The sequence below is a fragment of the Lactuca saligna genome, chromosome 4 (assembly GCF_052625555.1).
Source record: "Lactuca saligna cultivar CGN05327 chromosome 4, ASM5262555v1, whole genome shotgun sequence".
In the NCBI taxonomy this organism is placed as follows: domain Eukaryota; kingdom Viridiplantae; phylum Streptophyta; class Magnoliopsida; order Asterales; family Asteraceae; genus Lactuca; species Lactuca saligna.
The window spans coordinates 51365650-51437738 of NC_136420.1; the positions used below are offsets into that span (position 1 = coordinate 51365650).

Consider the following 72089-nt stretch of genomic DNA (forward strand, 5'->3'; position numbering starts at 1 on the left):
AAATAAAACATAACTATAAGTTGTAGTGTTTTAGGTGAATCTACATAAGTAAAAAAAATATAACACCGAAATAAAATATAGTTTTAGATGAATATATACGCATCAAAAAACTTTATAACATTACCACATGTTTTATTTAGAAAAAACTAAATAGATTTGAAAAAAAATAATAACCAAAGTTTATTATGCAAATGGTTCTTTTGCATGTATTTTTATTCGGTTTAACCAGTTCAACTGAGTTTTTCTACAAACCGGCGGTTAAATCCGGTTAAAAAATTCACATAAAACCGGTGATAATTGAACCGTTCTCTCCCTTGATTCCCGGTCCAACCGATTCGACCGCTCGGTTGAAAACAGTTTTTAAAACATTAGTTGGAATCAAATTTTCAAATATTGTAAATTGATTAGTAAACTGTACCATGTCAACGGCAAGTATCAACCCGCATCGAAGCCTACATATGTGGAACGCTAATTGCGGAATAATAGCCAAAGGATTCTTAATGTCAATTGTTTTACTATATTTGTACCAAATGTATATGTAGAGCTTGATATATAGTACATTTACTTTGATGCAAGAACCAAAGGGTTAAAACTTAATATGATAAGGTCATGATTAATTATGTGGAATGATGAATAATGTTACGTACTGATTAAGCAATATATCAATTATAGCAACGTGATTTTACCTGCATGTGTAATATACAAGAGAAATATGCGGCTAGAATGGTAAAAGTTTGAATCTATTATTTTTACAGAATCAATGGAAAATATTTTCCCCAAATAAAAGAATAGTGGCTGTAATTTTAAATATACTTTATAAACCAACAATGAGACCAAATTAGACTCAACATGCACTTATTATGGACAAAATTGTAGTATGTCCGTGCACTCAAAATTACTTGGTTTTCTTAAAAGGGAAAGTGAATGTCCAAAGGATCTTTATTGCCGTAGAAGAATATCTGTCACTTGAGAAAAAATACAACATAGTTGACTATTATTTTGGCTTTTTGTTAAGCAAAAGGCTATATTAGCACAGCCCATTTGCCCTGCTACTCATCCAACAACATTGTAAACAGTAACTAGCAACATCTAAAAGGCAATGAAGAATTTCGGTTTTGTTTTGTTCTTGGTTCTCCTGGCAACAACTTCATTGGAGATCAATGCTCAGACTTGCAAACCAAGTGGTGGTATCCGGGGAAGAAAACCGCCTCCAGGAGAATGCAACCCTGAGAACAACTCGGATTGTTGTGTCAAAGGTAAGTTTTACACCACGTATACATGCTCGCCTCCGCTGACAGGCGATACTAAAGCAACACTGACAATAAACAGTTTCCAAAAGGGTGGTGATGGTGGTGGGCCGTCGGAGTGTGACAACCAATACCACTCTGATGACACACCAGTTGTGGCGCTGTCAACCGGATGGTACAAGGGAGGGGATAGGTGCCACAAGTATATTACCATCAATGGAAATGGGAGGAGTGTAAAGGCAATGGTTGTGGATGAGTGTGACTCTACTATGGGGTGCGATGGTGATCATGACTATCAACCACCATGCCCTAATAATATTGTTGACGCTTCCAAAGCAGTGTGGAAGGCCTTAGGGGTATCCGAGGATAACTGGGGAGATTTAGATATTACTTGGACAGAGTGATTTTAATCTAGCTCTCCATTTAAAACATCAAACATATTTCTGTTTCTGTTTCTTGTGGATATTGTAATCTTTAAGGTATTGATGTAACTATATATACTAATGACTAGAGGTTCACACCGAACTTAATTATCGGCATATAAAGATATATTATGTTATACAAATATTAACTTACCTTTAGATGTATATATGAATTCAAACAACTCTTATGAGAAAAACCATTCAGTTCTATAATCTTTCATGGTAGAATCAATTCCACTACAAAATTTTAGACTACTTTTTCAAACTCATCTGAAGCAGCCGTACAAATGGACTATACCACAAACACAACAATCTTTCATGGTAGAATGAATTCCACTACAAAATTTTAGACTACTTTTTCCAACTCATATGAAGCAGCCCTACAAATCGACTTTACTACGAACACAATAATAATAAAAAAATATGCATTTTTACATTCTATTTCTAATTCGCTTTAGGCAATCAGACAACACGCTGCACTATAATCACGGGCAACCCGAACCCGTAACCGACTCTACCTGATTATTATCAAAACAAAACCACAATAGCAGTAGAATTATCACCCATATTAAGTAGCAACACCGACAGCTACTTGATTTGATACCACATCCCAAATATCAGCACATCTGATAATCATAAACTCATCATCTTCGCTCAACACCATTTGTCTAACTTCTTGTTTTCTAAGAAGCGATGATTTTCTAACCGATTTGTAACTCGATATGCCAGCCTCCTTGGGCGCGCATGACCGCCAGCTCATAGTTGAGATACCAATCTTCTGTATACCCACATAATTCTTCCACTCTCTTTTTCTCATCCAAATAACAGACATATCTTCTTGTGACAATGGAATTGTGATTCCATTCCGACACAAGACTGCACAAGATTGATGGAGACAAAACGAAAGCTAGTCGACCAAGCTTAAGAAGACTCCCAGTTATGGTTTTCCGGTAAGCTTGTGATTCTCCCGGTAGAATATCACGATTGATTCATGCTTGTTTTACAAAAACACTATTTCCTGTTTTCTTTGTTGTTCTTGTAAGAGATTCACGGGAGAGCATCACTAATGATTGATGCTTTTCTAATTAAAGCAATATGTGTTTTACTCGTGCTAAAAGGCCATTTCTCTTTACTGAAAAGCTTGTGAAATTTGTCTTCTAATGGTTTAATATATATCTCGAAAACAGGCGTTAACGATTTTAAATTGATGAACGTGGATTAAAAGAGTTAATGTCTATAACCTATATATCATGAAACTATAATGATTTAAATACAACTTTTAACAATGATACATATAATCTCTATAAGCTAAATTAATTGTTCTATCGTCTAATAATATAAACTTCCAATCACATTTAAAATAGAAAACTTGTTTGTGTAAAACTTAGAGTGAGTATTAGAGGGTTGTTTCTTTTTCTTGTAATATTGAGCTCATAAGCTCTTCTGTTTTGTTCTAGTTCTGAATAAAAGTATGTTTCAACCCCAACAAATGGTATCAGAGCTTGTTAAGCTCCGGGGAGCATTCTCTGTTTTTTGGTCGAAATTTTTTTGTCTCGAAAACAAGTTCAGAGTACACCATTGGAAAGGCCTCGCTATGAGGATTCCGAAAATATATTTTTTTTGAATTTTTGACCACCAGAAGGCCTCAAAATCACTGGTCAAAGTTAGTTAAACCTGCCGGAAAAACCAGTTCGTCGAAGGTTTTGCCTGAGAAGAAGGGTGACGTCATCAGTGACGTCAGCAGGTATTGTAGCAGTGACGTAGCTGACCAAAGTTCTTGAAATTGCAGTTTCGCCCATGTTCTTCCGAAAAATGCAATTTAGCCTCTGTTTTTCAGAAAAATTGCATTTTTGGTCCTGATTTTCAGAAAATTTTCAGTTTAGCCCCTGTTTTACTTCTGTAAAAGTTCTATTTGCCCCCCTGAACTTCTGAAAAGTTCATATTGGTCCCTATACTTCAAAAAAAAATTAAAAAAAAATCATAGTTGTGTATGACCAAGTATATGCCAAGAATGACTATACCAACCTCGTCATCTTCTCAAACCGAAGTTGAAATTATTCAAAGGATCGGGAAAGACAGTAGTGTTACGTTACACTATCCAATGCTTACGAAGATGAACTACACGGTGTGGGCCATAAAAATGCGAGTGAATTTACAAGCACGAGGAGTATGTGATGTAATTAAAAATGCAGAAACGGACGAACGTAAAGATAGAATGGCTCTTGTGGCTATTTATCAAGCAATTCCAGAGGACGTACTTTTGTTGTTAGCTGAGAAGGACACAGCTAAAGAAGCATGGGAAACGCTCAAGATGATGCACATGGGAGTCGATCGAGTCAAGGAGGATAAAGCTCAAACCTTGAGAAGTGACTTCGAGGTGATCCAGATGAAAGACAGTGAATCGGTAGATGATTTTTCCATGAGATTGAATATTATCGTAACCGGTATTCGATCTCTAGGTGAAAAGATTGAAGAAATTACAGTTGTGAAGAAGTTTTTGCGAGCCGTACCGATATGATTTATACAAATCGTAACATCTATCGAGCAATTCGGAGATTTGAAGAATATGACCGTGGAAGAAGTTGTGGGTCGTCTTAAGACCCATGAAGAGAGACTTCGAAGCTATGGAGAAAAAGAAGGAGGACCTTCTCTATTGCTTACACATGTCGAGTGGGCATCTCGTTCGAAGCAAACTGGTGAGAGAAACTCATCAAACACTTCAAGAGGGCGAGGAGGACATGGTAACCGATGTCGGGGACAAGGCTGAGGTAGTGGACATGGTGAAGGAGGTGGTCGCGAGTTCAATACAAATCGGAATGACCATAATCACAAGTTCAATACAAATCGGAATGACCATAATGCTTCGGAGTGTCCAAACAAGAATCTAAGTGAGGAGGCGAACCTCACTCAAGCCAACGAAGAAGAGCCCAAGAATATGCACACAAAAAGGTGTCTCTAAGAGAGAAGATTTATGTTAATCTTCTTGCATCTTGAAAAAGTCGAGTCAAGTCTGAGGTATGGTATCTCGACAACGGTGCTAGCAATCACATGACTGGAGACCGTTCAAAGTTTCGCGAACTAGATGAGCACGTTATAGGTCACGTGAAATTTGGGGATGGTTCGACCGTTGCTATATTGGGAAAAGGATCGATTTTATTCGATACCAAAAATGGCGACGGAAGACTCCTTAATGAGGTATATTTCATTCCAAGTCTAAAAAACAATATTATTAGTCTTGGACAAATGATGGAGGAAGGGAGTCGGGTCATAATGGATGGGTCGGATCTAACATTGTTTGATAGAAACAAAACTCTACTTTTGAGAGTTAAACAATCCCCAAACCGGTTATATAAAACTCCTTTGAGGACCAGTAGATCGACTTGTCTTTTAGCAACAAAAGACGAACCAGCTTGGATATGGCATTCTAGACTTGGTCATGTTAACTTTCTCTCCTTAAAAAAGTTGTCCTAAAAGAATATGGCAATCGGAGTCCCCAAGATTAAGCACCCAAACCAAGTATGTGAAGGGTGCGTTCTTTCCAAACAAACCTGAATTCCTTTCCCGGATCATGCAGTTTTTCGGGCTCAAAAACCTCTACAACTTGTTCATGCGGACTTATGTGGTCCGATCACACCTACGTCTGTTGGAGGGAGTAAATATTTCCTTCTTTTAGTAGACGATTTTATTCGGTGGATGTGGGTTTACATGCTATCGGAGAAGTCTCAAGCCTTGAACGCTTTCAAACGGTTCAAGTTGATGGTTGAAAAGAATTTGGGTTATCAAATAAAGAAACTTCGAACGGACCGAGGGGGAGAGTTCACTTCAAAAGAATTCTCATTATTTTGTGAAGAAAATGGTATTCAAAGGCATCTTACGACACCATATTCACCTCAACAGAACAGAGTTGTAGAAAGGTGAAATTGGATCGTTATGGACATGGCAAGAAGTCTGCTCAAAGGTAGAAATGTTCTGGGAGAGTTTTGGGGAGAAGCGGTTAGACATGTAGTTTATCTCTCAACCGCCTGCCAACAAAAGCACTTCCCAACAAGACGCCTTATGAAACATGGTTTGGCAAAAAGCCCAACCTTGAACATCTAAAAGTTTTTGGTTGTGTTGCATTTGCTAAACTTGTAGGTGGTCACTTGAAGAAGCTTGATGATCGAAGTAAAAAGATGGTGTATTTAGGTGTGGAAGATGGAACAAAAGGCAACCGTTTGTTTGATCCGCAAGACAGAAAGTTGTGAGTTAGTCGCGATGTTGTTTTTGACGAAAAAGAAGAATGGAATTGGTACAAAAACAAAGAAGAAGAGATGGCGACTCCTAAGACCTTTACCATAATTGAACCACAACCCCAAATACACCTCGAAACACCTCAAAATGAACCCGAAATCAATCTGAAACAACCAAACAATCCAGGAATCAATGTTATCCAAGTTGGACAACCATATGCTGAATTTGACGAGCCTGGACCAGCTCCACAAACCTCTGTCTCAACCCTGTTTTCTTCAACCTCGCCCCATATGGAAAGCCCTTATAGTGAGATTGGGCCAAGGGATTGCGTCGGCTAACCGATATTTATTCTGAAACCGAAAATTTGTTCCTGGTACCCGGAGAATTATTGATGATTGAAGCGGATCAACCCTTGAATTTTAAAGAGGCGGTAACCTCTAAGGCATGGTAGGAGGCTATGAAAACTGAGTTGGATGGAATCGAGAAGAACAAGACATGACAACTTACCGATTTACCACCCGGACACAAAGCAATCAGTTTGAAATGGGTGTTTAAAGTGAAGAAAGACAACTTGGGAAAACTGGTGAAGCATAAAGCTCGACTTGTAGCAAAAGGATTTGTACAAAAGGAAGGAGTCGACTTTGATGAATTTTTTCCACTGGTAGCACAACTTGACACCGTAAGGCTTATTCTTGCCTTAGCAGCTCAACATGGGTGGGTTGTCCAGCATCTCGATGTCAAGTCGGCTTTTCTCAATGGAGATCTCAAAGAGGAGGTTTATGTCACCCAACCAGAAGGATATGTTGATAGAGCAAACAGTCACAAGGTGTTAAAGATTTTATAAAGCTCTTTATGGTCTATGACAAGCTCCTCGAGCTTGGAACATTTGTTTGGATAAAAGCTTAAAAAGGCTTTGTTTTAGAAAAAGTTCACAAGACCCAGCTGGTTACAAAAGGAACTCAAAAGACAAAATGTAACGACCAAAATTTCAATAAAATTTAAACTTTTCAAAAACATCCCAATTCATTAAGTTATTACAAAAAGGTTTTCAATACATTTATTATCAGAGTATTCCCAGGTCCATTTCATAAAACATAAAGACGAGGAGTGGTACGATCACGCCTTTGCCTTGTCACAGTCTCCTGAAGATCCTGAAAAACATTAAACCACAACTATAAGCTTGAAAGCTTAGTGAGATACCCCCAAAATACCAACCACATATACCATACACATAACATGCTATATCATAACGAATCATAGAACAGCCATGCATATCCGGTCTACTATGAGACTGGTCCGCCGTGTCGGGCCTTCAGTCCACCCTCCGAATCCAGTCATGTCCCTCGAGTCTGCAGTGTGGTTGGTCCTCCCGCACCGGGCCTTCAACCCACCTGCTCCACTCTCTGAGTCTACAATATGACTGGTCCACCCGCATCGGGCCTTGAGTCGGCCTGGTCCACTCTCCAAGCCTCGGCATGTTTGCTCCGCCCTCGTGGGGCCTACAGCCTATCCGGACCGCTCGTTGGGCCTTCGGAACAACCGGTCCGCCCTGGGTATCTTGGCCTACAAAACGAAGCAGGACCTGCCTCAACCCAACTCCAGTCCAAACAACCATGTGCACATAAACATACAATCACATAACAATTCGTATTCAGTCAAACCGATCTAGCAAATCACATAACACAACATGCTCTAACAGGATACCGACCTAACCGGTCACTAGCATAGCATCATCCTATCTACTAGGATACCGACCTTAACCAGGTCTCTAACGAATACCATCCTAACTACCCAGATGCAAACATATCAAAGCAATAACATAACAATAGATACCCAGATCTCAATCCGATAAAGGGCCGACCTTGGTGCCTTAGACTCTGTTGATATAGTGAGGATAACTCACCTCGTAACTGCTGACTGAAAGGATAAGATCACGCTGCTGCAACCTCCGACCCGAACTCCAACACTGTCAATACCCAAAAGACTGAATCCAATAAATACCAATAATTACCAAATTACCCTGGAAGTCAACTGGTCAACCCTTGGTCAAAGTCAAAGTTAAAGTCTACCCCTAACTGACTCTACTCACCGAGTCAACCCAATGACTCGCCGAGTCCCCATACACAGAACCTCCTTCAATTTGCGACTTAACTCGCCGAGTCATTCTTTAACTCACCAAGTCACAGCCTTTCCAAAAGAAACTTGGACCCTACGACCAAACTCGCCGAGTCCAAGAACAGACTCGTCGAGTCTACGACTATCTTCAACCTACTCGTCGAGTTCCAGGCCATCTTCATCCAACTCGCCGAGTTCCACTCTTTCTTCAAGCAACTCGCAGAGTCCAACCATGTGACTCACCGAGTACCACCGGGTCTGAATCCATATAGAGGCTTTCCAAGCCATGCAGATGATCCAAACCATAGATCTACCCCTCCTAAGGCCATCCATCACGTAAAATGGTAATCTTTACGTGAATCCAAGAAGATCTAGGAATTTTCACTCTAGGGTTTGGGTTTGGGACAACATAGCTCCATCAATCTCTCAACAACAGGGACCTTTATGCATTCAAACCCCTTCTCTATTCCAGATTTGAGGTAGCAACCTCAGATCTAACCTCTAAACTCCAATACATCAAAAGATATCATCTCTAACACCTCCAATAATGATGAATCTAAATAATAGCAGCTTAAACAATGAAATAATACCTCAAAAGGAAGCTCCAAGAGAAGATTAATCCTAATCCTTGCAAAGCCCTTTGATCCAAGTCTCTTCTCCTTCAAGATTTCTTCAACAAGCACTTCCCCAAGCTCCAAATGCACTCCAATCCTCCACAATCACGTATCTAGGGTTTCTGGACTTCAAGGGAGATCAAGGAGGCTGAGAAGAGGGTATAATGTCCTTTAAATAGGGCTCATCCTCCGGATTTAGGGTTTTCTCGACTTAGCACCTACTCGCCGAGTCCATCTTTGGACTCGCCGAGTAAGCCGCATAACACGCTATCAAAGTCGCGACCCTACTCGCCGAGTCCACCCATGGACTCGCCGAGTTGCCCTTATACAATTTCACTTTTAGCCCTTCAACTCTACTCTTTATATTCCGGGATGTTACAATTCTCCCCCACTTAAATTAGGCTTCGCCCTCGAAGCCTGTGGCAACTCAGCTCTAGAAATTCTCTTGCATTACAACTCCTGGCATTAACCCAACAGGGCTCCTCAAGGCACAACCATGGAACCCAGAAACTCACTTCCTCCTTTCACGCGGTGTCCTGACCACCGACACAAGCCGGACACCGGCTTTACCCTCTGATAAGCACTCCTAACAATTGAGTACCACCCCTGATGCAACACTGCTCCACATCACAACCATCACTCGACCCATATGAGCTATAAATAACTATGCACCACCGGATTCCCGATCCGGGTCCAACTCTATCCATTCCAAGCTGACAAAAAAAAAACATTCTTCAGGGCAACTCCCATGAGTTCTCCTCTTGCAATCACATGCATGTGCTGAACTAGCTCTAGCACCCTAGGGTTAGGCAAAACCCATCCACTAACAACCCTCAAAACATCCCTCAGGATGAACCACTGCTATGCAATTCCTTCACCGAAATCAAGCTGGGAATCCAAAACTCCATCCCTGCATCCCTTACGAGCCTCTTGACTTTACACCCTCGGAATTTCCTTCCGTGACCTCAGCAGACATCCAAATTGGATGTGATTCCATACCACCGCCGCACACACTGCCCATAACCATAATTAGAACACCTCCTAATCATATCATCACACTACTAATTCACTTCCGTGACTTACATTCTCTCTCGGGGCTACATTCCTTTCCTTTCTTCCTTACTAAGGAGATCCACTAGGCAGTCTTGACACTACCACAAATGCCACAATGCTCACCCAATAATACACCGTTTCCTTATGGCATAACCGTCATCCCATGCACCATACATACTTTGAATCCACTCGCGAAGACTCTCAAGTCCACGCTCGACTTCCTATCATGATCATTATCCGGGGCCAGACCTTCTAACGCTAACATAATGCGACATACTCAAACCATTTCCCCGCACCGATCTAACAACACATGCAGAGTCTTCAGCATGACTGGACCGCCTTATCCGGCCTTCAACCAACTGGACCACTCTTGTAACCTTCAGCAGACCTGGACCGCCCTCCAGGGCCTTCAGTCTAGCTGGATTGTCCTCCGAGCCTTCGGTCTGACTGGTACGCCTACTAGCCTTCAGTCTATCCGGACCGCTTAATTAGCAATCAACATTCCGAGTTACCTCTCCGGGAAATCCTCCCATGCATACTGTTCTAGCCCTCTAGGGTTCCGAACTCTACCGCCATCCCATATACTCAGTCCCGGCCCAATCCTAGGCCTTCCACAATCCACCGATAATGGTCTGTATCCCGCCCCGCACGCTTGCCATTCACTCATATCTGCCAATGCCCTTGGTTGACCGAGACACTATTGAAACCCATACAGCTAAACAACCTTTTATACTCGTCGATCCTCCAGAGAATTCTCCAATTCTCCCCCACTTAGGGTACTGACTATCAACCACCGGTCGCTATCACCGACCTCCCAAAATAACCTTGCACAAAACCCAACATATACACGCGACTGATTCCCACTAGCACTAGCAACCTTCGCGAAAACACATTCCCACACTGATCAACCCGCTCGAAAGGAACCCAATCTTCACTTAGCCACTCCTCATACTGTAGATGCCACCCGACATTCAAACCAGCGCCGCATTCACTAATAACCCTCACAAAAGATATCCAGCGAAAACCCGAAATGCTAACCCATAACCATACTAAACCCTCAAGGAAACACGGATACCAACATGAAACCCAAACAACACGACTGGCATAAAATAACACACCATAATAATCACAAGATAAAAAGATATCAAGAAAGAAACATACCCGCAGTTGCATCCAGCACTGCCCTGACCTCCACTGTTGAAAGCTGAAAAGCATGTCCCTGAGCCCTTGGGGGCTCCGCTCCACCCTGACCTCCTCCCGTGACCCTCAAAGTGGCCGGTGCTGGAGTCTGCACCGGTCCTGCAACAAGCTGTGGGCAGTTGACCCTCAAATGCCCAACCTGATGACAATGATAACAAACCGTCAAATCTCGAACCGACGCTGACTGTCGGCAATCCCTCGCATAGTGCCCCTCCTTTCCGCACTTGCAGCATGCACCACCAGACCGACAAACTCTGGTGTGACCCCTCCCATACTTCCCACAAACGTGGCTGCCCTGATCTCCCATCCTGGAATCAACGGTCTTAGACCGTTTCGTCGCCAGCTGCGACTGTACCGGAGCTTGCCTCAGCTCATGCAACTGCAACTCAATCTCTAACTCACGCCACCTGGCGGTCTCCAGCAACTCCAACGAGGTCTCGCACCTCTGTGTGGACACAAACTGTCTGATATCTCTCTTTAGCATACTCAGATATCGGGACATCTGAGTCTGCTCCGAAGCGAACTCAGGGCAAAACATCGCCCTCTCAGTAAACATCCTGGTGATTTCCATCACCGACTCTGAATCCTGCTTCAGCTCAAGGAACTCCTGAGCCAACGTCTCCCTCTCAACCTACGGAACATAACGAGTTCTAAACATTTCTCTGAACTGATCCCATGAAACCGCAACCCTCTGCGCATCCGAATATGACCCCGTGGTCAACCTCCACCAATCCTTTACCCCGAGCCTTCACAGGTTCAGAGCACACCTTACCCTCTAATCAGCAGGGCATGAACACGTGAAGAAACACCCCTCCACGTCTGATAACCATCTCATAGCAACGATCGGATCCTGAACTCCATCAAAGGTGGGAGGCTTTGTATTATCAAGTCCTGATACTGAAAACCTCTACTAGCTCCTCCCCTTGCCGCTACTACAGCCGTTGTAGCTGCCGCGGTAGCCGTCTCCATCAGAGCCGCATAGCGCTCATCAAAATACTCCACCATGGCGGTCTTGATCGACCCAAACAGTTCTGGAAGCTCGGCCCGGAACAATGCAGCAACCTCATCATGCAGGATCTCACGAATCCTCGCATCCAAATCGCCTGTGCTCATCTGACCAACAGTCTCGGGTGGTACGGACCCGCCCATAACTCCCTCTCCTGCTCCCGATCCTGACCCGGATCCACTCCCAGCATGCCTTGAAATCTCCATACTTAAAATAAATCACCAAAATCTTAGACACTTCCCACTATCTTGGGAACCAACGCTCAACCCAACCCTAGAGGTCATGGTTTCCCTGATACACGTAGGGGTCCTGTGCTTTCAGTAGTACGTGCCCATACTATCTTCCACACCTACCCATATTTGTATGAAGTACTACCACAACACCCTAGTGAAAACATACATAACAACGCTCTATCCTCACTACTAGAGGAACACTAGAAATCTCTCACAAGGAAACCCTAGGCTAACAGGCATCATAAATCAGCCAACACATCATGAAATCCTGAAGATCCCTAGCCTAACACTAGCATGTTGTTCTATCAAAGCTCAATAAAACAAATATCATGTATGGTATTTTGGGGTTACTTACTGGCTCCGGCTGATCGTACCTCCGCGTCCTCCTTTACTTATTTTGAAAACCATTTTAAATTCTCTTATGAAAACCCTCCTCGATTTGAGACTGGAGTCACACAAGTGTTCCTCCAATTCACTCAAACCAAGGCTCTGATACCAACTTGTAATGACCAAAACTTCAATAAAATTTAAACTTTTCAAAAACTTCCCACTTCATTAAGTTATTACAAAAAGGTTTTCAATACATTTATTATCAGAGTATTCCCATGTCCATTTCATAAAACATAAACACGTGGAGCGGTATGATCACACCTTTGCCTTGCCACAGTCTCCTGAAGATCCTGAAAAACATTAAACCACAACTGTAAGCCCGAAAGCTTAGTGACATACCCCCAAAATATCAACCACATATACCATACACATAACATGATATATCATAACGAATCACAGAACAGCCATGCATATCGGGTCTACTGTGAGACTGGTCCGCCGTATCGGGCCTTCAGTCCACCTGGTCCATCCTCCAAGTCCAGTCATGTCCCTCGAGTCTGCAGTGTGGTTGGTCCGCCCGCACCGGGCCTTCAACCCACTTGGTCCACTCTGAGTCTACAGTATGACTGGACCGCCGGCATCGGGTCTTCAGTCAGCCTGGTCCACTCTCCGAGCCTCGGCATGTCTGGTCCGTCCTCTTGGGGCCTACAGCCTATTCGGACCGCTCGCTGGGCCTTCGGAACAACCGGTCCACTCTGTGTATCTTGGCCTACAGCATGAAGCAGGACCCGTCTCAACCCAACTCCAGTCCAAACAACCATGTGTACATAAACCTACAATCACATAACAATTCGTATTTAGTCAAACCGATCTAGCAGATCACATAACACAACATACTCTAACAGGATACCGACCTAACCGGTCACTAGCATAGCATCATCCTATCTACCAGGATACCGACCTTAACCAGGTCTCTAACGAATACCATCCTAACTACCCAGATGCAAACATATCAAAGCAATAACATAACAATAGATACCCGGATCTCAATCCGATAAAGGGCCGGCCTTGGTGCCTTAGACCCTGTTGATATAGTGAGGATAACTCACCTCGCAACTGCTGACTGAAAGGATAAGATCACGCTGCTGCAACCTACGACCCGAACTCCAACACTGTCAATACCCAAAAGACTGAATCCAATAAATACCAATAATTACCAAATTACCCCTGGAAGTCAACTGGTCAACCCTTGGTCAAAGTCAAAGTCAAAGTCTACCCCCTGACTGACTTTACTCGCCGAGTCAACCTGATGACTCGCCGAGTTCCCATACACAGAACCTCCTTCAATTCGTGACTTAACTCGCCGAGTCATCCCTTAACTCACCGAGTCACAACCTTTCCAAAAGAAACTTGGACCCTACGACCAGACTCGTCGAGTCCAAGAATAGACTCGCCGAGTCTACGACTATCTTCAACCTACTCGCCGAGTTGTTCTTCCAACTCGCCGAGTTCCAGGCCATCTTCATCCAACTCACAGAGTTGTTCTTCCAACTCGTCGAGTTCCAGTCTTTCTTCAAGCAACTCGCCGAGTCCACCCATGTGACTCACTGAGTACCACCGGGTCTGAATCCATACAGAGGCTTTCCAAGCCATGCAGATGATCCAAACCATAGATATACCCCTCCTAAGGCCATCCATCACGTAAAGTGGCAATCTTTACGTGAATCCAAGAAGATCTAGGCATTTTCACTCTAGGGTTTGGGTTTGGGACAACATAGCTCCATCAATCTCTCAACAACAGGGACCTTTATGCATTCAAACCCCTTCTCTATTCCAGATTTGAGGTAGCAACCTCAGATCTAACCTCTAAACTCCAATACATCAAAAGATATCATCTCTAACACCTCCAATAATGATGAATCTAAATAATAGCAGCTTAAACAATGAAATAATACCTCAAAAGGAAGCTCCAAGAGAAGATTAATCCTAATCCTTGCAAAGCCCTTTGATCCAAGTCTCTTCTCCTTCAAGATTTCTTCAACAAGCACTTCCCCAAGCTCCAAATGCACTCCAATCCTCCACAATCACGTATCTAGGGTTTCTGGACTTCAAGGGAGAACAAGGAGGCTGGGAAGAGGGTATAATGTCCTTTAAATAGGTCTCATCTTCCGGATTTAGGGTTTTCTCCACTCAACACCTACTTGTCGAGTCCATCTTTGGACTCGCTGAGTAGGCCACTTAACACGCGATCAAAGTCGCGACCCTACTCGCCGAGTCCACCCATGGACTCGCCGCGTTGCCCTTATACAATTTCACTTTTAGCCCTTCAACTCTACTCTTGATATTCCGGGATGTTACACAAAATTCTTATTGTTGGTGTCTATGTTGTTGACTTGATCATTACCGGGTTGAACACTAACGACGTTGTCGAATTCAAAGAACAAATGAAGGAAGAATTCAAAATGAGTGATTTGGGATTACTTTCTTACTACTTTGGAATCGAAGTTACACAAAAGAAGTGCGGAATATCTTTGCGACAAACGGCTTATGCAAAAAAGATTTTAAAGCGATTTGGGTTGCTAGATTGCAATCCAACAACGTCACCAATGGAACATAAGTTGAAGGTTAAGAAGGATGAAGATGGTGAAAAAGTTGATCCAACTGAATATAGGCGAGTAGTAGGTTGTTTGAGGTACTTGACTCACACTCGACCAGACTTGTCAGTTTGGGCTGGAATTGCAAGTCGTTTGATGGAGGAACCAACCACTTTGCATTTCCAAGTGTTAAAACACATCTTACGATATGTAAAAGAAACCGTTGATTATGGACTCAACTATGGAAGAGGTCGTGAAATTGAAGATATGGTTGGTTTTACCGATAATGATCTTGGAGGTGACCCTGTTGATAGCAAGAGCACAAGTGGAATGATTTTCTATCTGGGAAGGAATGCGATAACTTGGCAATCCCAAAAGCAAAAGAATGTTGCTTTGTCCACGTGTGATCATGGTAGCTACAACAGCATCATGTCAAGCCATTTGGCTTGCTAATCTCGTGAAGGAGTTCACGGGACATCATATCATGCCTATCACCTTATATGTCGATAACAAGTCAGCAATCACATTAATGAAAAATCATGTGTTTCATGGACGAAGCAAACAGATTGACATTTGTTATCACTTCATACGAGAATGTGTTGAACGTGGGCAAATTATAGTGGAATATGTCAACTCGAAGGATCAACGGGCGGACATCTTTACAAAGGCTTTAGCATACGTGAAACATGGTGAAATGTGAAACATGATCGGAATGACGAATCTTGAACCGAGTTGGTTTAAGGGGGAGAATGTGAGTGTAAACCTACTTAGGTGTGAACCTGCCATGAGTAGCTGCACCACCCCTTAAGTTGACAAATGAATGCCTCCTTTGTTGACAATAACAACTAGAAATGGCAGCCTCTTTATTTCATACGATGAACACAATAAATTGCCATTGTACTTATAGTGGCTAGCTTTACTATAAATAGAAGTTGTAATCTCAGTTTAAGGTACCACAAAACAGAGAGTGTAGTGTGTAATACTTAGAGTGAGTATTAGAGGGTTGTTTCTTTTTCTTGTAATATTGAGCGTGTAAGCTCCTCTTTGTGTAGTGTGTAATACTTAGAGTGAGTATTAGAGGGTTGTTTCTTTTTCTTGTAATATTGAGCGTGTAAGCTCCTCTTTTGTTCTAGTTCTGAATAAAAGTGTGTTTCAACCCCAACATTGTTTGCCTATTTTTAATGAATTAGTCTTAAGTTCAATTCATTTTATAGAAAATAACATGAAAGTGTTCTTTTCCCTCAAACACCAGCCTACAGCTTAAATCCAATAAAAACTAATGAAATACTCATCCAAAGAGAAAAAAGCCACGACCCTATTCAATCAAATATAGTTTATTCTAATGAATTAATCAAAAATAATAAGAGAACTTGACTTACTATAGGGTTTGAAATACTGATGTAACCAGCAATTCTAAAAATTGGATTTGTTTACCATCTCTTATGCAGGTCCTTATCTTTTGTATGCATGTATATAATATTTTTAATTTTTTTTTTACAGGAAGATGGTTCTTTTGCAAGTAGTAATTGTGATTCCCTTGATTTTCATAGAACTAATGGACAATTAAGAGTGTGCGTTTTATAAACCAATAATCATGCTATTAAAGAAGGTATTCACATCAAAACTATAAATTTCATGCATTTGCTTTAATTCTTGGAAACAAGTATGACCCTAAAAACGATTTGGTACAATTCCATATTCATAGATGAAAACAGACGCTAAATGGAATTTCAAATAAGTCCACTGAATCAAGAAGTTTACCTAACACATCGCATGAAGCACCATTAGTGAATATGATACTCATCTTTGTTATAATTAAGTATTGTTATTATACGTCTTAGTTCAATAAGATAGCTAACTTGTTTTTTTCAACACTTTTCAGACTCAAGGCCTAGAATCCAGTGCAGATAAACTTTATGCTATGCGTATACAAAGAAGCAAGCAAGACAAGTTTTTTATATGGATTTTCATTTTTGACAATTAATGGGCTAGGTAAATGTAATGAAATTTGTATTTTTATAGGTTAAATGTATTAAATTTCTATTATTATAGGTTTAATGTATTGAGTTTTTTCTTCAATATGGGCAGATAAAAAATCTGGATTTCTTAAAACTTTTACTATTTTTTTTGTTTTTTTTTAATTAAATTGAACATTCCATTGGAAATAGGTAGGAAACTTGTTCGGTTGGTATATTGTAGGAAAACAGTGTGTCAATACATTTTGTTGGAAAAGTGTTGGAAGTTTCCTACTGAAAAATCCATTGGAAATTTATCAGAAATTCCGTTGGAATTTTGTAGAAACCATGTTTCCCACAGCTAGCCCTTTTTCTAGCAAACTAATTGCGTCAGAACTTTGTTGGTATGTGTTGTTTCCTACTAAACACCAACCAAATAGCTTGTAGGAAGCCTTTCAATTTTCTAATAGTGTATTATTTTTACAGAATCAATGGAAAATATTTTCTCCAAATAAAAGAATAGTGTCTCTAATTTTAGATACACTTTATAAATCAAGAATGAGACCAAATTAGACACAACATGCACGTATTATGGACAAAATTGCAGTATGTCCGTGCACTCAAAAGTACTAGGTTTTTTAAAAGGGAAAGTGAATATCCAAAGGATTTTTATTGCCGTAGAAGAACATCTGTCACTTGAAAAAAAAAATACAATATAGTTGACTATTATTTTGGCTTTTTGTTAAGCAAAATGCTATATTAACCCATTTGCCTTGCTAATCATCCAGCAGCATTGTAAAGAGTAACTAGCAACATCTAAAAGGCAATGAAGAATTTCGGTTTTGTTCTGTTCTTGGTTCTCCTGGCAACAACTTCATTGGAGATCAATGCTCAGACTTGCAAACCAAGTGGTGGTATCCGGGGAAGAAAACCGCCTCCAGGAGAATGAAACCGTGAGAACAACTCGGATTGTTGTGTCCAAGGTAAGTTTTACACCACGTATACATGCTCGCCTCCGGTGACAGGCGATACTAAAGCAACACTGACAATAAACAGTTTCCAAAAGGGAGGTGATGGTGGTGGTCCATTGGAGTGTGACAACCAATACTACTCTGATGACACACCAGTTGTGGCGCTGTCAACTGGATGGTACAAAGGAGGGGATAGGTGCCACAAGTATATTACCATCAATGGAAATGGGAGAAGTGTAAAGGCAATGGTTGTGGATGAGTGTGACTCTACTATGGGGTGCGATGGTGATCACGACTATCAACCACCTTGCCCTAATAATATTGTTGACGCTTCCAAAGCAGTGTGGAAGGCCTTAGGGTTATCCGAAGATAACTGGGGAGATTTGGATATTACTTGGACAGAGTGATGCATATTAATCTAGCTCTCCTATTAAAAAATCAAACATATTTCTGTTTCTTTTTCTTGTGGATATTGTAATCTGTAAAGGTATTGATGTAACTACATATACTAATGACTAGAGGTTCACACCAAACTTATAGGCACCAGTCCATTAAAACCCATATATAGATATATTATGTTATACACATATTAACGTACCTTTAAATGTATATGGATTCAAACAACAGCTGATATGACACGCAGAGACACACAAAAACCAATTAGCGCTATAATCTTTCATGGTAGAATCAATTCCACTACAAAATTTTAGACTTCTTTTTCAAACTCTTATGAAGCAGCCCTACAAATAGACTTTACCAGAAACACAATAATAAAATACTCATGTGTATTCACGTTTTAATTCCCTTTATGCAATCAAACAACACCCTAACCATAATCACAAGCGACCCGAACGCATAACAGACTCGAGCTGATTGTTATCAAAACAAAACCACAACATATAGCAGTAAAATTATCACCCATATGAAGTCGCAACACCAACAGCTTCTTGATTTGATACCACATCCCAAATCCCAGCACATACGAAAATCATAAACTCAATATCTTTGCTCAATACCATTTGTCTCACTTCTTGTTTTCTAAGAAGGGATGATTTTCTAACCGATTGGTAACTCCATATGCCAGCCTGGTAGGGCCCGCAGGACCGCCAACACATAGTTGAGATGCCCATCTTCTGTGTACCCTCCTAATTCTTCCACTCTCTTCTTCTCATCTAAATAACACGACATATCCTCTTGTGACAATGGAATTGTGATTCCATTCCGACACAAGACTGCACTAGATTGATGGAGACAAAATGAAAGCTAGTTGACCATGCTTACAAAGACTCTCAGTAATGGTTTTCCGGAAAGCGTGTGATTCTCCCGTAGAATATCACGATCGATTCATGCTTGTTTTACAAAAACAGTATTTCCTGTTTTCTTAATTTGTTGTTCTCGCAAGAGATTCTTGGGAGAGCATCACTAATGATTGATTCTTTTTTCACTAAAGCAATATGTGTTTCCACTTTCTTATTAAGCAGTGAGTGAGCGATTCTCCTATCTCTTGGAAAGAGGTGCTAAAAGGCCATTTCTCTTTACTCAAACGCTTGTGAAATTTGTCTTCTAAGCTTTTAAAATCCCGATAACTGGTATTAACAATTTACATTTGTTGTATGAGGATTAAACAGTTAATGTGGTTCTCGCATAGTTAAGGGTGTTCACAGAGCGGTTCGGTTCGGATATTCATAAAATTGTGAACCGTAACCACAGAGCGGATTTTTAATGTGCACTAACCGAAACCGAACCAAATTGTATAAAAACTGGAACCGGACCGAACCGTTTGAAGATGGGTAACCACAGGTCTGTTTACTGGTACCCACTAATAAATATAACAAATCGAAAATATAATAAAAAAATACAATCTACCAATAAGTCAATTTGGAAGTAAGAAAAGTTGTTAAAGTTCAAATTATACATTAGAATTTATATGATAAAATAATAAAATTAACCATAAAACATGATGAATATAAAAACAATTTCTCAATTTTAGGGATAACAATACATGCACATAGAAAACATATGCCATACAGTTTATAAGAAAACATAAAGACACAATTTATGACGCAGATATAAGCGATAAAAATCTAAAGTTCTAAGTTCTAATACAAAAATACCATAGACATTAACGAGCATGTTAGATGAGAAAACATATATCATCTAGTTTCTCATTTTTTTAAGTCTATTTAATTTAATTACTTTTACATTAACTAATATATACATATATACATATATATACATATATACATATATATATATATATATATATATATATATATATATATATATATATATATATATATTTATATACGGGATATGAAATATACATTACAGCCCCACCTAAGCTTAGGTACTAAACTCTAAAATATAACGTTTTAACATGCTAAATATACCCGGTTTGGTTTCATTTGGTAAATATATAATTCTCCATAACATTTCTTTCATTCATTATCGTTTTATTATCTCCGTTTTCTTTCCTCAATTATCGTTTATTACTTCATCCAAGTGAACATTACTAAACCATAAATCTAAACCTAAACCCAAAACACTAAAGCTAAACCCTAAACCCTAAATCTAAACCCTAAACCATAAACCCTAACCCTAAACCCTATACCCTAAACCTTAACTCTAAACCCTAAACCCTAAACTCTCAACATAACCCTAAACCCTAAACCCTAAACCCTATTGTGTCGATCTTGAATTTACATCTTGAAGTATTAATCGTGAATCAATTAACCGTAATCTTTATATAGTAAAACAATGTATTTTGAAGAGGTTTAGTACCTAAGCTTAGGCGGGGCTGTAATGTATATTCCCTTTTCCTATATATATATATATATATATATATATATATATATATACATATATATATTGAATTTAATTACTTTTACATTAACTAATATATATATATATATATATATATATATATATATATATATATATATATATATATATATATATATATATATAACAGTTCAGTTCGAGTATCCGCGGATATTGAAATATTTCATAGAGTTTGGTTAGCCCATTTGGAAAAGGCATTGGGTAGCCCATTTCGGTTTTTTGTCGGTTTCAGTTTGTCCGGTTTCGGATTGGCCGGATTGGTTCGGTTTTCGGTTTTGCGGTTTTTTTGTACACCCCATCCCATAGTAACTTTTGATGCTACTTTTGTTAGTGAGGGTATGGTCAAGTATTTGAATGGCTTTTCAATGGGAATATTTTAGATCCTTTAAAAATGATTAATTCACAGGCTCGATTTTAGGGGTGGGGGGAGGGAAGGGGGGCAAGAGGAGCAGCTGCATAGGGCCCCGAAATAAAAAGAGCCCGAGTTTTAATTATATTATATATTTAAAAACTAAATGTATATGAATTTATTCAACATATTTCATAGAGTTTGGGTAGCCCATTTGGAAAAGGCATGAAACATTTGGGGATTAGCATCGCTAGTCTAAGGTCTGGTTACTACATCCAGACCATCCACTTTTGACAGCACCAAGCAACTGGCTTATGACTTGACTGAGCAATGTATCCGACAGGGCACCATGTCCCCCGCAAAAGAAAAAGAACCAAACTAGGAATTCTAAGAGAAAGTTCCAGGGGAAGCCGAAAGGGAACTTCAAGCACCGTAAACGAAACCCAGAGCCTGTAACAGTGTATGCTGCAGTCACAACCACTCCCACTCCAGTAAAGCCCTACGCTGGAGCTCTACCTCGTTGCCCTAAGTGCAATTATCATCATGTTTGAGACTGCATTATCTATAACAACTGCAAATTAAGGGGTCATACTGCCAGATTTTGCAAAAAGAACCCAAACAACATAGCCTCAACTACTACCTCAAGAGAAAGTCGAACCAGCTTCGAGTGCAGCCAACCGGGACATTTCAGGAAAGACTGTCCTAAGCTGAAGAGACAGGGTGGTAAAGGAATGGCATTTGTGATAGGTGCGGGATATGTACGCTAGTAACCAACTGTGGTTACTGGTATGATTCCTATCGACAATATTTATGTCTCTGTATTATTTGACACTGGTGCCGACAAGAGTTTTATTTCCCATAAGTTTAGAAAAATGATAAATCATGAATCATGGAAACTCAATAATGCTTACACGGTAGAAGTAGCCAATGGTCAAATAGAAAGCACCTTAGAGATACTCACCAACTGCTTTCTCACCCTGAATAATCACGTGTTCTATGTCAGCCTAATGCCCATGACTATTGGAAGTTTTGATGTAATCATCGGAATGGATTAGTTATCTACCCATCGAGCGGAGATTTTATGCTACAAAAAGGCTATGCGATTACCCTTACCAAACGATGAAGCCCTTGTGATTTATGGAGACAAGGTAGGGAAGAACCTACGAGTCATTACTTACATGAAGGTAAGGAAGTATTTGCAGAAGAGATGCTACGCTTTCTTGGCCCACGTGGTGGATACGCAAGGCAAGGGTAAGGAAATCAAATACATACCACAAGTGTGGGACTACCCGGACGTATTTCCAGAAGACCTACCTGGAGTACCTCCTATCAGATAGGTTGAATTTGGAATCGACCTTATCTCGGGTGCAGCACCAGTGGCACGGTCTCCTTATCACGTGGCTCCATCAGAAATGCAAGAACTATCCAATCAACTTCAATAACTTCTCGACAAAGGCTTTATCCAGCCAAGTTTCTCTCCATGGGGATCCCCGGTATTGTTTGACAAAAGGAAGGATGGTTCGTTTAGGAGGTGCATCGACTATCGAGAGTCGAACAAGCTCATTATTAAAAATCGGTATCCACTCCCGAGGATCGATGACCTGTTCGATCAACTACAAGGATCATGCTAATACTCAAAGATTGACTTACGATCCGGATATCATCAACTCAGAGTTCAAGAAACAAATATTCCAAAAACGGCATTTCGAACTAGATACGGTCACTACGAGTTTCTAGTTATGCCATTTCGACTCACCAATGCACCAGCCATATTCATGGACCTTATGAATCGGGTGTGTAAACCTTACTTGGAAAAATTCGTGATTGTCTTCATCAATGACATATTAATATACTCACAAACCAAGGAAGAACATGGCCAACACTTGCGTTTAATTTTGGAATTGTTAAGAAAGGAGAAACTTTATGCAAAGTTTTCTAAGTGTGAATTATGGATTAACGAAGTTCATTTCCTCGGACATGTGGTCAGTAGTAAAGAGATTCACGTCGATCCCGCAAAGATTGTAGCGGTCAAGAATTGCAAAGCACCAATAACACCAACTGAAGTACGCCAATTCTTAGGGCTTGCAGGATATTATCGGAGATTTATCAAGAACTTCTCGAAAATAGCCAAGCCTCTCACTGCACTAACCCACAAAGACAAAAAGTTCGACTGGGGAGACAGTCAAGAGTCTGCCTTCCGAAAATTGAAGCAATTGTTATGCGGTGCACCGACAACTGAATAAGGTTATTGCATATGCATCCCGACAACTTTGTAGTATATTGTGATGTCTCACGTCAAGGGTTAGAGTGTATACTGATGCAGAGGAATAAGGTTATTGCATATGCATCCCGACAACTGAAGCCAAACGAGACAAACTACACTACCCATGACTTAGAGTTTGGAGCCCTAGTATTTTCCTTGAAGATTTGGAGACACTATCTATACGGGACAAAGTGCATTGTATTCACAGACCACAAGAGCCTTCAACACATTTTTGATCAAAAAGAGCTCAATATGATACAACGAAGATGGGTCGAATTACTAAACAATTATGAATGTGAAATTTGTTATCATCCCAGTAAAGCAAACGTTGTGGCAGATGCTTTAAGCAGGAAGGAATGGGCAAAGCCTCTTTGTGTAAAGGCTCTAACCCTAACCATCCACCCGAACCTCACTATTCAAATTCGTGATGCTCAGTTAGAAGCACTTAAACCTGAGAACATCATGGAAGAAAACCAATGAGGCATGGACAAACAGTTCGACCTCAGAGATGATGGAACGCGACACTTCATGAACCAAATTTGGACTCCAAGATTTGGAGAAGTCAGAGATTTGGTTTTAAATGAAGCTCACAAGTCAAGATACTCAATACATCCCGGATCAGACAAGATGTATCTCGATCTCAAGAATCATTATTGGTGGCCCAATATGAAGGCAGAAATTGCCACCTATATCAGTAAGTGTTTGACCTGCCCAAGGTCAAGGCAGAGTACTAGAAGCCGTCTGGCCTGCTACAACAACCACCAATTCCAAAATATAAGTGGGAACAAATAACAATGGACTTTATAACAAAGTTGCCCAAGACATCAAGCGGTTACGATACCATATGGGTAGTGGTTGACCGTTTGACCAAGTCCGCTCACTTCTTAGCCATCAAGGAAACTGATAAGATGGAAAAACTCACCAAAAATTATCTCTAGGAGATAGTCAGACTACACGGTGTGCCAATATCTATCATCTCGGACCGAGATAGTAGATTCACTTCCAGATTTTGGCAATCACTGCAAAGGTCCCTAGGCACAAAACTCGACATGAGTACAACATATCGTCCTCAAACGGATGGCCAGAACGAAAGGACAATACAAACTCTAGAAGATATGCTTCGCACTTGTGTGATAGACTTTTGTAGCGCATGGGATACTCAGTTGCCATTAGTTGAGTTCTCTTACAGCAACAGTTATCACACTAGTATAAACACCGCTCCATTCGAGGCCTTGTATGGGCGCAAATGTCGTTCACCATTATGCTGGGCAGAGGTTGGAGATACCCAACTAGCAGGAAAACATATTGGAGATACACTATTCACTGGACCTGAAATCATTCAGGAGACAACATAAAAGATTGTTCAAATAAAAGAACGGCTAAAAGCCGCACGTAGACGGTAGAAGAGTTATGCTGACAACAGACGCAAACCATTGGAATTCAAAGTAGAAGACCGAGTCCTACTAAAACTTTCCCCATGGAAGGGTGTCATTAGATTCGAAAAAAGAGGAAAGCTAAACCCATGTTACATCGGACCCTTTGAGATCCTAGCAAGAGTTGGTCCGGTAGCTTATAAGCTCAAGCTACGAGAAGAGCTCAACAAGGTTCACGATACCTTCCACGTGTGTAATGTAAATGAGTTAATTTCAATTATTATGTAATATCTATTGATATTTTTATGCCCAAACGTGTAAACTAGTAACCAAATCAGATCGCTCAACTGCAGCGCTGCCTAATGCATTTGAAAACTGAAATTTAGCATTAATCATTTTTGAGCAAAACAAACATTAAAATATGATAGTACATGTTCCCCTAATTCTGAAAATATAAAGAACGTCCAAAATGGAGTTCGTATGCAAAAGATACAACCGTTATAAGAAAAACGGACAGTAAAACACTGTTTTCTTTAATCGCGTAAACCAAAACGATCCGTTGAGGCATTTACGCTTTGTCGGCGGGATTTACGAAAGCATTTTTGGAATCAGGATGTAGTATATTATTTAATTTCACACCCGAAATAATTTTTACGAAAATATTTATGAAAGTCGTGAAAATGGACACCACCTACCGTTAAGACACAAAACTTCAAACGCAATTTCCCAGAGATCCGTAACTCCAAAAATTAATCTGTTTGATGTTCTGGAATCCTTGAATTATACTCTACTTAACGGTGCTTTCGAAAAAAATCCCCGATGCACGAATCCCGATGCATCCGATTTTTGCATGTTTTGGACATGAAATAGAGGTATAACCCCATGTGGGGCCCACATGGGGTGAAGGACTACAAAAATCTGATCCTCTTCCAGCTGGTATAAACACACGTGGGTTTCCTTCTCCCTCCCTCCCTTCTTCTTGAGTGAAAGCTTTGCCAAATAAGTACATGCATGGGTGGAAGCATGGCCTAACAAGGCTTGTGGGTGAGCTCATTTGGCTATTAAAAGAATGCATGAGCCTCCTTCCTTCCACACAACCAATCGCATATTACTCTCATCTTTATCTCTTCTTCTTCTCACGGGTACAACATTACCACCACCCAAATCACCTTATTCCACCACTTCTAGCCACCTTCCTTTATCAAGATCACCAACAAACACCCCTTTGTTCACACCCAGCAGCTGCCCTCTCTCCTTTCCGTCGACCAGCTGCCAAACCAAGCCAGGAAACGGCAGCAGGAGGCTGCCAGCCATCACCCACCACCCACTGCAACCTTCAAACACCCACTGCCACAATCCAAAAAAACTTCATCCCTAAGCTGACATTGCTATTAATTTCGATCCCGAAAAACTTCTCCACACTTCCTGCATCGAAATACAATTGAAAGAAGAAAGAACGAAGGCAGCAGCATCAAAACCACCACCCCCATCGGCATCCTGTTGCAGCGACAACCACGGATCTCCATCACTTCTGGCCTCCGTTTTGTCACTAGTAAGCATCTCCACCCCATTAAAATTGATTCCAAATATCGCATGCATCATTGAACGAAAACCAAATGAAATACAATTTTTTTTTACTGTGATAACCTGCGACGACGAAGAAGAAGAACAAAACCCTCCTATTCATGAGCCAAATACACAAACATGCATGCGATTTTTCCACATACAGTCCCCAAAGTATGATATTGTCCATATTCAACCCCTCACTCCCAAAAACTGTTTTCAAATGAAGTCCTAAGCCCTAAACATACATGTGAAATATTCATAATCTACCCAAATCTCGAAAAATCCTTTCAATAGAAAATAAACATTTAGAAAATTTATAAATCATTAAACTAGTTCAAATACCCAATCTCTACCAAATATTGATTTATGAAAAATATTTCTAGGAAATTGGATTTATCCCAGAAATCATGACCTCTCGGCAACACATCTCGACTTTCAGAACTACTTGTTAACCACTCGATAAGGTGAGAGTTACGGCCCCTTTTCAATATTTTATTTATTCTTGGGGAAGAATACATGTGCTAAATAGTATTTATTATGCAAATACATAAGTCTTATATGATATGCATGCTACAAGTTTAAAGTTATAAAGACTTCCATATCTGAATACTATCATTAATAAGACTTTTCACACTTATATAAGATCGTTATGATAAAATACATATCTCCATAAGAGCGAGTAATTTATACTTTTATAAATACGTCAACCATACTCGACTTTACAAATACTATACTACGAAATTCATTATGCCCAGTACTTATCTATAATTAAGTTAGGACTGAGAGTTATTCACAAACTTTTTGTTAATGGTTTTTGAGTGAGACGCTACTATTCATTAGCTGAGTTTAATCACTTAGCCTGCCCCACACTACTATAATCGTTAATCTTCGGAGCGATGTACATATATATATAGATCTATATGGGGTTGACAACCCCACCTACGGTTGCTAGCTACAACCATCGACTGATCAATCGTAGCAGGTGATATGTGTCTACGATCGTTACTACGACATCCAATGAAGCGTCGTAGGGAGGGGGACTTTTCGTCCATAGTTCGATTATAGAACTCATTAAAAACATTAACACGAATCTCTCTCACTTTTTCACTACAACCATAGGTTTGGTTTCTTTCAGAACTGTTTTTAAGTACAGTGGTTACGTATACAATGGATATATTCAAACTTTCATGAAGTTATTACGAACACGTTTTCTTTAAAAGCATAGATTTATTTATAAAATTACTTTTTCGCTTTTAAAGACTCATGACAAGCATTGTTTCAACTATTGTTATACAAGAAAAATATACTTTTGGACTTTTGAAAAGTATTATTACTGCGGCTAGCAGAAAACCTGTGACTCTCACCAACCTCGTGTTGACTTTTAAAATACATTTATTCTCAGGAAATCAGTGAAATTTCGGGCACACTCAGACGATGGAAAACATGGCTCGCAAGTACTTTAATTTTCTACTTTTGAACTGTTATGCCTAACTGTTAAGGCAAACTCGTATTATTATTTTATTACTATCTGTAGGAACCTTGTATGAAAACATAAATATGTAATGAAATGTTGTTTTGTTTATTGTTGTACTTGTGCTGTATATTCAATTTATCTATGATCCATGAACTTAGTCACACAGCCCGGCATGTTCCGCCGTCTCGGCGGGGGTGTGACACATGGAGTGATTTTTCAGGTATGATGTTGTTTCGGAGCTGCCATGGCCGTTAAAAATAGCGTAGAAGGAAACTCATCTTAGTTTGCTTTTCATGTGACTTCTGATGTCTTTGGGAGACTTTTTGATTTCATGTTTGGGTTGAATCTTTTTGTCGGGGGGAGGGGAGTATTGTTTTGAAACTATCTGGATATTTACAATATATTAAAAGGTGAATACAAATGCATTAGTCCATGAGATAGATGCAAATGAAGCAAGAGTCACTCTACATATCACGTCTAGTAGGCTAAACAAGATAGTAGGTGTGCAACTAGAACAACCAAACTAGCATGTGTAAACTCATTTCAAAGACATTAATTGTGTTTGTAAAAACAATTAACCTAGTGAGATCCCTCAATTTCTAATGGTTTCGAAATGTTGAGGCCCAATTCAACAAAATTATCTAACATTCAACGGTAATGTATCAAATGCTCTAGACAACAAGCTTTTCATTATGAGCCATAAAGATTTAAATACAACTTTTAACAACGATACATATGATCTCTATAACCTAAATTAATTGTTCTATTGTCTAATTATATAAACTTCCATTCACATTTAAAATAGAAAACTTGATTGCCTATTTTTAATGAATTACCCTTAAGTTCACTCATTATATAGAAAATAACATGAAAGTGTTATTTACCTTCAAACACAAGCCTTCAACTTAAATCCAATCAAAACTAACGAAATACTCATATGAACAAAGAAAAGCCACAACCCTATTCAATCAAATATAGTTTATTATTATGAATTAATCAAAACTAACAATGGAACTTTATGTATTGTAGGGTATTCAAAAATTTCACACATGGATTGTTGGGAATTGACATTGAAATTTGAACATAATCAGTTTAATGAAATCTGAATAAATCGAAAATCACACCGGAACATAATGTCTCGAAGGGTATCCCTAAATTTCACATAGGATAGTTGGGATATTGATATTGAAATTCAAAAACAAAACAAACAAGACATGCGTATTAAGTAAGAATTTGTTTGATTGAAATTAGGGATCTAAATCATATTAAACAAAATTTAATGAAGTTAGAGTTTGTTGTGGGAGTGTAGATCATTGCCACTATGTATATATAAGTTAACGGTTTTGAGTGTATCATTATAATATATATATAGTTAGAATATATTAATCCATTTGGTCAAAATTGCTACATTTGTAATTTGTTCATATATGTAATGTTTTTTGTTCTTTTGCATCTAGACTGTCTTTTTCATATTCTATTATAAGACTATACGATTCCTACTAACATATAAAGAGAATTTTCCCTTAATATATTATTTTGTATTTTTCTAATTTCTATTTGTTTTTCTTTTCAGATTCGTCATCAACTGTACTCCCAGTCTGGCAATCCACAACAATTCAATGGCAACCGTTTTGTTCTTCAGCCCGACACAATTCTACTATATATCAAATGTCGTTATTAAACAAATTAATATAATTTATTTGTGTAACACTCATCCACAACTTATTCTTATGTTTCGAATGTAATTATTTTATTTATCAATTGTCATTTTAAAAGATTAAAATAATTCGATGTAATAATGTAGTTGGTTATATCTTATCAATCCGTTTCAGAAATTCACATAAAATCAGTGATAGTTGAACCGTTCTCTCCCACGGTTTTCGGTCCAACCGGTTCAAAACAGTTTTTAAAACATTAGTTGGAATCAAATTTTCAAATATTGTAAATTGATTAGTAAACCGGACCATGTCAACGGCACGTATCAACTTGCATCGAATCCTACGTAGGTGGTTAACTGCGGAATAATAGCCAAAGGATTCTTAACGTCAATTGTTCTACTATATTTGTACCAAATGTATACATACAGCTTGATATATTGTACATTTATTTTGATGCAATAACCAAAGGGTTAAAACGTAATATGATAAGGTCATGATTAATTATGTGGAATGATGAATAATGTTACGTACTAATTAAGTAATATGGAGTATCAATTATCCTAACTTGCTTTTACCTGCATGTGTAGTATACAAGACAAATATGCGGCTATATTAGTAAAAGTTTGTAACTATTATTTTTACAGTATCAATGTAAAATATTTTCCCCAAATAAAAGAATTATGGCTGTAATTTTAGATATACTTTATAAATCAACGATCAAACAAAATTAGACACAACATGCAGCATAATGGACAATATTGTAGTATGTCCGTGCACTCAAAATTACTTGGTCTTCTTAAAAGGGAATGTGAAAATCCAAAGGATTTTTATTGCCTTAGAAGAACATCTGCCACTTGAAAAAAATAATATACAACAGAGTTGACTATTATCTTGGCTTTCTGTTAAGCAAAAAGCTATATTAGCACAACCCATTTGCCTTGCTACTCATCCAGCAGCATTGTAAAGAGTAACTAGTAACATCTTGGCTTTCTGTTAAGCAAAAGGCTATATTAGCACAACCCATTTGCCTTTCTACTCATCCAGCAGCATTGTAAAGAGTAACTAGCAAAATCTAAAAGGCAATGAAGAATTTCCGTTTTGTTCTGTTCTTGGTTCTCCTGGCAACTACTTCATTGGAGATCAATGCTCAGACTTGCAAACCAAGTGGTGATATCCGGGGAAGAAAACCGCCTCCAGGAGAATGCAACCGTGAGAACAACTCGGATTGTTGTGTCCAAGGTAAGTTTTACACCACGTATACATGCTCGCCTCCGGTGACAGGCGATACTAAAGCAACACTAACAATAAACAGTTTCCAAAAGGGTGGTGATGGTGGTGGTCCATCGGAGTGTGACAACCAATACCACTCTGATGACACACCAGTTGTGGCGCTGTCAACTGGATGGTACAAAGGAGGGGATAGGTGCCACAAGTATATTACCATCAATGGAAATGGGAGGAGTGTAAAGGCAATGGTTGTGGATGAGTGTGACTCTACTATGGGGTGCGATGGTGATCATGACTATCAACCACCTTGCCCTAATAATATTGTTGACGCTTCCAAAGCAGTGTGGAAGGCCTTAGGTGTATCCGAGGATAACTGGGGAGATTTGGATATTACTTGGACAGAGTGATGTTTATCTAGCTCTCATTTTAAAACATCAAATACTATTTCTGTTTCTGTTTCTTGTGGATATTGTCATCTGTAAAGGTATTGATTAACTATATATACTAATGACTAGAGGTTCACACCAAACTTATAGGCACCAGTCCATAAAAACCCATATATAGATATATTATGTTATACACATATTAACGTACCTTTAAACGTATATGGATTCAAACAACAGCTGATATGACACGCAGAGACACGCAAAAACCAATTATCGCTATAATCTTTCATGGTAGAATCAACTCCACTACGAAATTTTAGACTTCTTTTTCAAACTCTTATGAAGCAGCCCTACAAATAGACTTTACCACAAACACAATAATAAATAATCATGTGTATTCACGTTCTAATTCCCTTTATGCAATCAAACAACACCCTAACCATAATCACAAGCAACCCGAACGCATAACAGACTCGAGCTGATTGTTATCAAAACAAAACCACAACATATAGCAGTAAAATTATCACCCATATATATGAAGTCGCAACACCAACAGCTTCTTGATTTGATACCACATCCCAAATCCCAGCACATACGAAAGTCATAAACTCAATATCTTTGCTCAATACCATTTGTCTCGCTTCTTGTTTTCTAAGAAGGGATGATTTTCTAACCGATTGGTAACTCCATATGCCAGCCTGGTAGGGCCCGCAGGACCGGCAACACATAGTTGAGATGCCCATCTTTTGTATACCCTCCTAATTCTTCCACTCTCTTCTCATCTAAATAACACGACATATCCTCTTGTGACAATGAAATTGTGATTCCATTCCGACACAAGACTGCACTAGATTGAGGGAGACAAAACCAAAGCTAGTTGACCATGCTTACAAAGACTCTCAGTAATGGTTTTCCGGCAAGCGTGTGATTCTCCCGTAGAATATCACGATCGATTCATGCTTGTTTTACAAAAACAGTATTTCCTGTTTTCTTAATTTGTTGTTTTCGCAAGAGATTCTTGGGAGAGCATCACTAATGATTGATTCTTTTTTCACTAAAGCAATATGTGTTTCCACTTTCTTATTAAGCAGTGAGTGAGCGATTCTCCTATCTCTTGGAAAGAGGTGCTAAAAGGCCATTTCTCTTTACTCAAACGCTTGTGAAATTTGTCTTCTAAGCTTTTAAAATTCCGAAAACTGGTATTAACGATTTACATTTGTTGTATGAGGATTAAACAGTTAATGTGGCTCCCGCATAGTTAAGAGATATTCATAAAATTGTGAACCGTAACCATGCACAAAGCGGATATCTAATGCGCACTAACCGAAACCGAACCGAATTGGGTAAAAACTGGAACCGAACCGAACCGTTTGAAGGTGGGTAACCACGGGTCAATTTACGGGTACCCACTAAATATAACAAATTGAAAATATAATAAAAAAATGCAAACTACCAATATGTCAATTTGGAAGTAAGAAAACTTGTTGAAGTTGAAATTATACATTAGAATTTATATGATAACTATAATAATAAAATCAACCATAAAACATGATGAATATAAAAACAATTTCTCAATTTTAGGGATAACAATACATGCACACAGAAAACATATACCATACAGTTAATAAGAAAACATAAGACACACAATTTATGAAGCAGATATAAGCGATAAACATATATCATCCAGTTTCTTATTTTTTTTTAAGTCTATTTAATTTAATTACTTTTAAATTGACTAATATATATATATATATATATATATATATATATATATATATATATATATATATATATATATATATATAGATAGAAAGATAGAGTCAAGATCAAATAAGAAGGAAATTTTTGGTGGAAAGGTAAGAAATTTTTTTAGATGCATATTTTCTTAGCAAAAAATGAAATGAATCATTACATGAATCAAAATTAAGATGATTCACAAGAAAAAATTCCAAAAAAAACACCTTCATTATTCATTTTTAGGTAATTCAAGAAAAAAAATTCACTTTTATGACAATTTTAGTGAATATCAAGAAAATCATTATAAAAATTAATCATTGAAATGTTTTTTCGTGATTTTTTTTGATGAATCATGTTATTATTGATTCATTTAGTGATACATTTGTTTTTTTCGCATATATATATATATATATATATATATATATATATATATATATATATATATATATATATATGTGTGTGTGTGTGTGTGTGTGTGTGTGTGTATATATCATTGTTCGGTTCGGGTATCCGCGGATATTGAAATATCCAAACCGTAACCGACCTATTGATAGTTGGTTTCTTTGGTTTCGATTTTTTGTCGGTTCCAGATTTTGTCCGGTTTCGGATTGGTCGGATCGGTTCTGTTTTTCGGTTTAGCGGTTTTTTTGCACACCCCATCCCATAGTAAAATGTTGGTACTACTTTTGTTAGTGAGTGTTTGGTTAGCTATTTAAAAGGCTTTTCAATGGAAATGTTTTAGATCCTTTAAAAATGATTAATTCATAAGCCCCTTTTTTTTTTTTTTTCTTTTTTTTTCTTTTTTTTTTTTTTTTGGGGTGGGGGGGGGGGGGGGGGGGGGGATGGCAAGAGGGGCAGCCGTACAGGGCCCCGAGAAAAATAAGGCCCGAGATTTAATTAAATGATATATTGAAAACTAAATATATATGAATTTATTCAAAATATTTGATAGAGTTTGGGTAGCCCAATTGGAAAATGTGTGTCTTTTATTCTAAAGCAATGCTGGTTCTATCCTCTTTCATAGCTTGATGATGTTTTAAATTCAAGTTACACTTTTGACCATTTCTTTATACTATATATTTCATAATCAACCCCTCCTAATATGTTTAACGTATCAGTTTTAAAAAGTTATATAATTAGCCAATAAAGTTTTTATAAAATTCAATATGATCCTTTTTAATTAATTAATTTACTTTTAAGTTTTTCGTAACGAAAATTCACCGTCTTAAATTTGTTTTCCTTATATATTAAAAAATTGTATTTAGGAGCTCTATTTTTCTTCTTAGCACATGGCCCTTAAAATAATAGAGTCGGCCCTGTTAATTCATATATGAAGATTGTGCGAGCTTGTAATCTGGAAAGAATAATTCCATGGAGTGATTTTTGAAGTATGATGTTGTTTCGAAGCCACCATGGCCGTCAAAAATAGCGTAGATGGAAAATGGAACTTGGAGTGGTCATTTTGACATATGATGCACTCATCTTAGTTTGCTTTGTGTAACGACCCAATTTTCACGTCCAAAAATTTCGTTTTTAAAACATTACTTTAGAAAACGTTAATAAATAAAAACATTGTTTGATCAAAGTACATCACAACATAAACCATGTTCAAAAGTCAACTCATACAACCAATCGAAACATCAGAGTATAAATCCCAGAGAAATCTAATAGATGCGGAAACTAGTGTGTGTGCATCATGTGCCGCTACCGTGCCAGCTCCCTCCCCTTCGATGAAGAGGTACTTGAAACCAAAACTGTAAATTGTAAGTACAAAGCTTAGTGAGTTCCCCCATCGTACCACATACCATACAATACATAACATACATACTGCCAGGCTATTCTGCGGTGCCTGACTACCCGGTACGGCCATTCTGGGGTGCCAACTACTCGTGCGGCCAATCTGAGGTGCCGTCCTACCCGTGTCAAGCCATTCTGGGGCGCTGACCTACCCATGTCGAGCTATTCTGGTGTGCTGACTACCCTTCGGTCCTAACAACCGAACCTATGGGACTATTTCACCCACCCCCTACTACTACCATCACATATATCATAACACAAACATAATATCAGACATATATGGGGTGTCTGATTACCCTTCGGTCCTAACAACCGAACTCTACTACTATCACATACAACATATCATGCCAACATATAACATATCAGGTAGTAGCAAACCTAGATGATATCAAAAAGACAATCATCTAACATACAACTCCTACTGGTGGGCCGTCATTGTGGCCTTAGACCCACCGCTACTGGAAGGTAACTCACCTCGGAGTAGCTGCTGATCTGTGTGGGAATAGTCTGACTGTTGTTGTTGCTGCTCCGGAAATCCTCCGGCTGTAATTCCCACCAAACACTTAGTCAAAAAATGCTAACTGTCCTTTGGGTAAAATGACCATTTTACCCCTGATCATGCCCTAAGTCAAAGTCAGAGTCAACTTCCAGTTGACCCGACTCGCCGAGTTGGCTCGCCAACTCGCCGAGTCCATGTCCAAATGACTGACCTGGATTTTTTTTCTACTCGTCGAGTTAGGCGTTGACTCGATGAGTTTTCCAAACTGATGTTCAAGTCCTTCATCCTACTCGTCGAGTTGTATGAACAACTCGCCGAGTTCATCTTCATCCGATGAACAAGTTATACTGTGACTCGCCGAGTTGTATGAACAACTCGCCGAGTCTGATCTTGATCTAAGGAGATTGCCTTGAACTCGTCGAGTTCCATTATGGGTGACTTTTGGCTTCCAACTCACCGAGTCCACCCTGGACTCACTACACAACTCGACACAGCAAAAAGGGGACAATCTCGGAGACTCGCGACTAGACTCGCCGAGTAAGATGAGCGACTCGCCGAGTCTGCTCCATGCAAGAGCCATATACGCGATTTTGCTCGAATCTAGTCCATTCCATTCATAGATCTGGGTTCCTAGAGCATGAATAACACGTAAAGTTTCCAACTTTACGTGTAGATATTCATCCATGAGGGTTTTAGGGTTCAAAATGCACCAAAAGAGTAGATCTAAGGTCTTCATGCAATATGGGTCCATAAAGGTAGTAGATCTGAGCTCCTGGAGCTCAACCAAGCCTAGATCTAGAGGCCAATCAACTTATTATGAAATATGATGCACATACAAGCTTGGGGAAGGGCTCAAGGAAGACTTTAATGGAGTTATAAGCATATAGACAGGGGGAAAATGAGTTTTACCTCAAGGAAATCACTGAGAGGACACTAAGATGCTTGGCTTCCTTCCCTTCCTCTTGATCTACGCCACTTCCTTCTCAAAATCTTCAAGAACACACACTAAAATGCCTAAAACTCACAAGAACAAGCGCTAGAACGTTTGGAGATCTTCTGGGGGTGAATGGGGCGGAGTTGGGGCGCAAATGGGTGTTTAAATAGGGTGCAAACCCTTGGAAATTAGGGTTTCATCAAACAGCGCAGACTCGCCGAGTCCCTAATATGGACTCGTCGAGTCGCCATCTTATCCGCATCCCAAAGTCTCGTCTCTACTCGGCAAGTCGGGCCTCCAACTCGCCGAGTCCACGGCCAAAAGCACAAATACTAAGGCAAAACTCACGTACCAGGAACCAGGTGCTACAAATCTCCCCCACTTATTTTAGACTTCGTCCTCGAAGTCTGCCACTCGATGTTGAAACAGCTCGGGGTAATGCTCCGTCATCTCTTCTACCAGCTCCCAAGTCCACTCCGAACCCTTGCGGTGCTGCCATTGCACCTTCACTAGTTCCACCGTCTTGTTCCTCAAATCCTTCGACTTTCGGTCCAGGATTGCGACTTGGTGCTCAATGTAATTCAGGTTGTCATCAACCTGAATATCCTCCAACAACACTACTGCTGAATCATCCACTAAGCACTTTCGCAGCTAAGAGACATGGAAAGTGTTGTGGATCCGGCTGAGCTCGACCGGCAGATCCAATCTATACGCCACCCTGCCCACCCGGGCTACAACCCTGAACAGTCCGATGAATCTCGGGCCCAACTTGCCTCGCTTCCTGAATCGAATGACGCCTTTCCAAGGCGACACCTTCAGGAGAACCATATCCTCGACTTGGAACTCCAAGTCGGATCGACGCTTGTCGGCGTAAGTTTTCTGCCGACTCTGAGCAGTTTGAAGCCTGCTGGATCCTCTCGGTCGTCTCGAGCACCACCTCGGTGCTCCCCATGACCCTCTGTCCAACTTCACTCCAGCATATCGGGGTCCTGCACCTCCGTCAGTACAACATCTCGAATGGGGGACGGTCAATACTCGTGTGGTAGCTGTTGTTATATGAGAACTCAGCCAAGGGAAGTTAGGTATCCTAGATACCACCGAAATCTAACACACATGCCCGCAACATATCCTTCAAAGTTTGGATGGTCCACTCGCCCTGACCATCCGTCTGCGAGTGAAAGGCGGTGCTAAAATGCAAACGAGTGCCCAACTCGTCATGAAACTTCTTCCAAAATCTGGAAGTGAATCACACATCTCGATCAAATATCACTGACACTAGCACCCCGTGCCGCGCTACTATCTCCCTGATGTAGATATCGGCCAACTTTTAGGCCAAGATGCTCTCCTGGATCGGAATAAAATGGGCGCTCTTGGTCAATCGGTCCACAATGACCCAAATCGAATCTACTCCACGTGCACTCCTTGGAAGCTTTGTGATAAAATCCATCGTGATGTCTTCCCATTTCCACAACGGGATGTCCAACGACTGCATCTTCCCATGCAGTCTCTGATGTTCGGCCTTGACCTTCCTGCAGGTCAAGCACCGCTCGACGTACCATGCCACATCCCGCTTCATGCAGGGCCACCAATAGTCTAGACGAAGATCCATGTACATCTTCGTCGCCCGGGGATGAATAGAGAATCGGGACTTGTGTGCCTCCTCCATCAAGATCTGGCGCACGCCTCCGTGATATGGCACCCACACCCTGCGGTGTAGTGTCAATATTCCTCGGCTATCATAATCGAAGGAGGAAACCTGACCCACCACACGCTTGCTCTTCCGATGTTCCTCCTTGATAGCCTCCTGTTGAGCCTCCCGAATCTGCTCCAACAGGGGAGTTACTACAGTCATCCTCATGCAAATATCCCTGATCGGCGCCGCCTTGCGGCTAAGCGCATCGGCCACCACGTTGGCCATTCCCGGGTGGTAAAGGATCTCACAATCATAATCCTTCACCACGTCCAACCACCAACGCTGCCTCATGTTCAGATTCGGCTTATCCATGAGGTACCTCAAACTCTTGTGGTCTGTGTAAATGGTACACCGAACCCCGTAGAGGTAATGCCGCCAAATCTTGAGGGCAAAAACCACCGCCCCCAACTCCAAATCATGCGTCGGGTAGTTCGCCTCGTGAGGCTTGAGCTGCCTCGAAGCGTAGGCAATGACATGCCCCCTTCGCATCAATACCGCGCCCAACCCTAAAATAGACGCGTCACAATAAACCACAAAATCCTCTATGCCCTCTGGTAGGGCTAAGATCGGCGCCTCGCACAATCTCTGTCTTAGTGTCTCAAACGCTGCCTGCTGCTCAGGTCCCCACCGAAAGACCACGACTTTCTTCGTCAACCGTGTCAGGGGTACAACTATCTTGGAGAAATCCTAAATGAACCTCCGATAATAGCCTGCCAATCCTAGGAAACTTTGAATCTCAGATGGAGACTTCAGAACCTCCCATCTCATCACGGCCTCGACCTTGGCCGGATCGACCAGAATCTCGTTCTGGTTGACAAGGTGTCCGAGAAATTGCACCTCGCGCAACCAAAACTCACACTTGGAGAACTTGGCATACAAGCTCTCCCTCCTCAGGGTCTCTAATACCTCTATCAGATGCTCCTCATGCTCTTCCTGCGTCTTGAAATAAACCAAGATGTCATCGATAAAGATTATCACAGACCGATCCAGCATCGATCTGCATACGCGGTTCATGAGGTCCATGAACACGGCAGGAGCATTGGTGAGCCCAAACGGCATCACCACGAACTCATAGTGGCCATAGCGTGTCCGAAACGCGGTCTTCTGCATATCCTCCTCCCTGACCCTCATCTGATGATAACCCGAACGCAAATCAATCTTAGAGAACCAAGATTCTCCCTGAAGCTGGTCAAAGAGATCATTAATCCTCGAGAGTGGGTAACGGTTCTTCACCGTTACCTTTTTTAACTCCCAATAATCTATACACATCCGATGCGACCCGTCCTTCTTCTTCACAAACATAATCAGGGCTCCCCAGGGTGAACTACTCGGTCTAATGAATCCCTTGTCTAGTAGCTCCTGCAGCTGAGTAGACAACTCATGCATCTCAGGAGGAGCCAGCCGATATGGTGCCTTGGCTATCGGAGCCGCACCAGGAACGACGTCAATCGTAAACTCCACCTGTCGCTCCGGAGGTATCCCAGGAAGCTCCTCTGGGAAAACATCTGCGAAATCTCACACCACTGGAACCTCGCTCACTGACGCCTTACCCGCCTCTCGGGTATCCATAACGTATGCAACATAACCTGCGCACCCCTGCTGAAGGTATCGTCTAGCCCTCACTGCTGAACAGACTGAGGGTCCACACTGTGGCCTCTCGCCATGAATCACTAACTCTTCCCCACCTGGGGTCCGGACTCGCACTAGATGTTCTGCGCAATCTATCACTGCCCCGTTAGGGCTCAACAAGTCCATGCCTATGATCACCTTGTTCCCACGCAACGGAATGGGAACCAAATCTACCAAGTAGCACTCCTCGAATAAACGCAATACGCAGTCCCGAAACACCATCGATGCTCGCAACGATCGATCATCAGCAATTTCTACTTCCAAAGGGCAATCCAACATGCCCGAAGACTCAGGAAACTTCTTGCTAAGCGCAAGGGACACAAACGATCGGGATGCACCCGAGTCAAAAAACACCTGAACTGGGATACCGTTCACATGGACCGCTCATAACACATATACATATATCGAGTACACATCAATATCAATACATCATATAAATAAACGAGAGGGAAAGAATCATACCCGTCACCACATCGGGTGTTGCGTGTGCCTCCTCGGTGGTCAGCTGAAATGCCCGACTCCTCACCACTGGAGCCTCTGCCTTGCCCTGTCGGCCATCTGTGATCCGCAGGTTCGCTGGAGCTGGCACCTTCACCGGCGCTGAAGCTGTCAACTGGGGACAATTGGCCTTCTTGTGGCCTCTCTGGTTGCAGTGGAAACACAGCAACTCCGATGTCTGAATAACTGCTGCCGGAGTAGTGCAATCCCTGCAATAGTGCCCAGTCTTGCCGCACGTGTAGCAGCCTGATGATCCCATCCTGCACGCCCCCTCGTGCGGCTTGCCGTATTTCCTGCAGCGGCTCGGTCCTGACTGGCCTTTCGGCCTACCATCTGATCCCTTGGGCTTCTTCCCCGAAGCCCCTCCTGTCTGTCCCTCCTCTGACTTCCGTTTCCGGATATACTCCAAATCTATCTCCCTCTCCCTCGCCCTGGAAATCATGGAGTCCAGGGTGGGGCAAGTTGAAAAACTAACGTGCTCCCGGATATCAGCTCGGAGCATGTCATGATAGCGGGTCCTCCTCATGTCCTCATCGCCCGCATATTGGGGCACCAACAGTGCCCTCTCCCGGAACTTGGCGGTGATCTCCGCTACAGTCTCAGTCGTCTGTCTCATGTCCAAAAACTCCCTGGCCAACTGCTGAAGCTCGACAGTCGGTGCAAACTCTGCCCTGAACCTGGTCACAAAGTCCGACCAGGTCATAGCCTCGATAGCTGAGGCTCCCAAAGAGTCACCCACTGACTCCCACCAATCTCGAACTCGGTCTCGTAAACACCCTGCTACATACCTCACCTTCGACCCCTCGGGGCAAAAGCTAGTCAACTGTGCAGACTCAATGTCCGCAATCCATTGCCTGGCAACAATGGGATCCTTCACCCCGTGGAAATCCAGCGCACCACTACCCCTGAAGTCCTTAAAGGACATCGTGCGAGATCCCGACTGGCCAGATGCCATGTCACTCCTGAATGCCTGGAGGCGATCCTCCATCATCTCCAATATCCCCTCCTTGATCGACCCGAAGATAATGGGGGTCAACTCAAGGATACCTTTGGTGATCTCTGACGCGATGAACTTGCGCAGCCTCTCATCTACTGGCTCGGAACCTGATCCCGAAGTCGATTCCTCTCCTGAACTACCAACTGCTGGCCTCGGGCATAGTACCACCATTCTGAAATACAAAGAAATAATAACTGTTAGCGATACTGATATCCCTGGAGGGATCCCACCCACTGCAAGTTCCCTAGTCTTATCTTAGCCTTCCTCGGTTCGGGTACGGATCCTTTGCTTTCAGTAGTACGGGCCCATACTACCTTCCACATCTATCCGTACCTTCCCCAACGACCGCCTCGACTCAACCAGGTCCCTTCCCCTACCGCTGATCACTGCTACTCTTTATCCTAGTCTTACCCTAGGCAACCTCTTACTCCCCCCAACCCAGTCCTCAGCCGCTGAAGGCCTCTTGGTGATGCCAATTAACTATTACCTGAATACAATCACATGTGCTAAGGCTCGGATAATCCTTCGAGTAAAGGACTCATCTCTACAATGGTTAAGACTCAAACAAGAGCTACACAATAGAGTCAAATCCAACACTCTGAAATTATTCAACCCTGATCACATGTTACTTTAACGTATTCACCTAACAGTTAACTCCTATCACTTCAAGGCCCACATAGCACAAAGCAAACTACATTTGGACGTAAGAAAAACAATCTCAAGCAACTTTATCCTCGAAGAGAGAACTGAACCAGCATACAATGCTAAACTCGTACTATCAGGAATAACCTAAACAGACTACCCTAATGTTGTCTACTCAACTCTAGCATGCAACTCTTTCATATACTGAAGCACATAAAGCAGGCACATAAGGCATCACTCCTACATTCTAGCATGCCGTTTTACAAAAACTGATAAATAAATAAACTTGTATGGGTACATTGGGGAATACTTACTTGAGCTTGGCCGGTCGCGCACATCACACACATTGTTCTTTCTTAAAACCCTTTACTTAACCTTTTAGAAAACATTTTCTCTTTCCAAAATCTTTTAATCCCTCGATTTGAGTTCAAACACCCCCGAAGATGTGTCCGAATCCCTCAAACCAGGGCTCTGATACCAACTTGTAACGACCCAAGTTTCACGTCCAAAAATTTCGTTTTTAAAACATTACTTTAGAAAACGTTAATAAATAAAAACATTGTTTGATCAAAGTACATCACAACATAAACCATGTTCAAAAGTCAACTCATACAACCAATCGAAACATCAGAGTATAAATCCCAGAGAAATCTAATAGATGCGGAAACCAGTGTGTGTGCATGATGTGCCGCTACCGTGCCAGCTCCCTCCCCTTCGATGAAGAGGTACCTGAAACCAAAACTGTAAATTGTAAGCACAAAGCTTAGTGAGTTCCCCCATCATACCACATACCATACAATACATAACATACATACTGCCAGGCTATTATGCGGTGCCTGACTACCCGGTACGGCCATTCTGGGTGCCGACTACCGGTGCGGCCAATCTGAGGTGCCGTCCTACCCGTGTCAAGCCATTCTGGGGCGCTGACCTACCCATGTCGAGCTATTCTTGGGTGCTGACTACCCTTCGGTCCTAACAACCGAACCTATGGGACTATTTCACCCACCCCCTACTACTACCATCACATATATCATAACACAAACATAATATCAGACATATATGGGGTGTCTGATTACCCTTTGGTCCTAACAACCGAACTCTACTACTATCACATACAACATATCATGCCAACATATAACATATCAGGTAGTAGCAAACCTAGATGATATCACAAAGACAATCATCTAACATACAACTCCTACTGGTGGGCTGTCATTGTGGCCTTAGACCCACAGCTACTGGAAGGTAACTCACCTCGGAGTAGCTGTTGATCTGTGTGGGAATAGTCTGACTGTTGTTGCTGCTGCTCCGAAAATCCTCCGGTTGTAATTCCCACTAAACACTTAGTCAAAAACTGCTAACTGTCCTTTGGGTAAATGACCATTTTACCCCTGATCATGCCCTAAGTCAAAGTCAGAGTCAACTTCCAGTTGACCCGACTCGCCGAGTCCATGTCCAAACGACTGACCTGGATTTTGTTTCTACTCGTCGAGTTAGGCGTTGACTCGACGAGTTCTCCTTCCAAACTGATGTTCAAGTCCTTCATCCTACTCGTCGAATTGTATGAACAACTCGCCGAGTTCATCTTCATCCGATGAACAAGTTATACTGTGACTCGCCGAGTTGTATGAACAACTCGCCGAGTCTGATCTTGATCTAAGGAGATTGCCTTGAACTTGCCGAGTCTGGGCATCGACTCATCGAGGTCCATTATGGGTGAGTTTTGGCTTCCAACTCACCAAGTCCACCCTGGACTCACTACACAACTCAACATAGCAAAAAGGGGACAATTTCGATGACTCGCGACTAGACTCGCCGAGTCAGATGAGCGACTCACCGAGTCTGCTCCATGCAAGAGCCATATACGCGATTTTGTTCGAATCTAGTCCATTCCATTCATAGATATGGGTTCGTAGAGCTTGAATAACACGTAAAGTTTCCAACTTTACGTGTAGATATTCATCCATGAGGGTTTTAGGGTTCAAAATGCACCAAAAGAGTAGATCTAAGGTCTTCATGCAATATGGGTCCATAAAGGTAGTAGATCTGAGCTCCTGGAGCTCAACCAAGCCTAGATCTAGAGGCCAATCAACTTATTATGAAATATGATGCACATACAAGCTTGGGGAAGGGCTCAAGGAAGACTTTAATGGAGTTATAAGCATATAGACAGGGGGAAAATGAGTTTTACCTCAAGGAAATCATTGAGAGGACACTAAGATGCTTGGCTTCCTTCCCTTCCTCTTGATCTACTCCACTTCCTTCTCAAAATCTTCAAGAACACACACTAAAATGCCTCAAACTCACAAGAACAAGACAAAGAACATTTGGAGAGCTTCTGGGGGTGAATGAGGCGAAGTTGGGGCGCAAATGGGTGTTTAAATAGGGTGCAAACCCTTGGAAATTAGGGTTTCATCAAACAGCGCAGACTCGCCGAATCCCTAATATGGACTCATCGAGTCACCATCTTATCCGCGCCCTAAAGTCTCGTCTCTACTCGGCGAGTCGGGCCTCTAACTCACCGAGTCCGCGACCAAAAACACAAATACTAAGGCAAAACTCACGTACCAGGAACCAGGTGCTACACTTTGCATGTGACTTTCGATGTCTATGTGAGACTTTTTGATTTCATGTTTAGGTTAAATCTTTTTGTCGGGGAGAGGGGGAGGGTGAGGGGAAGTATGGTTTTTAAAACTATCTAGATAGTTTTCAATGTATTAAAAGGTGAACACAAATGCATTAGTCCGTGAGATAGATGCAAAATGAAGCAAGATTCACTCTACATATCACGTCTAGTAGGATAAACAAGATGGTAGGTGTGCAACTAGAACAACCAAACTAGCATGTCTAAACTCATTTCAAAGATATTAATTGTGTTTGTAAAAACAATTAACCTAGTGAGGTCCCTTAATTTCTAATGGTTTCGTAATGTTAAGGCCAAATTCAACAAAATTATCTAACATTCAACGGTAATGTATCAAATGCTCTACACAACAAGCCTTTCATTATAAGCCATAAAGATTTAAATACAACTTTTAACAATGATAACTATGATCTCTATAACCTAAATTAATTGTTCAATTGTCTAATTATATAAACTTCCATTCACATTTAACATAGAAAACTTGCTTGCCTATTTTTAATGAATTACCCTTAAGTTCACTCGTTATATAGAAAATAACATGAAAGTTTTCTTTACCTTCAAACACAAGTCTTCAACTTAAATCCAATCAAAACTAATGAAATACTCATATTAACAAAAAAAAGCCACAACCCTATTTAATCAAATATAGTTTATTATTATGAATTAATCAAAACTAACAATGGAACTTAATGTATTGTAGGGTATTCAAAATTTTCACACATGGATTGTTGGGAATTGATATTTAAATTTGAACATAATCAGTATAATGAAATCTGAATAAATTGAGAATCACACCAGAACATAATGTCTTGAAAGGTATCCCTAAATTTCAAAAAGGATAGTTGGGATATTGATATTGAAATTCAAAAACGAAACAAACAAGACATGTGTACTAAGTAAGAATTTGTTTGATTGAAATTCGGGATCTGAATTATATTAAACAAAATTCAATGAAGTTAGAGTTTGTTGTGGGAGTGTAGATCAGTGCAACTATGTATACATAAGTTAAAGATTTTGAATGAATCATTATAATATATATATATATATATATATATATATATATATATATATATATATAGTTAGACTATATTAATTCGTTTGGTCAAAATTGGTACATTTGTAATTTGTTCATATATGTAATGTATTTTGTTCTTTTGCATCTAGACTGTCTTTTTTATATTCTATTATAACACTATATGTTCCTACAGAACATAAAAAGAGAATATTGCCCTTAATAGATTATTTTGTATTTTTCTAATTTCTATTTGTTTTTCTTTTTAGATTCGTCATCAACTATACTCCCAGGCAATCCACAACAATTCATTGGTAACCATTTTGTTCATCAGCCCAACACAATTCTACTATATATCAAATGTCGTTATTAAACAAATTAATATAATTTATTTGTGTAACACTCATCCACAACTTATTTTTATGTTTCGATTGTAATTATTTTATTTATCAATTGTCATTTTAAAAGATTAAAATTATTCTAATGTAGTTGGTTATATTTTATTAAGCTTATATAACACAAAAAATGTAAATAGATATATTGAAAGCTAATAATCCAAATGATACTTTTCACAATCTATATAAATCAAAAAAACGGAATTTGCTATGGGATATAATTTTAGTGCAAAAAATGGTGCAAGGTGACGTGAAATAGTATGTGGACAAGTTTTTACACTATTTTCGTATAAAAATTAGAATCGAACCGTGGTATTTAAAGACACTCAAATATATGAATTCGCTAGCACAAACATAGATGATAGAGATAGAAAGATATTTACAAGCTAACTAAGAAGTTGGAATCAATGTCTAAAAACCGTTTTTCTAGTAGAACCCATATGGAGTCCATGTATTTTTATTCGTTTTAACAGGTTCAATCGATTTATTTTGAACGGTTCAACCGAGTTTTTCTACAAACCGGCCATTCAATCCGTTTCAGAAATTCACATAAAATCGGTGATCGTTGAACCGTTCACTACCACGGTTTTCGGTCCAACCGGTTCAAAACAGTTTTTAAAACATTAGTTGGAATCAAATTTTCAAATATTGTAAATTGATTAGTAAACCGGACCATGTCAACGGGACGTATCAACTTGCATCGAATCCTACGTACGTGGTTAACTGCGGAATAATAGCCAAAGGATTCTTAATGTCAATTGTTCTACTATATTTGTACCAAATGTATACATAAAGCTTGATATATTGTACATTTACTTTGATGCAAGAACCAAAGGGTTAAAACGTAATATGATAAGGTCATGATTAATTATGTGGAATGATGAATAATGTTACGTACTAATTAAGTAATATGGAGTATCAATTATCCTAACTTGCTTTTACCTGCATGTGTAGTATACAAGACAAATATGCGGCTATATTAGTAAAAGTTTGTAACTATTATTTTTACAGTATCAATGTAAAATATTTTACCCAAATAAAAGAATAATGGCTGTAATTTTAGATATACTTTATAAATCAACGATCAAACAAAATTAGACACAACATGCAGCATAATGGACAATATTGTAGTATGTCCGTGCACTCAAAATTACTTGGTCTTCTTAAAAGGGAATGTGAAAATCCAAAGGATTTTTATTGCCTTAGAAGAACATCTCCCACTTGAAAAAAATAATATACAACAGAGTTGACTATTATCTTGGCTTTCTGTTAAGCAAAAAGCTATATTAGCACAACCCATTTGCCTTGCTACTCATCCAGCAGCATTGTAAAGAGTAACTAGTAACATCTTGGCTTTCTGTTAAGCAAAAGGCTATATTAGCACAACCCATTTGCCTTTCTACTCATCCAGCAGCATTGTAAAGAGTAACTAGCAACATCTAAAAGGCAATGAAGAATTTCCGTTTTGTTCTGTTCTTGGTTCTCCTGGCAACAACTTCATTGGAGATCAATGCTCAGACTTGCAAACCAAGTGGTGGTATCCGGGGAAGAAAACCGCCTCCAGGAGAATGCAACCGTGAGAACAACTCGGATTGTTGTGTCCAAGGTAAGTTTTACACCACGTATACATGCTCGCCTCCTGTGACAGGCGACACTAAAGCAACACTGACAATAAACAGTTTCCAAAAGGGAGGTGATGGTGGTGGTCCGTCGGAGTGTGACAACCAATACCACTCTGATGACACACCGGTTGTGGCATTGTCAACCGGATGGTATAAAGGAGGGGATAGGTGCCACAAGTATATTACCATCAATGGAAATGGGAGAAGTGTAAAGGCAATGGTTGTGGATGAGTGTGACTCTACTATGGGGTGCGATGGTGATCATGACTATCAACCACCTTGCCCTAATAATATTGTTGACGCTTCCAAAGCAGTGTGGAAGGCCTTAGGGGTATCCGAGGATAAGTGGGGAGATTTGGATATTACTTGGACAGAGTGATGCATGTTAATCTAGCTCTCCTATTAAAAAATCAAACATATTTCTGTTTCTTTTTCTTGTGGATATTGTAATCTGTAAAGGTATTGATGTAACTATATATACTAATGACTAAGAGGTTCACACCAAACTTATAGGCACCAGTCCATTAAAACCCATATATAGATATATTATGTTATACACATATTAACGTACCTTTAAATGTATATGGATTTAAACAACAGCTGATATGACACGCAGAGACACACAAAAACCAATTAGCGCTATAATCTTTCATGGTAGAATCAACTCCACTACGAAATTTTAGACTTCTTTTTCAAACACTTATGAAGCAGCCCTACAAATAGACTTTACCACAAACACAATAATAAGTAATCATGTGTATTCACGTTCTAATTCCCTTTATGCAATCAAACAACACCCTAACCATAATCACAAGCTACCCGAACGCATAACAGACTCGAGCTGATTGTTATCAAAACAAAACCACAACATATAGCAGTAAAATTATCACCCATATATATGAAGTCGCAACACCAACAACTTCTTGATTTGATACCACATCCCAAATCCCAGCAAATACGAAAATCATAAACTCAATATCTTTGCTCAATACCATTTGTCTCACTTCTTGTTTTCTAAGAAGGGATGATTTTCTAACCGATTGGTAACTCCATATGCCAGCCTGGTAGGGCCCGCAGGACCGCCAACACATAGTTGAGATGCCCATCTTTTGTATACCCTCCTAATTCTTCCACTCTCTTCACATCTAAATAACACGACATATCCTCTTGTGACAATGGAATTGTGATTCCATTCCGACACAAGACTACACTAGATTGATGGAGACAAAACCAAAGCTAGTTGACCATGCTTACAAAGACCCTTAGTAATGGTTTTCCGGCACGCGTGCGATTCTCCCGTAGAATATCACGATCGATTCATGCTTGTTTTACAAAAACAGTATTTCCTGTTTTCTTAATTTGTTGTGTAGAATATCACGATCGATTCATGCTTGTTTTACAAAAACAGTATTTCCTGTTTTCTTAATTTGTTGTTTTCGCAAGAGTTTCTTGGGAGAGCATCACTAATGATTGATTATTTTTTCACTACAGCAATATGTGTTTCCACTTTCTTATTAAGCAGTGAGTGAGCGATTCTCCTATCTCTTGGAAAGAGGTGCTAAAAGGCCATTTCTCTTTACTCAAATGCTTGTGAAATTTGTCTTCTAAGGTTTTAAAATCCCGAAAACTGGTATTAACGATTTACATTTGTTGTATGAGGATTAACAGTTAATGTGGTTCTCGCATAGTTAAGGGTGTTCACAGAGCGGTTCCGTTCGGATATTCATAAAATTGTGAGCCGTAACCACAGAGCGGAACTTCAAGCACCGTAAACGAAACCCAGAGCCTGTAACAGTGTATGCTGCAGTCACAACCACTCCCACTCCAGTAAAGCCCTACGTTGGAGCTCTACCTCGCTGCCCTAAGTGCAATTATCATCCTGTTTGTGACTGCATGATCTATAACAACTGCAAATTAAGGGGTCATACTGCCAGATTTTGCAAAAAGAACCCAAACAACACAGCCTCAACTACTACCTCAAGAGAAAGTCGAACCAGCTTCGAGTGCAACCAACCGGGACATTTCAGGAAAGACTGTCCTAAGCTGAAGAGACAGGGTGGTAAAGGAATGGAATTTGTGATAGGTACGGGAGATGTACGCTAGTAACCAACTGTGGTTACTGATATGTTTCCTATCGACAATATTTATGCCTCTGTATTATTTGACACTGGTGCCGATAAGAGTTTTATTTCCCAGAAGTTTAGAAAAATGATAAATCATGAATCATGGAAACTCAATAATGCTTACACGGTAGAAGTAGCCAATGGTCAAATAGAAAGCACCTTAGAGATACTCACCAACTGCCTTCTCACCCTGAATAATCACGTGTTCTATGTCAGCCTAATGCCCATGACTATTGGAAGTTTTGATGTAATCATCGGAATGGATTGGTTATCTACCCATCGAGCGGAGATTTTATGCTACGAAAAGGCTATGCGATTACCCTTACCAAATGATCAAGCCCTTGTGATTTATGGAGACAAGGTAGGGAAGAACCTACGAATCATTACTTACATGAAGGTAAGGAAGTATTTGCAGAAGAGATGCTACGCTTTCTTGGTCCACGTGATGGATACGCAAGGCAAGGGTAAGGAAATCAAATACATACCACAAGTGTGCGACTACACGGACGTATTTCCAGAAGACCTACCTGGAGTACCTCCTATCAGATAGGTTGAATTTCGAATCGACCATATCCCGGGTGCAGCACCAGTGGCATGGTCTCGTTATCGCCTGGCTCCATCAGAAATGCAAGAATTATCCAATTAACTTCAATAACTTCTCGACAAAGGCTTTATCCGACCAAGTTTCTCTCCATGGGGAGCCCTGGTATTGTTCGTCAAAAAGAAGGATGGTTCGTTTAGGATGTGCATCGACTATCGAGAGTTGAACAAGCTCACTATTGAAAATCGGTATCCACTTCCGAGGATCGATGACTTGTTCGACCAACTACAAGGATCATGCTACTACTCAAAGATCGACTTACGATCCGGATATCATCAACTCAGAGTTCAAGAAACAGATATTCCAAAAACGACATTCCGAACTAGATACGGTCACTACGAGTTTCTAGTTATGCCATTTGGACCGACCAATGCACCAGCCGGATTCATGGACCTTATGAATCGGGTGTGTAAACCTTACTTGGACAAATTTGTGATTGTCTTCATCAATGACATATTAATATACTCACGAACCAAGGAAGAACATGGCCAGAACTTGCGTTTAATTTTGGAATTGTTAAGAAAGGAGAAACTTTATGCAAAGTTTTCTAAGTGTGAATTGTGGATTAATGAAGTTCATTTCCTCGGACATGTGGTCAGTAGTAAAGAGATTCACGTCGATCCCGCGAAGATTGAAGCGGTCAAGAATTGGAAAGCACCAACAACACCAACTGAAGTACGCCAATTCTTAGGGTTTGCAGGATATTATCGGAGATTTATCAAGAACTTCTCCAAAATAGCCAAGCCTCTCACTGCACTAACCCACAAAGACAAAAAGTTCGACTGGGGAGACAGTCAAGAGTCTGCCTTCCGAAAATTGAAGCAATTGTTATGCGGTGCACCGATTTTGTCTCTTCCTGAGGGAACAGAAGACTTTGTAGTATACTGTGATGTCTCACGTCAAGGGTTAGAGTGTTTACTGATGCAGAGGAATAAGGTTATTGCATATGCATCCCGACAACTGAAGCCAAACGAGACAAACTACACTACCCATGACTTAGAGTTGGGAGTCGTAGTATTTTCCTTGAAGATTTGGAGACACTATCTATACGGGACAAAGTGCATTGTATTCACAGACCACAAGAGCCTTCAACACATTTTTTATCAAAAAGAGCTCAATATGATACAACGAAGATGGGTCGAATTACTAAACGATTATGAATGCAAAATTCGTTATCATCCCAGTAAAGCAAACGTTGCGGCGGATGCTTTAAGTAGGAAGGAACGAGCAAAACCTCTTCGTGTAAAGGCTCTGACCCTAACCATCCACTCGAACCTCACTATTCAAATTCGTGATGCTCAGTTAGAAGCACTTAAACCTGAGAACATCATGGAAGAAAACCTACGAGGCATGGACAAACAGTTCGACCTCAGAGATGATGGAACGCGATACTTCATGAACCAAATTTGGACTCCAAGATTTGGAGAAGTCAAAGATTTGGTTTTAAATGAAGCTCACAAGTCAAGATACCAATACATCCCGAATCAGACAAGATGTATCTCGATCTCAAGAAGCATTATTGGTGGCCCAATATGAAGGCAGAAATTGCCACCTATATCAGTAAGTGTTTGACCTGCCCAATGTCAAGGCAGAGTACCAGAAGCCGTCTGGCCTGCTACAACAACCATCAATTCTAGAATGGAAGTGGTAACAAATAACAATGGACTTTATAACAAAGTTGCCTAAGACATCAAGCGGTTACGATACCATATGGGAAGTGGTTGACCGTTTGACCAAGTCCGCTCACTTCTTAGCCATCAAGGAAACTGATAAGATGAAAAAAATCACCAGAACTTATCTTAAGGAGATAGTCAGACTACACGGTGTGCCAATATCTATCATCTCGGACCGAGATAGTAGATTCACTTCCAGATTTTGGCAATCACTGCAAAGGTCCCTAGGCACAAAACTCGACATGAGTACAACATATCATCCTCAAACGGATGACCAGAACGAAAGGACAATACAAACTCTGGAAGATATGCTTCGCACTTGTGTGATAGACTTTGGTAGCGCATGGGATACTCACTTGCCATTAGTTGAGTTCTCTTACTGCAACAGTTATCACACTAGTATAAACGCCGCTCCATTCGAGGCCTTGTATGGGCGCAAATGTCGTTCACCATTATGTTGGGCAGAGGTTGGAGATACCCAACTAGCAGGAAAACATATTGGAGATACACTATTCACTGGACCTGAAATCATTCAGGGGACAACATAAAAGATTGTCCAGATAAAAGAACGGCTAAAAGCCGCACTTAGACAGCAGAAGAGTTATGCTGACAACAGACGCAAACCATTGGAATTCAAAGTAGGAGACCGAGTCCTACTAAAAGTTGCCCCATGGAAGGGTGTCATTAGATTCGAAAAAGAGGAAAGCTAAACCCATGTTACATCGGACCCTTTGAGATCTTAGCAAGAGTTGGTCCGGTAGCTTATAAGCTCAAGCTACCTCAAGAGCTCAACAAGGTTCACGATACCTTCCACGTGTGTAATATAAATGAGTTAATTTCAATTATTATGTAATATCTATTGATATTTTTATGCCCAAACGTGTAAACTAGTAACCAAATCAGATCGCTCAACTGCAGCGCTGGCTAATGCGTTTGAAAACTGAAATTTAGCATTAATCATTTTTGAGCAAAACAAACGTTAAAATATGATAGTACATATTCCCTATTTCTGAAAATATAAAGAACGTCCAAAATGGAGTTCGTATGCAAAATATACAACCGTTATAAGAAAAACGGACAGTAAAACACTATTTTCTTTAATCGCGTAAACCAAAACGATCCGTTGAGGCATTTACGCTTTGTCGGCGGCATTTACGAAAGCGTTTTTGGAATCAGGATATAGTATATTATTTAATTTCAAACTCGAAATAATTTTTACAAAAATATTTATGAAAGTCGTGAAAACGGACACCGCCTACCGTTAAGACACAAAACTTCAAACGCAATTTCCCAGAGATCCGTAACTCCAAAAATTAATCCGTTTGATGTTCTGGAATCCTTGAATTATACTCTACTTTACGGTGCTTTCGAAAAAAACCACCGATGCACGAATCCCGAGGCATCCGATTTTTGCATGTTTTGCACATGAGATAGAGGTATAACCCCATGTGGGGCCCACATGGGGTGAAGGACTACAAAAATTTGATCCTCTTCCAGCTGGTATAAACCCACGTGGGTTTCCTTCTCCCTCCCTCCCTTCTTCTTGAGTGAAAGCTTTTCCAAAGAAGTACATGCATGGCCTAACAAGGCTTGTGGGTGAGCTCATTTGGCTATTAAAAGAATACATGAGCCTCCTTCCTTCCACACAAACAATCGCATATTACTCTCATCTTTATCTCTTCTTCTTCTCACGAGTACAACATTACCACCACCCAAATCACCTTATTCCACCACTTCTAGCCACCTTCCTTTATCAAGATCACCAACAAACACCCCCTTGTTCACACCCAGCAGCTGCCCTCTCTCCCTTCCGTCGACTAGTTGCCAAACCAAGCTAGGAAACGGTAGCAGGAGGCTGCCAGCCATCACCCACCACCCACTGCAACCTTCAAACACCCACTGCCACAATCCAAAAAAACTTCATCCCTAAGCTGACATTGCTATTAATTTCGATCTCGAAAAACTTCTCCACACTTCCTGCATCGAAATACGGTTGAAAGAAGAAAAAACGAAGGTAGCAGCATCAGAACCACCACCCCCTTCGGCATCCTGTTGCAGCGACAACCACGGATCGCCATCACTTTTGGCCTCCGTTTTGTCACTAGTAAGAATCTCCACCCCATTAAAATTGATTCCAAATATCGCATGCATCATTGAACGAAAACCAAATGAAATACAATTTTTTTTACTGTGATAACCTGCGACGAAGAAGAAGAAGAACAAAACCCTCCTGTTCATGAGCCAAATACACAAACATGCATGCGATTTTGCCACATACAGTCCCCAAAGTATGATATTGTCCATATTTAACCCCTCACTCCCAAAAACTGTTTTCAAATGAAGTCCTAAGCCCTAAACATACATGTGAAATATTCATAATCTACCCAAATCTCGAAAAAGCCTTTCAATAGAAAATAAACATTTAGAAAATTTATAAATCATTAAACTAGTTCAAATACCCAATCTCTACCAAATACTGATTTATGACAAATATTTCTAGGAAATTGGATTTATCCCAGAAATCATGACCTCTCGGCAACACATCTCTACTTTCAGAGCTACTTGTTAACCACTCGATAAGGTGAGAGTTACGACCCCTTTTCAATATTTTATTTATTCTTGGGGAAGAATACATGTGCTAAATAGTATTTATTATGCAAATACATAAGTTATATGATATGCATGCTACAAGTTTAAAGTTATAAAGACTTCCATATCTGAATACTATCATGCATAAGGCTTTTCACACTTATATAAGATCGTTATGATAAAATACATATCTCCATAAGAGCGAGTAATTTATACTTTTATAAATACGTCAACCATACTCGACTTTACAAATACTATACTAAGAAATTCATTATGACCGGTACTTATCTATAATTAAGTTAGGGTTGAGAGTTATTCACAAACTTTTTGTTAATGGTTTCTGAGTGAGATGCTACTATTCATTAGCTGAGTTTAATCACTTAGCCTGCCCCACACTGCTATAATCGTTAATCTTTGGAGCGATGTACATATATATATATATATATATATATATATATATATATATATATATATATATATATATTTATAGATCTATATGGGGTCGACAACCCCACCTATGGTTGCTAGCTACAACCATCGACTGATCAATCGAAGCAGGTGATATGTGTCTACGATCGTTACTACGACATCCAATGAAGCGTCGTAGGGAGGGGTACTTTTCGTCCATAGCTCGATTATAGAAATCACTAAAAACATTAAAATGAATCTCTCTCACTTTTTCACTACAACCATAGGTTTGGTTTCTTTCAGAACTGTTTTTAAGTACAGTGGTTACGTATACAATGGATATATTCAAACTTTCATGAAGTTATTACGAACACGTTTTCTTTAAAAGCATAGATTTATTTATAAAATTACTTTTTCGCTTTTAAAGACTCATGACAAGCATTGTTTCAACTATTGTTATACAAGAAAAATATACTTTTGGACTTTTGAAAAGTATTATTACTGCGGCTAGCAGAAAACCTGTGACTCTCACCAACCTCGTGTTGACTTTTAAAATACATTTATTCTCAGGAAATCAGTGAAATTTCGGGCACACTCAGACGATGGAAAACATGGCTCGCAAGTACTTTAATTTTCTACTTTTGAACTGTTATGCCTAACTGTTAAGGCAAACTCGTATTATTATTTTATTACTATCTGTAGGAACCTTGTATGAAAACATAAATATGTAATGAAATGTTGTTTTGTTTATTGTTGTACTTGTGCTGTATATTCAATTTATCTATGATCCATGAACTTAGTCACACAGCCCGGCATGTTCCGCCGTCTCGGCAGGGGTGTGACACATGGAGTGATTTTTCAGGTATGATGTTGTTTCGGAGCCGCCATGGCCGTTAAAAATAGCGTAGAAGGAAACTCATCTTAGTTTGCTTTTCATGTGACTTCTGATGTCTTTGGGAGACTTTTTGATTTCATGTTTGGGTTGAATCTTTTTGTCGGGGGGAGGGGGGGTATTGTTTTGAAACTATCAGGATATTTACAATATATTAAAAGGTGAATACAAATGCATTAGTCCATGAGATAAATGCAAATGAAGCAAGATTCACTCTACATATCACGTCTAGTAGGCTAAACAAGATAGTAGGTGTGCAACTAGAACAACTAAACTAGCATGTGTAAACTCATTTCAAAGATATTAATTGTGTTTGTAAAAACAATTAACCTAGTGAGATCCCTCAATTTCTAATGGTTTCGTAATGTTGAGGCCCAATTCAACAAAATTATCTAACATTCAACGGTAATGTATCAAATGCTCTACACAACAAGCCTTTCATTATAAGCCATAAAGATTTAAATACAACTTTTAACACCGATACATATGATCTCTATAACCTAAATTAATTGTTCTATTGTCTAATTATATAAACTTCCATTCACATTTAAAATAGAAAACTTGATTGCCTATTTTTAATGAATTACCCTTAAGTTCACTCATTATATAGAAAATAACATGAAACTGTTCTTCACCTACAAACACTAGCCTTCAACTTAAATCCAATAAAAACTAACGAAATACTCATATGAACAAAGAAAAGCCACAACCCTATTCAATCAAATATAATTTATTATTATGAATTAATCAAAACTAACAATGGAACTTTATGTATTGTAGGGTATTCAAAAATTTCACACATGGATTGTTGGGAATTGACATTGAAATTTGAACATAATCAGTTTAATGAAATCTGAATAAATCGAAAATCACACCGGAACATAATGTCTTGAAGGGTATCCCTAAATTTCACATAGGATAGTTGGGATATTGATATTGAAATTCAAAAACAAAACAAACAAGACATGTGTATTAAGTAAGAATTTGTTTGATTGAAATTAGGGATCTAAATCATATTAAACAAAATTTAATGAAGTTAGAGTTTATTGTGGGAGTGCAGATCAGTGCAACTATGTATATATAAGTTAACGGTTTTGAGTGTATCATTATAATATATATATATATATATATATATATATATATATATATATATAAATATAGTTAGTTAGTTAGTTAGTTAGTTAGACTATATTAATCCATTTGGTCAAAATTGCTACAGTTGTAATTTGTTCATATATGTAATGTTTTTTGTTCTTTTGCATCTAGACTGTCTTTTTTATATTCTATTATAAGACTATATGTTCCTACTAACATAAAAAGAGAATATTCCCTTAATAGATTATTTTGTATTTTTCTAATTTCTATTTGTTTTTCTTTTTAGATTCGTCATCAACTGTACTCCGAGTTTGGCAATCCACAACAATTCAATGGCAACCGTTTTGTTCTTCAGCCCAACACAATTCTACTATATATCAAAAGTCGTTATTAAACAAATTAATATAATTTATTTGTGTAACACTCATCCACAAGTTATTCTTATGTTTCAAATGTAATTATTTTATTTATCAATTGTCATTTTAAAAGATTAAAATAATTCGAAGTAATAATGTAGTTGGTTATATTTTATTAAGCTTATATAACACAAAAAATGTAAATAGATATATTGAAAGCTAATAATCAAAATGATACTTTTGACAATCTATATAAATCCAAAAAATAAAATTTGCTATGGGATATAATTTTAGTGCAAAAAATGGTGTAAGGTAAGGTGAAATAGTATCTGGACAAGTTTCTACGCTATTTTCGTATAAAAAGTTAGATTGGACCGTGGTATTTAAAGACACTCAAATATATGAATTCGCTAGCACAAACATAGATGATAGAGATAGAAAGATAATTACAAGCTAACTAAGAAGTTGGAATCAATGTCTAAAAACCGGTTTTGTAGTAGAACCGATATGGTGTCCGGTTTCGATTCAACCGCCGGGTTAACCGGTTTCTATAATTTTCAATTTTTTTTCTATTTTTCTATACATACATTTATATATAAATACTAAATTTGGCGTTCACAAGTTCAAACAATATATATATATATATATATATATATATATATATATATATATATATATATATATATATATATATATATATATATATAAAAGTTATGGATGATTCCAAATAAATTAAAATAACACATAAATATAAGTTTTAGTGTTTTACATCAAACCATATAGATAGTAAAAAAAGTATAATACCGAAACAAAATATACTTTTAGATGAATATATACGCATCAAAAAAAAAAAACTTTATAACATTTACCATATGTTTTATTTAGAGAAAACTAAATCGATTTGAAAAAAATAACCAACGTTTATTATGCAAATGGTTCTTTTCCATGTATTTCTATTCGTTTTAACAGGTTCAATCGATTTATTTTGAACGGTTCAACCGGGTTTTTCTACAAACCGGCCGTTCAATCCGTTTCAGAAATTCACATAAAACATTAGTTGGAATCGTTCTCTCCCACGGTTTTTGGCCCAACCGGTTCAAAACAGTTTTTAAAACATTAGTTGGAATCAAATTTTCAAATATTGTGAATTGATTAGTAAACCGGACCATGTCAACGGCACGTATCAACTTGCATCGAATCCTACATAGGTGGTTAACTGCGGAATAATAGCCAAAGGATTCTTAATGTCAATTGTTCTACTATATTTGTACCAAATGTACAGATACAGCTTGATATATTGTACATTTGCTTTGATGCATGAACCAAAGGGTTAAAACGTAATATGATAAGGTCATGATTAATTATGTGGAATGATGAATAATGTTACGTACTAATTAAGTAATATGGAGTATCAATTATCCTAACTTGCTTTTACCTGCATGTGTAGTATACAAGACAAATATGCGGCTATATTAGTAAAAGTTTGTAACTATTATTTTTACAGTATCAATTTAAAATATTTTCCCCAAATAAAAGAATAATGGCTGTAATTTTAGATATACTTTATAAATCAACGATCAAACAAAATTAGACACAACATGCAGCATAATGGACAATATTGTAGTATGTCCGTGCACTCAAAATTACTTGGTCTTCTTAAAAGGGAATGTGAAAATCCAAAGGATTTTTATTGCCTTAGAAGAACATCTGCCACTTGAAAAAAATAATATACAACAGAGTTGACTATTATCTTGGCTTTCTGTTAAGCAAAAAGCTATATTAGCACAACCCATTTGCCTTGCTACTCATCCAGCAGCATTGTAAAGAGTAACTAGTAACATCTTGGCTTTCTGTTAAGCAAAAGGCTATATTAGCACAACCCATTTGCCTTTCTACTCATCCAGCAGCATTGTAAAGAGTAATTAGCAACATCTAAAAGGCAATGAAGAATTTCCGTTTTGTTCTGTTCTTGGTTCTCCTGGCAACAACTTCATTGGAGATCAATGCTCAGACTTGCAAACCAAGTGGTGGTATCCGGGGAAGAAAACCGCCTCCAGGAGAATGCAACCGTGAGAACAACTCGGATTGTTGTGTCCAAGGTAAGTTTTACACCACGTATACATGCTCGCCTCCTGTGACAGGCGACACTAAAGCAACACTGACAATAAACAGTTTCCAAAAGGGAGGTGATGGTGGTGGTCCGTCGGAGTGTGACAACCAATACCACTCTGATGACACACCGGTTGTGGCATTGTCAACCGGATGGTATAAAGGAGGGGATAGGTGCCACAAGTATATTACCATCAATGGAAATGGGAGAAGTGTAAAGGCAATGGTTGTGGATGAGTGTGACTCTACTATGGGGTGCGATGGTGATCATGACTATCAACCACCTTGCCCTAATAATATTGTTGACGCTTCCAAAGCAGTGTGGAAGGCCTTAGGGGTATCCGAAGATAACTGGGGAGATTTGGATATTACTTGGACAGAGTGATGCATGTTAATCTAGCTCTCCTATTAAAAAATCAAACATATTTCTGTTTCTTTTTCTAGTGGATATTGTAATCTGTAAAGGTATTGATGTAACTATATATACTAATGACTAGAGGTTCACACCAAACTTATAGGCACCAGTCCATTAAAACCCATATATAGATATATTATGTTATACACATACTAACGTACCTTTAAATGTATATGGATTCAAACAACAGCTGATATGACACGCAGAGACACGCAAAAACCAATTAGCGCTATAATCTTTCATGGTAGAATCAACTCCACTACGAAATTTTAGACTTCTTTTTCAAACTCTTATGAAGCAGCCCTACAAATAGACTTTACCACAAACACAATAATAAATAATCATGTGTATTCACGTTCTAATTCCCTTTATGCAATCAAACAACACTCTAACCATAATCACAAGCGACCCGAACGCATAACAAACTCCAGCTGATTGTTATCAAAACAAAACCACAACATACAGCAGTAAAATTATCACCCATATGAAGTCACAACACCAACAGCTTCTTGATTTGATACCACATCCCAAATCCCAGCACATCCGAATATCATAAACTCAATATCTTTGCTCAATACCATTTGTCTCACTTCTTGTTTTCTAAGAAGGGATGATTTTCTAACTGAGTGGTACCTCCATATGCCAGCCTGGTAGGGCCCGCAGGACCGCCAACTCATAGTTGTGATGCCCATCTTCTGTATACCCACATAATTCTTTCACTCTCTTCTTCTCATCTAAATAACACGACATATCTTCTTGTGACAATGGAATTGTGATTCCATTCCGACACAAGACTGCACTAGATTGATGGAGACAAAACCAAAGCTAGTTGACCATGCTTACGAAGACTCTCAGTAATGGTTTTCCGGCAAGCGTGTGATTCTCCCGTAGAATATCACGATCGATTCATGCTTGTCTTACAAAAACAGTATTTCCTGTTTTCTTTGTTGTTCTCGCAAGAGATTCTTGGGAGAGCATCACTAATGATTGATTCTTTTTTTACTTAAGCAATATGTGTTTCCACTTTCTTATTAAGCAGTGAGTGAGCGATTCTCCTATCTCTTGGAAAGAGGTGCTAAACGGCCATTTCTCTTTACTCAAACGCTTGGGAAATTTGTCTTCTAAGGTTTTAAAATCCCGAAAACTGGTATTAACGATTTACATTTATTGTATGAGGATTAAACAGTTAATGTGGTTCACGCATAGTTAAGGGTGTTCACGGAGTGGTTCGGTTCGGATATTCATAAAATTGTGAACCGTAACCACAAAGCGGATATCTAATGTGCACTAACCGAAACAGAACCGAGTTGTGTAAAAACTGAAACCAGACCGAACCGTTTGAAGGTGGGTAACCACGGGTGAGTTTACAGGTACCCATTAAATATAACCAATTGAAAATATAATAAAAAATACAAACTACCAATATGTCAATTCGGAAGTAAGAAAACTTGTTGAAGTTCAAATTATACATTAGAATTTATATGATAACTATAATAATAAAAATAACTATAACTAGAATTTATATGATAACTATAATAATAATATTAACTATAAAACATGATGAATATAAAAACAATTTCTCAATTTTAGGGATACCAATATATGCACACAGAAAACATATACCATACACTTTATAAGAAAACATAAAGATACACAATTTGTGAAGCAGATATAAACGATAAAAATCAAAAGTTCTAAGTTCTAATAGAAAAATACCATAGACATAAACGAGCATGTTAGATGAGAAAACATATATAATCCAGTTTCTTATTTTTTTAAGTTTATTTAATTTAATTACTTTTACATTAACTAATATATATATATATATATATATATATATATATATATATATATATATATATATATATATATATATATATATATATATCACGGTTCAGTTCGGGTATCCGAGGATATTGAAATATCCAAACCGTAACCGACCCATTAATAGTTGGTTTCTTTGGTTTCGGTTTTTTGTCGGTTTCAGTTTGTCCGGTTTTGGATTGGCTGGATCGGTTCGGTTTTTCCAGTTTTTTTGCACACCCCATCCCATAGTAACTGTTTATGCTACTTTTGTTAGTGAGGGTTTGGTTAGGTATTTGAAAGGCTATTCAATGGGAATGTTTTAGATCCTTTAAAAATGATTAATTCACACGCCCGGTTTTTAGGTGGGTGGGGGGGGGGGGGGGGGGGGGGGGCAAGAGGGGCAACCTCGCATAGCCCCGAAAAAATAGGTCCCGAGTTTTAATTAAATTATATATTTAAAAACTAAATATTTATATGAATTTATTAAAAATATTTCATAGAGTTTGGGTAGCACAATTGGAAATGGCATGTCTTTGATTCTAAAGCAATGCTTGTTCTATCCTCTTTCATAGTTTTTTGATGTTTTAAATTCAAGTTACACTTTTGACCATTTCTTTATAATATATATTTCATAATCAACCCCTCATAATATGTTTAACAAATCAGTTTTCAGAAGTTACATAATTAGCCATTGAACTTTACATAAAATTCAATATGATCCTTTATAATTAATTAATTTACTTTTAAGTTTTCCGTAACGAAATTACCGTTTAAAATTTGTTTTCCTTATATATTAAAAAATTGTATTTAGGGGCTTCATTTTTCTTCTTAGCATAGGGCCCTTAAAATCATAGAGTTGGCCCTGTTAATTCATATATGAAGATTGTGGCAGCTTGTAATCTCGAAAGAATAATTCCATGGAGCGATTTTTCAAGTATGATGTTGTTTCGGAGCCGCCATGGCCATCAAAAATAGCATAGAAGGAAAATGGAACTTGGAGTGGTCATTTTGACATATGATCCACTCATCTTAGTTTCCTTTGCATGTGACTTCCGATGTCTATGTGAGACTTTTTGATTTCATGTTCGGGTTGAATCTTTTTGTCGCGGGAGGGGGGGGAGTATGGTTTTGAAACTATCTGGATAGTTTACAATGTATTAAAAGATGAATACAAATGCATTAGTCCATGAGATAGATGTAAATGAAGCAAGATTCACTCTAAATATCACGTCGAGTAGGCTAAACAAGATAGAATGTGTGCAACAAGATCAACCAAACTAGCATGTGTAAACTCATTTCAAAGATATTAATTGTGTTTGTAAAAACAATTAACCTAGTGAGATCCCATAATTTCTAATGGTTTCGCAATGTTGAGGCCCAATTCAACAAAATTATTTAACATTCAACGGTAATGTATCAAATGCTCTACACAACAAGCCTTTCATTATGAGCCATAAAGATTTGAATACAACTTTTAACAACGATATATATGATCTCGATAACCTAAATTAATTGTTCTATTGTCTGATTATATAAACTTCCATTCACATTTAAAATACAAAACTTGATTGCCTATTTTTAATGAATTACCCTTAAGTTCACTCGTTATAGAGAAAATAACATGAAAGTGTTCTTTACCTTCAAACACAAGCCTTCAACTTAAATCCAATCAAAACTCATGAAATACTCATATAAATAGAGAAAAGCCACATCCCTATTCAATCAAATATAGTTTATTATTATGAATTAATCAAAACTTACAATGGAACTTAATGTATTATAGGGTATTCAAAAACTTCACACATGGATGGTTGGGAATTGATATTGAAATTTGAACATAATCAGTTTAATGAAATCTGAATAAATCTAGAATCACACCGAAATATAATGTCGTGACGGGTATCCCTAAATTTCACAGAGGATAGTTGGGATATTGATACTGAAATTCAAAAACAAAACAAACAAGACATGTGTATTAAGTAAGAATTTGTTTGATTGAAATTAGGGAACTGAATCATTATACAAAATTTAATGAAGTTAGAGTTTGTTGTGGGAATGTAGATCAGTGTAACTATATATATATATATATATATATATATATATATATATATATATATATATATATATATATATATATATATATATATATATATATATAAGTTAACGGTTTTGAGTGTATCATGAATATATATAGTTGAACTATATTAATTCGTTTGGTCAAAATTGCTACATTTGTAATTTGTTCATATATTTAATGTTTTTTGTTCTTTTACATCTAGACTATCTTTTTGATATTCTATTATAACACTATACGTTCCTACAGAACATAAAAAGAGAATATTATCCTTAATAGATTATTTTGTATTTTTCTAATTTCTATTATTTTTTTCTTTTTAGATTCACCATCAACTCTACTCCCACTCTTGCAATCCACAACAATCCGTTGGCAACCATTTTGTTCTTCAGTCCGACACAATTCTACTATATATCAAATGTCGTTATTAAACAAATTAATACAATTTATTTGTGTCACACTCATCCACAACTTATTCTTATATTTCGAATGTAATTATTTTATTTATCAATTGTCATTTTAAAAGATTAAGATAATTTGAAGTAATAATGTAGCTGGTTATGTTTTATTAAGCTTATATAACATAAAAAATATAAATAGATATATTGAAAACTAATAATTCAAATGATACTTTTGACAATCTATATAAATCCAAAAAATGGAATTTGCTATGGGATATAGTTTTAGTGCAAAAAATGGTGTAAGGTAAGGTGAAATAGTATCAGGACAAGTTTTTACACTATTTTCGTATAAAAAGTTAGAATCGAACCGTGATATTTAAAGACACTCAAATATATGAATTCACTAGCACAAACATAGATGATAGAGATAGAAAGATAATTACAAGGTAACTAAGAAGTTGGAATCAATGTCTAAAAACCGGTTTTGTAGTAGAACCGGTACGGTGTCCGGTTTCAATTCAACCCGTTCGACCGCCGGGTTAACCGGTTTCTATAATTTTCATATTTTTCCTATTTTTCTATTCGAACATTCATATATAAATACTAAATTTGACGTTTACAAGTTCAAACATTATAAATATATATATATATATATATATATATATATATATATATATATATATATATATATATATATATATATTAAGTTTGAATGTTTTACATCAATCCATATAGGTAATAACAAAAAAAACTATAATACCGAAACAAAATATAGTTTTAGATAAATATATACGCATCAAAAACTTTATAACATCTACCATATGTCTTATTTAGAGAAAACTAAATAAATTTGAAAAAAATAATCAACGTTTATTGTGCAAAATGGTTCTTTTCCATGTATTTTTATTCGTTTTAACCGGTTCAATCGATTTATTTTGAACAGTTCAACCAAGTTTTTCTACAAACCGGCCGTTTAATCCGGTTCAGAAAAGCAAATAAAATCGGTGATAGTTGAACCATTCTCTCCCATGGTTCTCAGTCCAACCGGTTCAACCGGACGGTTCAAAATAGTTTTTAAAACATACGTTGGAATCAAATTTTCAAATATTGTAAATTGATTAGTAATCCGGACCATGTCAATTGTTCTACTATATTTGTACCAAATGTATACGTACAGCTTGATATATAGTGATGCAAGAACCAAAGGGTTAAAACTTAATATGATAAGGTCATGATTAATTATGTGGAATGATGAATAATGTTACGTACTAATTAAGTAATATGGAGTATCAATTATACTAAGATGCTTTTACCTGCATGTGTAGTATACAATACAAATATGCGGCTATATTAGCACAAGTTTGAAACTATTATTTTTACAGTATCAATGTAAAATATTTTCCCCAAATAAAAGAATAGTGGCTGTAATTTTAGATATAATTTATAAATCAACAATGAGACAAAATTAGACACAACATGCACCATAATGGACAAAATTGTAGTACGTCTGTGCACTCATAATTACTTGGATTTCTTAAAAGGGAAAGTTAATATCCAAAGAATGTTTTATTGCCGTAGAGGAACATCTGTCACTTGAAAAAAAACTACATCATTGTTGACTGTTAACATGGCTTTCTGTTAAGCAAAAGGCTATATTAGCACAACCCATTTGCCTTGCTACTCATCCAGCAGCATTGTAAAGAGTAACTAGCAACATCTAAAAGGCAATGAAGAATTTCCGTTTTGTTCTGTTCTTGGTTCTCCTGGCAACAACTTCATTGGAGATCAATGCTCAGACTTGCAAACCAAGTGGTGGTATCCGGGGAAGAAAACCGCCTCCAGGAGAATGCAACCGTGAGAACAACTCGGATTGTTGTGTCCAAGGTAAGTTTTACACCACGTATACATGCTCGCCTCCTGTGACAGGCGACACTAAAGCAACACTGACAATAAACAGTTTCCAAAAGGGTGGTGATGGTGGTGGTCCGTCGGAGTGTGACAACCAATACCACTCTGATGACACACCGGTTGTGGCATTGTCAACCGGATGGTATAAAGGAGGGGATAGGTGCCACAAGTATATTACCATCAATGGAAATGGGAGAAGTGTAAAGGCAATGGTTGTGGATGAGTGTGACTCTACTATGGGGTGCGATGGTGATCATGACTATCAACCACCTTGCCCTAATAATATTGTTGACGCTTCCAAAGCAGTGTGGAAGGCCTTAGGGGTATCAGAGGATAACTGGGGAGATTTGGATATTACTTGGTCAGAGTGATGCATGTTAATCTAGCTCTCCTATTTAAAAATCAAACGTATTTCTGTTTCTTTTTTTTGTGGATATTGTAATCTGTAAAGGTATTGATGTAACTATATATACTAATGACTAGAGGTTCACACCAAACTTATCGGCATATATTGATATATTATGTTATACAAATATTAACTTACCTTTAGATGTATATATGGATTCAAACAACAACTGATATGACAAAAACTATTCAGTTCTATAATCTTTCATGGTAGAATCAATTCCACTACAAAATTTTAGACTACTTTTTCTAACTCATCAGACGCAGCCCTACAAATAGAGTATACCACAAAAACAATAATCTTTCATGGTAGAATCAATTCCACTACAAAATTTTAGACTACTTTTTCTAACTCATGATCATCAGACGCAGCCCTACAAATAGACTATACCACAAAAATAATAATCTTTCATGGTAGAATCAATTCCACTACAAAATTTTAGACTACTTTTTCCAACTCATATGAAGCAGCCTACAAATAGACTTTACTACAAAAACAATAATAAAAAAAATTATGTATTTTCACATTCTAATTCGCTTTATGCAATCAGACAAAACCCCGCACCATAATCACGGGCAACCCGAACCCGTAATCGACTCGACCTGATTATTATCTAAACAAAACCATAATAGCAGTAGAATTATCACCCATATGAAGTAGCAACACCGACAGCTGCTTGATTGGATACCACATCCCAAATACCAGCACATCTGATAATCATAAACTCATCATCTTCGATCAACACCAGTTGTCTAACTTCTTTTTTTTCCAAGAAGCGATGATTTTCTAACCCATTCGTAACTCCATATGCCAGTCTCCCTGGGCCCACATGACGTAATGAATTGGACAATATGCTTTTGATTGCAAAGAACAAGTATCGTCTTTTTCAAAAGGTAAACTCACAAAGACTGAATGACATGAGTCTGAAACTCTTATGTAATAGAATCCATGTATTGGCCAATGATCCTTCTTATCAAGATCAGTTGGCAAAAAATCTATATCTTGTAAAAAGTAAACTCATCAATAACCGCATTAATAACACCCCATGTGGCAATGTTGCCATTAAAAGGGAAACAACGGAGCTTAGTACTTTTAGTTTGATGCAAGAACCAAAGTGTTGAGACGTAATAGTTAATACCGCTGTCAAAGATATGTTTATTTGGAAGGATGATTAATATGATGTATTTATGCAATAATATCAAATATATTAACTATATTGTACCCGTGTGTTATTATACAATTACTACAAAAAAGCTGATAGGACCGGTTATTTCAATTAAATAACCCGGTTTTCAACCGGGTCCTAAAGCCAGCGAGACCTATGTGGAAAAAAGAATAGAACCCGGTTTTAAAACCGGCTCCTATCCAACACAAAAGAAACCGGTTGTTCATAAAACCAGGACATATAAGAGGAACATAACGCCCAATCTTTGGTCAAATATGAAGATTAGGCCTCGGTCTAAGCATACAAAACCGGGTCATGTATGGCTAAAAGAGTCCGGTTCCAATCCTCAAACCGGTCATATAAAGGTTAAATATGGACCGGTTCTATTCATGTAACATAAAACCCACTAGTGACCGTACCACCAGAAAGCATGCTTATAAGGATTAAATTTTTGACAAATTTATTCAAATAACCATATAAAAAACACAAATTGATACTTGCATCCAAAGCACACATTCAAAACAAAACAAAAATTATGAATTGATGAACAAATTATATTAATATAAACATGCTAAATAACCAATCATTATAGTCATGGATAAAAACATGCATAAGTGTTTCTAAAAACTCCATGATTTGGTCATTTCCAAGTACATCAAACTTACATAAACAAATTCAAAAATAAAATTGTTTTCCCATGCAGAAGTATTGTCCAATAATCAAATGTTGCAGCTATCCTCCAACCTCATTTAAAAGCAAAACACAACAGCTACCCTTCATCCTCACTGAAAAAACAAAACACAACAAATAGTTAGTTTTTTTGTCTATCATTTTAAAAGAGTTGAATTTAGCAAACAATCATTAAACTAAAAGTAGGATGTTATAAAGATTAACAACTAACCTTATATGCACTTTTAGACAATCACATCATTCATAAAAATTTTCAGAAATTCTCTGGCCCATGTAGCAACAGTTGTAACCAAGACCTTTTCCTCAAATGCAATTTTGTCATTCCAAAGGGTACCAAACTATATGAAAATAAAATTAAAACTACTAAATTATGAAACAATTTGTTTCTTGCTTTAAAAGAAAAGATATTTTTAGAATTACTTACTCTACTCGGAAATCCCTATTGTCTGTTCATCACGAAATCAAAGATCCAATTCATTACATAATGTCCACTCAACTCACATTCTAATACACCAGCTTCGTTGCACTAAAATTGTGATAGAAGGTAAACATAAATCACAAACGAAACTACATCTAACTAGTGGATACGTAATAAGATAAATTACCTCAGTGAGCTTCCATACAATTGGAATTGATGTGTTCTTTTCATACCTCTCAAAAGCCTTAAAAATAAACAAGCAGCAGAGTTGTATTCAAACTTATAGAAAGAACGTTATTTTCATGTCATATTAAAAAATTTCTTAGTTTTCCAATAGTTTGAGAAGGTAGTAGTTGTCAACCGGATTTTTCATAGGCTTCATCAGAGAATCCAAAATGTATACAATATGATATGAAGGGCAAATCACCAAGAGGACCCAATGCATACTAGTAATGTTTTGAAATTTTAGTATAAAAACACACAAAAAAAATAACTATTAATATAGATAACAACATATGATACTTTTGCAGGTATGGTGCGATAAGAAACGATTTTCCATGATGAAGTTGCATCGCATCAACGAGATAATTGACGACATCAATCGGAGTTTCCTAACAGGCTTTCCCAAGAATCTTATATGGGTTTAAGAAAGCACACTTTCCCATACGTTTCTGAAGCATTAATTGTAAAAGGCTACAAACAATATTACAAAAAAATTTCAATCAAGTCATATCTTATAAGCAGCCTAAAAAGAAAATATCATGGTAACAAATAATAGTAAAATTTGAATGCACTTACATCTACCAAGTTGTTATGATGGACAAATCAGTTGTTTGTTTTTTCAACAAACGATAATAATCTTCATATGTAACTGAAAAATCAAACTCCCCAGCTTCTAGATGTCGAGCATCGACTACCACATGAACCACTAGGTTGGTCTTCAAAAGGTCACGAAGTGATTCTATTGGCCTTGGTTTGTTGATCTTCTGGTTTGGCATGTTTTTTTTCCATAACAACCTTTGCGGTTGATGGTCGTGCACTTGTGGTCTGAATTTGTTGTTGTGATGACGCCTTGCTTTGTTGTTCCTATTAATAACTCATTTTAATTAGCGAGAATGTCGTATATGCCATTCTTAAACATCAAAATATTTTATTTGTCGGCCTGAATATAATATTTTGATGTTTAATAGGAACATATAGGGAATTCTCTCATTTTCAGAAAAAGTATATATGGTAGATAAAAAATTAAAGGATAATAAAGATGTACCCTACTAAGAACAATTGCGATCTGCGTCCATTGAATTACAGTGCCAACTACATCTTCTAGGGTACCAACTTCATTTGTCATCACAGGAATAGGAATACCTTTATATCTTTCATCTATGTTGTCTACCATAACCTTCAAGTGATTTTCGCGTAAAGGAAGTGAGTGAATTAACCCATCATTATAAGGAAAGACTATCCCTCTGGCACATTTTTGGTTCATAGCACCATAAGGTAACACCAAATCACAACAAGTAATAGTGTATTTCATGTGTCAACATGTTAGAAAATTTGATATAAAATATAATTTGACATCAAAGATCAAAGTAAAATGATATCAAGAAATTCAAAAAACATAAACCGAACACATTAAAACAGTAAAATATGCTAAATACAAAAGTTTGGAACTATTTTCGTATATTTTCTATCATACATGGACCATTATTGTACATTTGTATAACATATTGACCAATTCTTCATTTCTATACACTTTTGGTGCACATCACCATAAGATAACACCAAATCACAATGAGTAATAGTCTGCAATCATATAGCATGTAGTGTATTTCATTTGTCAATATGTTAGAAAATTTGATGTAAAACATAATTTGACAGCAAAGTACAAAGTAATATGATATCAAGAAATTCAAAAAACATAAACCTAACACATTAAAACAATATATATATATATATATATATATATATATATATATATATATATATATATATATATATATATATGTTAAAGTTTGCATTTCTATACATTAGAGGTACGTTTTTTGTAATTTTTTATGCATAGTGCCTTCTTTTATAATAAAGAATTACCTTTATCGTATCTAAAACATCCAATGTCGACGTCGAGCCAGAACTATTGTTTTGAACATCGAAGCATACATTATTCGGGACTTGGTTCCTAGACTCTTGATTCGCAAGCATTGCTCTTAACTCTGCCAATTGCGTTTTTGTTTCATCTATATTCGGGCCTGGTTATTTTTAAAAATGGGTCACATGATAATTACGTGCTTTATATTCAGATAGAACCCGGTTGTGTTCTAAAAACCGAGTCACAAAGCCCTATAGCTAAAAGGCTTGGTTGTTTGAAGAAGAACTGAGTTCTTTAAGAATACTATAGAGCCCGATTTTTTTTCTTCCAACCGGGTCATATGGTTCTCTTCTGTATCAGATGCGGTTTTTTCATAATATAACCCGGTTTTTTCCGAAACTGGGTCCTATTAAACGAGTCTTATTTGCCTTTTTGTAGTAGTGAAGACAAATATAGTACTACATTGGTAAAAGCACAAACTTTTTTTACAAAATCAGTGGAAATTTTTTTCCCTATTAATCCAATAGTAACTATAAATTTATATATACTTAAGAATCAACCATCATACCATAGACAAAACTGTTTTTTTTTTTGGCCGGCAAGAAATTTTTTATTAAACAACACAAACCAGTAAGACTGCTAGTTGCATGAAAACATCATTACGAATCGTGTTTTCGGATCTACAAACCAACAATCCTAACTAATTCAACATTCCTATCTCATTTAGATCTACTTCTAATCCAATTATAGGAGAACATTTGGATCTTCAATAAGCCATTACACACAACACCATAGTGGACAATTTTATAGTATTTTACTATGTTATTGCATCAGTAGAAATGACAGTCAAAATTACTTGATTTTCTTAACAGGAAAAGTGAATGTCCAATAGCTAGGCCATTACACACAACACCATAATGGATAGTTTATAGTATGTTAGTGCATCAGTTAAAATGGCACTCAAATTTACTTGATTTTCTTAAAAGGAAATGTGAATGTCCAACATTGTATAAACCATTACAAACACCATAGTGGACAATATTATAGTGTGTGCCAAATTTACGCCCAGCGTACTCACGAGTCCCTCATCACGTGCTACTTGAATTTAAATAAAATGAATCATTAACTCATACCTAGTGACTCGGGTGCTATAGTTCTCCCCTACTTGAATTAGACTTTGTCCTCGAAATCTGCTGCCAGAAATAAATCTCGGTAATTCTGCCTCATCTCATCCTACGGCTCCCACATCCATTCTAAACCCTTGTGGTGCAGCCATTGCACCTTAACCAACTCAAACACCTTGTTCCTCAAGGCCTTTATCTTCTTGTCGAGGATCGCTACTGGTCTCTCAATGTAGTTCAGACGGTCGTCCACCTGAATGTCCTCCAATGAAACCACTGTAATGGTTTTCCAGCAAGCGTGTGATTCTTCCGTAGAATATCACGATCGATTCATGCTTGTTTTACAAAAATATTATTTCCTTGTTTTCTTTGTTGTTCTCGCAAAAGATTCTTGGGAGAGCATCACTAATGATTGATGCTTTTTTTACTTAACCAATATGTGTTTCCACTTTCTTATTAAGTAGTAAGGGAGCAATTCTCCTATCTCTTGGAAAGAGGTGCTAAAAGGCCATTTCTCTTTACTCAACCGCTTGTGAAATTTGTC

General features: G+C 38.2%; 2 protein-coding genes and 4 pseudogenes across 2 annotated transcripts; all 6 read left to right on the forward strand.

Moving 5' to 3' along the window:
* Positions 1-1079: 1079 nt before the first annotated feature.
* Positions 1080-1708, forward strand: LOC145038486 (kiwellin-1-like). The gene has a single exon (XM_078986833.1). The coding sequence runs from the start codon at positions 1100-1102 to the stop codon at positions 1649-1651; it is 552 nt and encodes a 183-aa protein (XP_078842959.1). The 5' UTR covers positions 1080-1099; the 3' UTR covers positions 1652-1708.
* Positions 1709-17825: 16117 nt separating this feature from the next.
* Positions 17826-18377, forward strand: LOC145038487 (kiwellin-1 pseudogene; annotated as a pseudogene).
* Positions 18378-30576: 12199 nt separating this feature from the next.
* On the forward strand, positions 30577-31128 carry LOC145038488 (kiwellin-1 pseudogene; annotated as a pseudogene).
* Positions 31129-47036: 15908 nt separating this feature from the next.
* On the forward strand, positions 47037-47588 carry LOC145038489 (kiwellin-1 pseudogene; annotated as a pseudogene).
* An 11300-nt stretch (positions 47589-58888) lies between these two features.
* Positions 58889-59440, forward strand: LOC145038490 (kiwellin-1 pseudogene; annotated as a pseudogene).
* A 6038-nt stretch (positions 59441-65478) lies between these two features.
* On the forward strand, positions 65479-66030 carry LOC145038491 (kiwellin-1-like). Its single transcript, XM_078986835.1, has one exon. The coding sequence runs from the start codon at positions 65479-65481 to the stop codon at positions 66028-66030; it is 552 nt and encodes a 183-aa protein (XP_078842961.1).
* The last annotated feature ends 6059 nt before the right edge of the window (positions 66031-72089 follow it).

Coding starts and splice junctions, on each gene's coding strand:
- LOC145038486 (XM_078986833.1), top strand. CDS start 1,100: ATGAAGAATTTCGGTTTTGTTTTGTTCTTGGTTCTCCTGGCAACAACT.
- LOC145038491 (XM_078986835.1), top strand. CDS start 65,479: ATGAAGAATTTCCGTTTTGTTCTGTTCTTGGTTCTCCTGGCAACAACT.